General features: G+C 50.1%; 1 protein-coding gene and 1 long non-coding RNA gene across 2 annotated transcripts; one reads left to right on the top strand and one right to left on the bottom strand.

Moving 5' to 3' along the window:
• The first annotated feature begins 6,875 nt into the window (after window positions 1-6,875).
• EFNA4 (ephrin A4) lies at window positions 6,876-37,761 on the top strand. The gene is made up of 6 exons (XM_081892008.1): window positions 6,876-7,037; window positions 26,749-27,041; window positions 28,960-29,028; window positions 29,700-29,759; window positions 32,300-32,705; window positions 37,170-37,761. Exons 1-5 carry the CDS (start codon window positions 6,916-6,918, stop codon window positions 32,389-32,391), a joined length of 636 nt encoding a protein of 211 aa, XP_081748134.1. The 5' UTR covers window positions 6,876-6,915; the 3' UTR covers window positions 32,392-32,705; window positions 37,170-37,761.
• LOC309358807 lies at window positions 26,306-28,953 on the bottom strand. The gene is made up of 3 exons (XR_014163623.1): window positions 28,628-28,953; window positions 27,669-28,085; window positions 26,306-26,374 (listed from the first exon to the last, which is right to left on the bottom strand). It is a non-coding gene; the product is annotated as an uncharacterized lncRNA (long non-coding RNA).
• Window positions 37,762-68,628: the final 30,867 nt, after the last annotated feature.

Genomic DNA, 68,628 nt, shown 5'->3' on the forward strand with positions numbered 1-68,628 from the left:
ATATTTAGGCATGCTGTGGTCCCATGGCAAGGCGAGGCTGCTCATGTTTAGATAAAGTGTTCCTAGATTTGAGTTGATTGTGAGATACGCAGCGGTGGAGTTTGATAAGACTCAATTGTCTTGATAGGAAAGAGGGACTCTTTAGGTCTGATCTTGTTTATTATTATTCATTCATTTAACAAGATTTAGACATTTATTTTACAATTCTGTGATTCTAAGATTTACATATTGCCCGATCAATGAAATCATCTTGAGCAGTTTATGTAAAGCAAAAGTTAAAAGATTCAGATAAAAACCAAACAACAAAAGCCAGTTGATGTAAAATTTACCAAAATACCAGCCATCCATCTATAGAGCATAGGAACCGTTTGGCCGCTGGATCAGGCCACGGGTCCATTTAGTCCAGTGTCTGTTTTTGCCGTAGACAGCCAGAAAACAAGAGTTGGAGAGAGTGAATCCGTCTGTAGATATTTTGGACCCCCGACTCCTATCATCCCTGACCATTGTGCATGCTGGCAGGGGTTGGTAAGGAGTCTGAGCCCTGCAAATGCCTGAAGGAGGCACAATGTTGTATCCAGAAGCCCCCCATCTCTCTCTCCCCCCCATCTCAGAATGGCCACCTCTGTTTTACCTTGGATAATTCTCTATCCCTAATTCTGTGTCCTCCACTTTTTGGCAAGCAAGTTGTGGTTGCTTTGCTATGCCACTAGGTGGCAGCCCAGCCTAGGAGTCCATCGCCCCCCAGCTAAAGATCTAAATATCCATACAGTTGCCTGGTTTGTTCCTAGAGATTTTAAGACTGGGCAGTGCAGGTAGTAGCAGAGGCTTCTGTTTTAAGGACCTCTGTTGGGGCCTAATGTGTACGTAGGCTTTGATGGTAACGCTGAGTTCTTTGCTTGGGGAGAGAAAAGGGGTGAGGACATAGCCAACACGGTGCAGCCATATCGTCCTCCACAAAATTACCTAATCTATTTTTAATTTAAAAAGAAACACATTTGTATTAACAGACTTTCCATAAATAATCAAGGTACAACAAGTGTCTGTTTTCGAATTGCAGAATACAGGCCAATTACAGTCGTTCTTGTTTGTAGGCATTGAGGGGGGAGAAAATAGAGAAAAGAAGAAGAAGAAGAGGGGTGGTGAGGGAGACAGTAAACCTTCCTTCTTTACTTAGTATATGAGTGCATCGCGTAGATAGGTGCCCCATATCCTCTTTAAAAGCCATCTAAGTCGGTGGCCGTCACTGTGGCAGTGAGTTCCGCAGTTAAATAGGCCCTGTTTTTATAAACTTCTGCCATGCCACCTCTTCCCTGCTTTTTCTCTAAACTCGAGGGCTCCCAAGGGTTGCCACCCTACCTCGCAGGGGAGTCGCGTCCGTGAGCTAGCTCCCACCCCCCTCTATCCTCCAACCAGGCCCCAGGCAACCATGGTCACTAAAGGAGAGGGAGCAAGGCAGAGCCACAGAGGGGTGTGGCTTGAGGGGAAAGGGGCGTGGCCTGGGGAGAGTTCCGAGGGCCGGACAGAGAGCCCTGGAGGGCCTGAGGCTCCCTCACCCTTGTCTTAGGCTGCTGCTGTTGGAGGTGGCGTCTTCCTGGCTGCCATCGCCGCTGAGTTTCACCTCCCAGGACACACATCCTGTGGCGAAACGTGGAGGTTGAGTCACGGGACGTGCAAGAGTTTCGGAAAGGGATTTGGCAAGGGGGGTCGCTCCGCCACGCGACCCCTGCATGAGCTTCGGCTGAAATTGAAATCGCTGGGGATCGGGGCCTGTCGCCCGCACTGCAATTGCATGCTGACCTTGCACTTTGGCACAAGTTCTGTGTGTGTGTTGTGTGTGTCCCACGGTTCAAGCACCTTCTCTCCCCCCCCCCCCCCGTGAGAACAAAGGTACCCTTGTCCTGCCCAGCCACGCGGATCCATGTTTATGGGGCTTCCCAACCCTGTAATTTCACCAGGTACGTGACTCTGAACAGGAGCCCCCGGCTGCCAGGCCACATCATGTGCTGGCTAGCTTGGGAAGGAGGCACGGCTGGCACTGGAAAGGTGCTGCTGAAGCCTCTGGATTTGGGATGGGGTGGGTATATTGGGGGGATGGAGGGAGAGAAAGGTTGCCCATCAAAAAGGCTTGTGTGTGTGCGTTGGTAATGGAGCACGCCGCGTTTCGCACTCGGCTCCTTAGCCTCCTTACGTGATCTCCACCTGGGAAAACTATCAAAAGCGTTGTTTTTTTTAATGACAGGGCATCCTCCAAGCACCTGGAATTTCTATGGGCCGCCGGGCTGTGTTCCAGGTCCTGCGGGACGTGCCGATCATAATCGATCCCAACAGTGGCATAGCGTGGGGGTGCAGGGGGGGCCGGCCGCACCGGGTGCAACATCTGGGGGTTAGGGTAAGGGGGCGCAAATCCACGGGTTAGGGGGTGCAAATCCACGGGTTAGGGGGCGCAAATTACTTGCCTTGCCCCGGGTGCTGACAACCCACGCTCTGCCATTGGATCCCAACTTTGAACTGCCAAAAGAAATATGGAAGAGGCTGGCAGAGCACGAACCTCTTCATCGCAGGGTTGTGGGTTTGAGGCCGATGCTGGGCAAAAAGATTCCTGCCTTATAGGGGCTTCAACTCATAGGAAAATAATACAATCCTGCTGGACTAGATCCTGTTCTCACAGTGGCCAGCCAGATGATCCAAGGGGAAACACCCTTTTCTTTCTGCAAAAGGCGACATTGTGAAGTTGCAACTGTGCAACACACAAACTCCTGTCCTCCATCCAAAAAACCAAGCACTGTCTTCACACTTGAAAGACACCACCTACCCTGGCTTAAAGCACTTGAAGAAGTCCAGGTAAAGGTTGTGGCCTGGGTGCGCGGGAGTCTGAGAGTCTGGATAGCTTACAGGACCAAGGCTGGAGTCCTCCCCACCCCCACTCTGGCAACCCAATACAGTTGTCTTGGGAAAATCCTACAAGAAGGATATGGAGATTCTAAGTCAGGGGTAGGCAACCTAAGGCCGGGGGCCAGATCCGGCCCAATCACCTTCTAAATCTGGCCCATGGACTGTCCAGGAATCAGCATGTTTTTACATGAGTAGAATGTGTCCTTTTATTTAAAATGCATCTCTGGGTCATTTGTGGGGCCTGCCTGGTGTTTTTACATGAGTAGAATGTGTGCTTTTATTTCAAATGCATCTGGGTTATTTGTGGGGCATAGGAATCCGTTCATATTCCCCCCCAAAATATAGTCCGGCCCACCACATGGTCTGAGGAACCCCCTATTCTAAGCCCACACCTGCTGTTTTCTCCATTAAGCGACTGGGAAGTGGCAGGGAATCTGCTCTGAGTGCAGAAGGTCCCAGCTTCAATCTCTAGCAGCTCCAGGTCTGGCTGGGAACGTCTCCTGCCTCAACCCTCGAGAGCCGCTGCCAGCCAGTGTAGGCATAACAAAACGTCTTGCATATATATGGAGATAGACTTCGTGTCACCCTGGAGGTTCAGTTTGCTCCTAATGGACAGATCTAGGGAGGTAAGTCTTCTCCTGCTCCAGAAGAAATAAAGAACCTACATGGAGGATTATAACCGAACACTATAATTTATGTCCTGGTGCACAGCTGTGAACCTTCATTAGCTGCTGGGCTCTGACCAGCACGGCCAGTGCTCAGGGTCTGCGGCAGATGGGAGCTGGAGTCCAAAGCAATCTGGGGAGGTGGGCAATAGGTCCTCCATCTTTGCCATAACTCCTAATGAGAGTATATGTCTTTATTGCTTTGTGAATACAGATAACTCGCCTCTTATGCAGGGGTTCTGTTTGGGGGGCCCACACCTAAGTGCAAAAACTCATAAAGGTAGGAATCCCTTAGAACAGCTGATCCCCTCAAGCAAACCCCACATGGGAATAACCCAGGGAGAGTGGTGAATGGTGAATCACCTCCTTTTTAATTTACCGTATTTTTCGCTCTATAAGATGCACCAGACCACAAGACGCACCTAGTTTTTGGAGGAGGAAAACAAGAAAAAAAATATTCTGAATCTCAGAAGCCAGAACAGCAAGAGGGATCGCTGTGCAGTGAAAGCAGCAATCCCTCTTGCTGTTCTGGCTTCTGGGATAGCCGCGCAGCCTGCATTCGCTCCATAAGACGCACACACATTTCCCCCTACTTTTTAGGAGAGAGAAAAGTGAGTCTTATAAAGCAAAAAATACGGTATTTTTGCTCCCCATTTCCTTATTTATTTCCCACCACCCATGCAAACCTGCGATCGCGTGGGCAAAATCAGTGAGTTACCTATATATAAGACAGGGGAGGGGGGCACGAGTTATGCGCTGCAGGGAGAGGTTCAGAAAAAGGGGAGCAAAATGATAAACAACAATAATAATACAATTTTATTTATATCCCGCCCTCCCCAGCCGCAGCCAGGCTCAGAGTGGCTAACAACAGTAAAAGTAACACAGTTTACATAAAATCACAATCTGTTAATTGAAATACATCCTAAAATCAATTCATTCAAGGAGCAACTCCTTCCCTGTTAGAAAAAGTTGCAGCATTCAAGACTTTTTGATTGAGAGAAAAGGCAAATAAGTCACAACACGATCAACGTTTATAAAATGATGCCTGGTGATCGCAAGCGTAGACATTTGCTGTTGAGCTCAGGACCAGTTTGTGAGCTTCCTGTGAGAATGGGATGCTGGATTAGATGGGCCTTGGGCCTCATCCAGTAGGCTCTTCTTACTTTCTTATGGGAGGAAGGAGACCCCAACCTGGCTGCCCCAGTAACAGAATATGGGGTTACTGCATCCTATTATGGAGTCGAGGAAGAAGGGAAAATAACACACACACACACACACACACACACACACACACACACACACACACACACGACTCTTATTGCTGAGAGTTTGGGCCTGTGGAAGAGAAAAGAAACTTTAATCACACTAAACACTTCAATATGTTGTGCTCAGGACCAGTCTCAAAACCACTCCAAATTTTCTGCTTGGCCTGGAGGATTAATTACGCATGTGAGCCGGTGATGATAAAATGATGATTTGATGAGGAGGACAATTGGGTTGGTGGGGGGCGTGGAAAGGTGTCCCTGCGGCCTGGTTTATGGAAGTTTATGCACATGGTTTATGTGTCTGAAGGTCCTGGGCTGCCTATTCGACAAGACCCCCATCTCAGTGTCACTGATGTGGCCCCGAGGAAAGCAGAGCAAGACGTTTGGCACCAGCTTGGCTGCGAGAGTTGCAGGAAGGAGGCGTACCAGGCGCTATCCAACTGTCTTAGGGACTCCAGATTTGTGTAGGGTTTACTCCTGAGCCTTTTCTTCTCCTGAGATATCCTACAAGGGAGCAGGTATGGACCCCCCCCCAAGCCTTACTCATGAATCCGTATAGCCGCAAAGGCAGCAAAGGTTTAGATCCAGAATTTTCCTTCTCCTCCTAGATGGGGTCCCTTCCCTGGTCGATGAGCTGCATCTGCCCAGGTGAGATAGATGCATTATGCTTTAAATAAGGGATGGAGGAATAAGAAGGACCCCAATTGGATCAGGCCAATAGCCCATCCCGTTCAGTGTCTTCTTCTCACAGCCCTTCGTCTTCGGAGTGGTCCTGGCTTCTGAGGTTGCCAGAGGGTTTTGGAGCACACCACAGATCCTCATCATCCTCAAGGTCCGTACAGTTAAGGCTATGGTTTTCCCAGTAGTGATGTATGGAAGTGAGAGCTGGACCATAAAGAAGGCTGATTGCCGAAGAATTGATGCTTTTGAATTCTGGTGCTGGAGGAGACTCTGGAGAGTCCCATGGACTGCAAGAAGATCAAATCTATCCATTCTGAAGGAAATCAGCCCTGAGTGCTCACTGGAAGGACAGATTCTGAAGCCGAGGCTCCAATACTTTGGCCACGTCATGAGAAGAGAAGACTCCCTGGAAAAGACCCTGATGTTGGGAAAGATGGAGGGCACAAGGAGAAGGGGACGACAGAGGACGAGATGGTTGGACAGTGTTCTCGAAGCTACCAGCATGAGTTTGACCAAACTGCTGGAGGCAGTGGAAGACAGGAGTGCCTGGCGTGCTCTGGTCCAGGGGGTCACAAAGAGTCGGACACGACTAAACAACAAGTGTAGCAACAAATGCATAAATAATCCCCGTTTTCGGAGTGGTCCTGGCTTCTGAGGTTGCCAGAGGGAGCACACCACAGATCCTCATCCTGCGCCGCCTTCTGGGCATAGGAGCCAAACTCCTAGGGAAAGAGACCCCTTCGGGCCCCCTAAACATTTGAGGGGTCCGGGGGCCCCCAAGTTGATGGGCATTGCCATAGAAACGGTGCTCGTGTGCCACGTCTTTGTGATCGATTACCTGGCCCGCCATTAATTTTTTCCAAGTTGGCACCCCTGGATATGTGTGTGTGTGGGGGGGGTGATGTCCCGAAATCGCGTCGTCCCCCCCCCGCAACCATCCACCCCCCCCAAAAAAAGGAGTGCCACGCTCGTGAATATCTGCCCGTCGAGCACGAACGAAAGCACCGGAGCAGGGGCGAGCCGGCAACGTTGGCAACCCCTCCCACCCATCCATCCAGACTTCCGCCGGGTGAATGAAGCGAGAGATAGAGAGAGAGAAAAAAGGGGCTTTTTCTCGGAGCGCCGCGGGCCTCGAGGGGTTAACTCCGAACTTCCCTCTCCTCCCCCGCCCCCCCTCGCCTTTCTTTCTTCTTTTCATTCTTCCTTTGCTCCGAGTTGCTACTATCCTCGCCGAGCCGCGGCCTCTGATTGGTGGGAAGTTAGAGCTGGCCGCGATTGGGGGCGTGGCCGCGGCAGCAGCACTTTCTCCCCCGCTCGCTCCCCCTCCCCTCGCTCGGCTTCCCTCCGCCCGATCGAGCGCGCTCAGTCCGTCCAGTTGCCCCGACGGGGGGCTCGGCAGGGGCGGCGGAGCGATGCGCCCGGCGGGGGCGCTGCCCTGGGGGCTGCTGCTGCTGCTGGTGCTTTGGGGGGCCCTGCTGGGCCGGCAGGTGCGGGGCCTCCGCCACAGCGTCTACTGGAACGCCAGCAACCACAGGTAACGCAGCCCCACCGAAAGTATTTGAAAAAGAAAAAAAGATGGGGAGGGAGGGATCCAGTGGATCTGGGTCGATCCCCCTTCAGGCCTCACCTGCGCCCCGATCCCTCCCAGAAACGCCCCCGCCTGCCCCACCTCCAGGCCCCTGCGACCCTCGGGGGCCTTTGCCGCCGTGCGCCCCCTCCTCCCACAAATCCTCATTTTTTTCTGGATCTTCGCTTGCGGTTTGTTGGACGGGACGCTTTTTTTCTCTTGTTCGACTGGAGAGAAAGGTGCCGATTCCCTACTTTGTTCCTTCTTGCCTCTTACACCCCCCTCCCCAAAATAAGTGGCGTTCAGGTCCTGCAAGGCTTCGCCGGCCCTTCTTAAACTCGTTCTCCCCCGGGCAGGATTTGGTTAAAGAGGTCTGTGGGGTGGGACTTGGGGGGGGGGGAGAGAGAAAGGGGTGAGGGGCTTGCCTCTCCTCCCCCACCTCCCCTTTCCGAGCTGGCTTCGTGTTGCGCGCTCAGCATCTCTTTGTCTGGCGGCCTCCCAGGTGCCGCCCCCCTTTCCCCCATCTCCCTCCACGAAAAATTCGCCTCTGCCCCCCTTCTCCCCTTCCCCGCCCCCCCCCCAAGCTGGCCGTTGGAGGGGGTGTTGCTCATCCAGTTAATGTGGGGGGCGGAAGGGGGTGTCTCCCCTTTGAACTACCTGGCAGGAGAGTCTTGCCAGGCTTTTAAAAAAGCACATTTTCTTAGGTTGGCGTGGCATTGGTGGCCTGGCTGCTGCCTTGGCCTCTGTTTTCTCTCTCTCCCCAGAGAGTCTTGCCCGGTCTTGTGCCCCACAGGTGCCCGGAGGCTTGGCTGCCTGTCCTTGCTTGTTGGGCCTCTCTTGTGGGTGATGTTTGCCCTTGCTCCTGCCGACAGTTGCTGGGGTGGGGGAGAGCTTTCGGGGGTCCCAGTGGCAAAAGTGACCCCTAACAGCCATGGCTCTGCCATGCTATAGCCTCTTTTCCCCAGCCTGGGGTAGTTTAAGGCTCTTAGCTCAGTCAGGAGAGCATGAGTTGTGTGGGTTCAAGCCCCATGTTGGGCGAAAGATTCCTGCATTGCAGAGGGTTGGACTAGATGACCCCTGGGTCCCTTCCAGCTCTACAGTTCCATGATTCTGCGAACACCCTCTCTGCTGCCTGAAACCCTAGATTGCTGCTGCCAGTCATTGTAGATAGTATTGCCTTGGATGGAACAAGGATCCGACTAGGAGTAACCCAGCTTCCTATGCTCCTAGCGCTTTATTTGGAACAATGAGGGCTAGAATCTTGATTTATTTTTAGGGGACGGGCCAGAGCTCTGCCTTTGAGCCTGTGCTTTGCCTGCAAAGGTTCTCAGGTTCAATCCTCAGCATCTCCAGGTAGGGCTGGGAAAAGGTACCCTCCCCCTTTGCCCTAAATCCCTGGTGAGCCTCTGCCAGTCAGTGCAGGCAATACTGAGCTAAGTACAACAATGGCCTGACTTCATAGAAGGCCGTTTCCTATGTTCTTGTTTAAAACCTTGAGGACTGGGGTCTTTATTTTATGGCAAGGGCTGGTAGGACTGGAGTCTAGCGGCAAAGCAACTGGTTGGCATTCAGAAGATGCCAGATTCAGTCCCCGGCATCTTCAGGTCGGGCTGGGAATATCCCTTGCCCGAAACCCTGGAAAGCCACTGCCCGCCAGTGTGGACAATACTGACCTAGATGGACCAACTTCTTCCAATCCCACGAATGAGAAAGGGGAAGAGCCGACTCTGGGTGTCCCTAAGGAATGGTACCCATGTCACATTTTTCCTGGAGAAAGAGAGAAGCAACAAATTGAAAAAACAAATACAGTGGTACCTCGGGTCTTAACCTGAAACTGTTCTTAATCTGAGGTACCACTTTAGCTAATGGGGCCTCCCGCTGCCGCTGCGTCACCGGAGCACGATTTATGTTCTCATCCTGAAGCAAAGTTCTTAACCTGAGGTACTATTTCTGGGTTAGCGGAGTCTGTAACCTGAAGCGTATGTAACCTGAGGTACCACTGTAAATAAAAACTGAGATTGGAAAAGGCTAGCTCACTTTCAAATCTGGCTTTTCAACGCATTTGAGTTCCCTTTCCAAAGCAATGCTAACTCTTTCCGGAAGGCCTCCCCTTTGCTTTTCTGCTGTGCTCTCTGCACATGCACAGGAACCATTTCTGTCTGTCTACCTGCCTGCCATCGATCCCAGGGTTGAGCTTGGGCCTTGTGAATGGGGCGCCTCAGCTCACCACAATTTTAAGCACTCTGTGTTGTGTGGCAATGCCCAGGCCCTGGTACTAATCTCCCTTTTTTTTCTCTCTCTCCCTTTTACTGTTGTCAAGCTTATCCTCCTTTTTCCTTCCTCGGTGGGGCCCACCCGGGGAGGCGGAGGGGGCGAGTCGGGGCGAGTCTGGCTGGCGGGGGGGACGGGACACGGAGAAGGAGGGTGGAAGCTCAGAGTTACACGGGAACATTCCTGCCTGTTTTGTTTTCCCTGGCGTGGGAGAGTCAGGTTAGTTGGCGCTTGGGTCTTGGGCCTAGCCAGAGCGGCCTTGGGAGTGCCATGGAGGGGGGAGCTGGCTGCCGGCCCAATCGGAATTATAAATCCCGCGGAAGGATGGCAGGGTGAGAGGGAGCTCTGAACACAGTTTGGGAGGCTGGGAAAGGCACACACACACCCCGGACCGTGCCAGCTTGTGCAATCTGAATCTGCACTTTTATTCCTCCCCCCCACCATATCACTCATTTTCGCAAGAATGGGGGTCACAATTCAAAGTGTTGGTGCTGACCTTTAAAGCCCTAAACAGCCTCGGTCCAGTATATCTGAAGGAGCGTCTCCACCCCCATCGTTCAGCCCGGACACTCAGGTCCAGCGCCGAGGGCCTTCTGGCGGTTCCCTCGCTGCAAGAAGTGAGGTTATAGGGAAGCAGGCAGAGGGCCTTCTCGGTAGTGGCACCCGCCCTGTGGAATGCCCTGCCATCAGATGTCAAAGAGAACAACAACTACCAGACGTTTAGACATCTGAAGGCAGCCCTCTTTAGGGAAGTTTTTAATGTTTGATGTATTACGGTATTTTATTATTTTGTTGGAAGCCGCCCAGAGTGGCTGGGGAAGTCCAGCCAGATGGGCGAAGTATAAATAATAAAATTATTATTATTATTATTATTATTATTATTAATCAATCTGAGTCTGGCCTGTGTTACTAGAGGCCTGCAGTACGAATGCCAGAAGCACCCCCTCTTTGCCGAAGGCCTTATCTCACCCAGAATCCTGTTCCCACATTGGCCAGCCAGATGAGAAGACTGGAGGCGGCAGTCCTCCCTCCCTGGTGCTCCTAATGGGAGCCCTGCAGGATCAGGCCCATCCAGGCCCTCATCCTGTCCTCCTAGTGGCCGTTCAGAGGCCCACGGGCAGGGCGTGAACCAGTGTGAGAAACTCGGGTTCGTAAGCTAGACGCCACCTTCAACCCAGCTTGCGGTTGCCATAGCAGGACGTCTGTTCGCCAGGGGGTTGGGCTAGATGACCCGTGGGGTCCCTTCCAACGCTACGATTCTGTGACCTCAACTACATTGCTTGCCCTTGCGACGCTTCGCTGGTCCCAGTGTGCAAGGAGGAGAAAGGCAAATGGGAAACTGAATTAGCTGTAGACTAAGGCAGAGGCTTTTAAACTTGGTTGCCAACCTGACGCCCAGAAATCCTTGTCTGAAACCCTGGGAAACTGCCTCTGGCCAGTGTACACCAGGGTTTCCCAAACTTCAGTTTCCAGCTGTTTTTTTCAACTACAACTCCCATCATCCCCAGCTATCAGGAGCAGTGGTCAGGGATGGTGGGAACTGTAGTCCAAAAAAAAAAAAAAACCAGCCAGAGACCCAAGTTTGGGGAAACCCTGGTGTAGACAGTACTGAACTGGGTGGACCTAATGCTCTGACTCAGGATTAGGCCACTTTCTAACTCGTCTAGATGTTTGAGCCTTTAACACAGAACCATGAGGACTAGAATCTTGAGTAAAGTTTAGAAGAAATGAGGGCCCAAGCTTGATCCCTGGCATGTCCAGGTAGGGCTGGGAGAGAGAGCCTTGCCTGAACTGATAGCTCAAGTCAGTAGAGCATGGGTAGGCAAACTAAGGCCCGGGGGCCAGATCCGGCCCACGGACGGTCTGGGAATCGGCATGTTTTTACATGAGTAGAATGTGTGCTTTTATTTCAAATGCATCTCTGGGTTATTGGTGGGGCATAGGAATTCTTTCATTATTATTATTTTTTGAAAATATAGTCCGGCCCCCCACAAGTTCTGAGGGACAGTGGACCGGCCCCCTGCTGAAAAAGTTTGCTGACCCCTGCAGTAGAGCGTGAGGCTCTAAATCTCATGGCCATGGGTTCAAGTACCACGTTGTGTCAGAGATTCCTGGGGACTAGATGGCCCTTCTGGTCCCTTCTGATTCTATGAAATCCTGCAGAGCTACTGCCAGTCAGTGTAGACAGTATGGAGCTAGTCAGTGTTCTGACTCTGTGTGGCAGCTTCCTGGCTGGTTCAGCGTCCTGGGGTAGTTCTCAGCCATCCTGTCTCGTAGCCATCGATATAGACTTCTCCTCCGAGGATTTTGCCTAATCCCCCTTTAAAGCCATCTAAGTTGGTGGCTTTCACCACATCTTGGGTTAGCTAATGCCGTAGCTTAACTCTGAGCCACGCGAAGAAGCAGCATTTCCTTTTGTCTGTCCAGAATCTCTCTCTGCCCTCTCTCCCCCGCCCAGATATATATTTATATATATATATATATATTATCCATGGCTTGTATCAAAACTAAATTGTACTCTTTGAGAGTAGAGCCATTGGAAACGACTGGGCCTGAGTTAGGTCACCATCCATTTGAAGCCCTGTGGCGCCAGTCATGGCTTCCTGCAAAGGATTCTGGGAGCTGCAATTTGTTCAGGGTGCTGAGAGGAGCTACAGTGGTACCTCAGGTTACATACACTTCAGGTTACAGACTCTGCTAACCCAGAAATAGTGCTTCAGGTTAAGAACTTTGCTTCAGGATGAGAACAGAAATCGTGCGGCAGCAGCAGGAGGCCCCATTAGCTAAAGTGGTGCTTCAGGTTAAGAACAGTTTCAGGTTAAGTACGGACCTCCGAAATGAATTAAGTACTTAACCTGAGGTACCACTGTATTACCATCTCATCTCTCTGTGGTACTTTATCTTAAAGTTTTAAGGGTCTATACACTTATCGCATTTATAAATTTTAAATTTATTGTTGTACAATGTTTTGATTGTTTGTTTTCCTTCTGGGACTGTACCCCCAAGTGTGTTTTATAAGCTGGTCTCCGACCATAATAAATTATCTATCCATCTATCTATCTATCTATCTATCTATCTATCTATCTATCTATCTATCCATCTGCTATATTACCGGAGCTACAATTCCCAGAGTGCTTTCTTCGTCAAGGAATTCTGGGAGTAGTAGCTCAGGGAAACATGTTTCCTAACAGCTCTCATAATAAACCTTAACAAAATACAGTACCCATGATTTTTTAAAATTTTTATTTTTGGCAGGTAGGAGAACCATGACTTTTTTTTTACAAATGGTTTGGTAGCGCTTTAAGCGTGTGGAGTGAATGTGTCCTTAAGGATGTATAATGTTTATTTTTAACCCCTTGCACTTAGAAATGTAGTGTGTCAGGCAGAAACCTCCAAGACTGCCCTTTCCCCTGAGATGCTAGCTTTCTAAGTACCAGGGTAGTTTTGTACCAAAGAATGTTCAACCAGGCGCACGTCCCACCTTCTGAGCCTGAAATGACACTGCTCCTATCCCAGACCATCACCCACTTACCTGGAGATAAGCCCCACCAAACTCGCTGAACTTCCTTCTGAGTAACTGTTCTAACAGGTGCAGCTCGAAACTCTTGGATGTAAATTAGTAATGTGCAGGTTTGAAGTTTGGGCGAAGCTAATTTGGCTGGCTTTTTGCCTCAGTGGAGCCTACTTGTTTTGGAGTAGGGGTGGCTCTGTGGGTTAAACCACAGAGCCTAGGACTTGCCGATCAGAAGGTCGGCGGTTCGAATCCCCGCGACGGGGTGAGCTCCTGTTGCTCGGTCCCTGCTCCTGTCAACCTAGCAGTTCGAAAGCACAAAGTGCAAGTAGATAAATAGGTACCGCTCCGGCGGGAAGGTAAACTGTGTTTCCGTGCGCTGCTCTGGTTCGCCAGAAGCGGCTTAGTCATGCTGGACACAAGACCCGGAAGCTGCACGCCAGCTCACTCGGCCAATAAAGAGAGATGAGCGCCGCAACCCCAGAGTCAGCCACAATTGGACCTAATGGTCAGGGGTCCCTTTATTTTTACTACCTCTAGAAGCTTTCTGAAAGCCTCTGGTTGGCTGCTTTGGGGATTGAAATTGCTGGCGTTGGATGGATTCTCCTTGTGTTTCTTTCGCATTCGGAGTTTTGGATGTTAACATTTGCCTGCCTGCCTAAGAAAGCAGCGACTAAAATTTGCTGATCCATTTACATTCCAGGAGATTCCTTGCTTTGCTGAGATTCTGTGCACGTTTCCTTGGGAACCTGTGCTTACTTGGGAGTAAGTCCTGTTGAATTCAGTGGGACTTACTCCAGAATTACTCCTTCAAACCAAGAATTCTTGGGCGTCAACCCGCAGCCTATTTCAGTTTTAGACTCACTATATTCATTTGGACCCTAGGCAGAGGCTTTGAGAATTCATTGTTGGAGATTGTGTGGTTTTTTTAAAAACTATTTCTTTATTCTTAAGAAAGGAATATAAATCTGCAAACTGTGGATTGCCTCGAGATTTAATTATCCTTAGAGCAGATCCGTTGGGACTAACTGAAGTTCTATTGCAAGGGTAGCCAGAGTGGTGCCCTTCTGATATAGTCGGACTTCAACTCATGTGGCAGTGAGTTCCACAGTTTAACTATGTACCATGTAAAAAAGTCATTTCTTTTATCTGTCCCAAAGCTTTGGAGGTCCATGAGTTCTAGTGTTGGGGGAGAGGGAGAAAAGCTCTTCACTTTCCCTGTGCTGAGCATAATTATAGAAATTATCAAGTTGTGGGCCAGCAAATATCTGGAGGGCCCTATGCATGCTACCTCTGTATGGGCTTATTCTAGGCTTGAATTTAGGTCGCATCCAGCCCAATGATCCCAGCTGAGGTGGTGTGGTTGGGCTGCAGTCCTATTCACACTTACTTGGGAGTAAGACCCATTAAACTCAGTGAGATTTAGTTCTGAGCAGAGCTAAGAAGTGGAAGGGATCATCCAGAACATTTTTGTAGAAAACTTGAACATTTTGGGTTTTTTGGGGGGGGTGTGAAAGTCCAATATTGATATATATACATTTTTTATATTCTTTTTATGGCTGTAGGTTTCCCTTTTAAGCTTTGAATTAAAAGGTAGGAGAGACAGTATATAAATTTGTGGTGGTTTTTTGCAAGCAGATTTGCACAGGGGGAATTCCAACAGAGAATTCCCTCTGTTTCTCGTGCCGTTTTACTCCACTTCAGTCTCCATCGCCCCTGTTGATACATCTTCATCTTTCAAAACAGCCAGCTATTTGCTTGTGAGGCTTTAATGTTGAAGAACCCTTTGGTTGAGATTGTGTTTGTGTGTGCTAAAAATACAGCTCACTTCTGCGAGAGACGGTACATTTTGCTGCCTTCAAGAATGCCGCTCTGGCCAGCTATGCCAATGGTCTGGAGGACCAAAAGTAGTTGCGTTCTGGGTCTCTTCTGAAAAACTTATCTGCCCTTTCTCACTGCCTCTCCCCCTGCCACAAAGAAAATCCCTTTCAACTCTCAGTGCACCCTCTCTGAAACACAGTCTCAAACGCTGGTCCCCTTCAAACTACTACTACTACTAAATTTTTATTATTTATACCCGACCCATCTGGCTGGATTTCCCCAGCCACTCTGGGCGGTTCCAACAAAATATTTAAAATACAATAAAGCATCAAACATTAAAAACTTCCCTAAACAGGGCTGCCTTCAGATGTCTTCTAAAAGTCAGACAGTTGTTTATTTCCTTGACATCTGATGGGTGGGCGTTCCACAGCGTGGGCGCCACTGCCGAGAAGGCCCTACGCCTGGTTCCCTGTAACTTTGCTTCTCACAGTGAGGGAACCACCAGAAGGCCCTCAGCGCTGGATCTCAGTGTCCGGGCAGAAGGATGGGGGTGGAGATGCTCCTTCAGGTATACTGGGCCAAGGCCGTTTAGGGCTTTCAAGGTCAGCACCAACACTTTGAATTGTGCTCGGAAACGTACTGGGAGTCAGTGTAGGTCTTTCAAGACCAGTGTTATGTGGTCTCAGCGGCCACTCCCAGTCACCAGTCTAGCTGCCGCATTCTGGATTAGTTGTAGTTTCCGGGTCACCTTCAAAGGTAGTCCCATGTAGAGCGCATTGCCGTAGTCCAAGCGGAAGATAACCAGATCATGCACCACTCTGGCAAGACAGTCTGCGGGCAGGGAGGGTCTCAGCCTGTGTACCAGATGGAGCTGTTAGACAGCTGCCCTGGACACAGAATTGACCTGTGCCTCCCCATGGTAGACTGTCCAAACAGCATAGCCATTGATCAAGGGTGATAGGGTTTGGAGTAGACAAACAATGTCTGGCGGGCACCATGCCCACTTGCATACATGTGCAGACCCTGGTGATTTGAAGAATTCACAGCAGCCATGCGCTTGTATGCCCGCATCCATGCTCTTTGAAGCAAAGATGCACACTCTTACACACTTCTCTTAGTACGCACAAACAAACACACTTTCTTCTCTACCCACCCACCAATCATGTACATATCTATATTTTTGGTGGTTTCTATGGGGTGAGTGAATGTGGCAACCCTCACCCCACCAACATCTAGGTTGAGGACTCTGGATAAGAAACTAACAGCACATCCTGTTTTGCAAACTCGGTTCTCACGTCTATTTTAAAAGGGGCCTATTATTTGCCCGCTTCCGAACTTTGTACCCTCTCTTGCAAAACCCTCACAGCCTTGGCTCCGCTCTTAATCTGGGCTTTGAGCGCTCTTCTGTTTAGTCATTGTGAGGTGGCTGCTGCTGCTGTTTTACAAAACTTCTCATGCAGGTAAAACAACAACAACTCCAGAGGTGCCGTTAACCTGGCAAGGGCAAAGGCGTAACTCTGCCTTCCCCCCCCCCAACAAAAAACCCTGGCTCTAAAGCTGCAGAACTCTGGAATAAATACTAGACAAGGTTCTCTGGGAAGCGTGTTTCCTTAGCTCTTGAAACCAAGGCTGCCCCCAAGCCTCAGACGGCTGAGATTTGGGGGAAAGTTTCCCGTATCTGAGAATTTGACACCTCGGCTGTCTTGCATCTCGCCAAACATTAGTAGCTGTGAATCCTAGCCAGACTTTTTGGGCTGCAGGGCAGTGGGGCAAGCTTTTTGCTGTCGAACTACATTCCCTTGTGGGTTGTCTCTGTGGTGTGATGGACCCATGCCAGCAGCAGGCAGGCCTGAAGTCAGTGGGGGAGGCTCAGACCCCAAATTGGGGTTCCCTTTCCCTCTGTTTCTGTTGCTCCTTTCTCTCTCTTTGCCTCGGTCCAGTTAAAGCACATAGCTGCTCCCCAAAGAATCCTGGGAATGGTGGTTTTTAAAGGGTGCTGGGAACTATAGCTCTGCAACTACAGTTCCCATGATTCTTGGGTGGGAGAGGGTGTGACAACCTCCTCCCTCTCCTCCTCTTCGTCTGGCAGGGTTTGAAACAGACAGTTCTTAGGAATATGCTGTGGTGCCTCAGGTTACATACGCTTCAGGTTACAGACTCCACTAACCCAAAAATAGTACCTCAGGTTAAGAACTTTGCTTCAGGATGAGAACAGAAATTGTGTGGCGCCAGCAGGAGGCCCATTAGCTAAAGTAGCACCTCAGGTTACAAACAGTTTCAGGTTAAGAACGGACCTCCGGAACGAATTAAGTACTTAACCCGAGGTACCACTGTAAAAAGAAGCTGCCTTCTACTGAAAGTCAGACCGCTGATTTATCTAGCCGGATCTGGCCCCTGGGCCCTAGTTTGCCTACCCATGCTCTAGCTCTGTGCCGTCTACACTGACCGGCAGCAGCTGCCCTCCTGGGTTTCAAACAGCAGGCTTTCCACTGGGGTTTAACACAGGGAACCTTGGGTGCAAAGCAAACCTGGAGAACTCATTGCTTCCCAAAGGTCTTTTGGAATTAGCTACAGACCCACCAGTTGCTCATCCATGCTTTTTAGATAGAACATTTTATATGTGGGTGGTTTTTGCATTGCTCCTTGGCTTACGTGGGAGTAAGTCCCATTGCAGTTAGTGGGCCTTTCCTCCAAGTTAAAATACGCCGGCAGTTGTAGACCTGAGTTGCTCGGGGGTGATAAGAAACCCTAAGATATCAGTGCAGTTTGGGAAGAGTCCGCCTGCCATCTTGATTCAAAATGGTGCCCAGCTGTATCAGCACATATAGAAAAACTCAGTCCTGGATCTCAAAGACCGTTGTGCAAATTTTGGTTCCGCTCTCGTAAGAGGTTCCCGAGTGCAACGTGGACAGCGAACTCACACCACTGATAGGATCCACCCTGGATATTAGGATCCTCCTGGGATGTGGGGACAGTTGGGTGACTAAATTTCCAATAATGGAAACAAGTAACACAGACCTAGCTTGTTTTGAATGTCTGCGGGTGCTCTTGGCTAATTGGTGAAAATCAAGGTTGCGTAGACTTTAAAAATAAATAAATCTGGCTATATAAATATTTGACTCTGTGTGAAGTTTGTCCTCTCCACACCCTGCTTACTTAGCAGTTCACGGTTGAGTCAAACGAGATGCGGGTTGTGCCGTTGGTGGTGGGGGGGTGTTTTTCTCTAAGGCTGCTACCAGATCCAAATTTAATCAGAGTTGCGGTGATAGGACGGGGTCCTTTTTGTTGAAGCTCCGCCATTCCCCAGTTGCTTTTCTGTCTGTTGGGGAAAAGATACTGGTGTCCTCTATCTTTTCCCTATAGTGGGAGAAAAGCAATTGGGGGTGATTACACCCCCCTCCAAAAAAGCTGGGAAATTGTCAACCCCTCCTCCCACTGGATCTGTTCCTCCAATCATAAGAAGGACCCGGTGGATCTGGCCAAGAACACATCTAGGCCAGCATCCTGTTGCACAGTGGATCAGTGCATTTGGCTGTTAACCAGAAGGTTGGTGGTTCGAGTCCACCCAGGGATGGCTGTGAGCAGGATTCCTGCAGTGAAGAGGGCTGGATCCCTTCCAAGTCTACAGTTTTGTGATGTCTAAGCGTGACCCAAGCACAAGAAGAGCAACCGGTGTTCAGAAACATTCCTGCTTCCATCCATGGAGACTAGAGAATAGGCTGGTAGCCATTGATTGCTGTGATCTGTTGTTGTTGTTTAGTCGTTTCGTTGTGTCCGACTCTTCGTGACCCCATGGACCAGAGCACGCCAGGCACTCCTGTCTTCCACTGCCTGCCACAGTTTGGTCAAACTCATGCTGGTAGCTTGGAGGACACTGCCCCGCCACCTCGTCCTCTGTCGTCCCCTTCTCCTTGCGCCCTCCATCTTTCCCAACATCAGGGTCTTCTCCAGGGAGTCTTCTCTTCTCATGAGGTGGCCAAAGTACTGGAGCCTCAGCTTCACAATCTGTCCTTCCAGTGAGCACTCAGGGTTGATTTCCTTCAGTATGGAGAGGTTTGATCTTCTTGCAGTCCATGGGACTCTCAAGAGTCTCCTCCAGCTGTGATCTAGGGCTGCCCAATACAGTGGAACCTCGGTTTTCGAATGTAATCTGTTCCGGAACACTGTTCGCCTTCCGAAATGTTTGAATACCGAAAACTGAAAGTGGAAGTCTCAATTCAATAGGGAAACTCAAAACGGAAGCCGCACCAGACGTTTGGGTTCTGAAAAACGTTCGAAAACTGGAACATTTACTTCCTTGTTTTCATCGTTCGGGAGCCGTTCGAGAACCGAGGTTTGACAGTACCTGGTTTTCAACATCACAATATATCACCAGCTAAACATTGCGCTGTGTCGATATATCACAATGTCTGAAATAAGGATAGAGCTGGTTTTCAACTTTGTGATATATCACCAGCTAAACATTGCAATAAACTGATTTATCACCATGTCTGATATGAGAATAGAGAAGTCTTTTAATGTTTAATTATGTTTTTATAGATGTTGGAAGTCAACCAGAGTGGCTGGGGCAACCCAGTTAGATGGGTGAGGTATAAATGATTAAAAAAGTAATGAGTACAATAATAATTAGCTAGCTTCACGGTTCTTCCCATCTTGTGATTTTTGCATAGCACACACACAAGCAAACATCATGATTCGCGATACATTGCCAGGTGAAAAATTATGAAAGCAATATCATTTTATGGGCTTCAAACCGGTTTGGCTATTCAAGTTGTTGACCATCAGTTTTAACTCTTTGCTGCGTTAAGAATCCAGTTCAGAAACTTCAGCAATAAAGTGAAAACAAGCTGCCAAGAGACAACTCGCGTGTTTTCCCGCAACTCTCCCACTCAAGCCCTTAATTCCTCCAGGACAGCAAGCAGTATCTAATCTCATCGATCTTCACAACAGTAAAATAGGTCATTGGTGCTCCTAATTAATGAGCGGCGATCCTTGCCTTTTCCAGGATCTCCACCCTGGCCATTTCCGATCCGTCCGGTTTTTTGCGCAATCGGTGCACAACGGCAGCAGCGCACTCCCCACGCATCAAGGAGTTGTGGTTTTCTTGTGGGGATTCCTCGTTCGCCACACGGCCAGCCTGCAATATTTTGGACGCAGGGGTGGGGTTAAATGCCATTCCAGCCCATTCAGATGTCATATCCGCTGTCAGTAATGATTTGCTATGTACCCGGGCCTGTACTTAACAGTAAGGGAAAGTTGGAAGCTACAGTGGTACCTCGGGTTAAGTACTTAATTCGTTCCGGAGGTCCGTTCTTAACCTGAAACTGTTCTTAACCTGAAGCACCACTTTAGCTAATGGGGCCTCCCACTGCCGCCGTAGCACGATTTCTGTTCTCATCCTGAAGCAAAGTTCTTAACCCGAAGTACTATTTCTGGGTTAGCGGAGTCTGTAACCTGAAGCGTATGTAACGCGAGGCACCACTGTATTCCTGAATACTGTACTCAAATTCCACTTGTGTTTGTTGTTGTTGTTGTTGTTGTTGTTGTTGTTGTTGTTGTTGTTGTTAAAGGTTGTGAAGAGTGACATCTATGGCGCAACCATATTTTGGAATACTGTGTCATGTTCTGATCACCTTACCTCAAAAAGGATAATCTTAGGGTTGCCATATGTCTGGAATTTCCCGGACATTCCTGGAATACTGTAGTCAGAAGGGTTGTCTGGGCAGAAATCTTGCCGATTTCTGTAAAAAAAAAAAGCTCAAAAATGGCAAAAACAGTAGGCCTTGTGGAAATCCACCCAAGCTGAATGGAGGAAGTTTCAGGACAGAATCCTCTTCTATGGAACTCACTCCCACAAGAGGCAGTGGGTGATTGATTTTGATGTCTTTAAAAGGGGACTGGGCAAAATTCACAGAGGAAAATGCTATCAAAGGCTATTAGCCACGATGGCTACTGGGGCGATACCTGCTTTCCAACATCACGATGTATCTCCATGGCGACAGAGCGTTGCATCGTGATGTTAAAAAGGAAGGAGCATTTGCCCTGGTCCTGCGAGGCACCGGGGTGCAACTGCTGTCACCACCAGCTCCTGGCGCAGGGTGGAAGGCAAGGCCCACCTGCGATTTACCAGGTGAAGGCGCCATTGTGCTGGCTCTCAAACCGGTTCTGGATGATGTCCTGATGAATAAGGCCTGTCACGTTGAAGAGACATGTCTTCTTCCTGTTTTTGTTTGTTTCAGGCGTTTGCATATTAGTTTCAGATTAATCTGTTTGGCTGTGCGGTGCTGTAATAACGGGAGGCCCTTATGTGGCAGGATATTAAAACGGGGAGTCAAACCTGAGGAAACGAAATCAAGTCCTGTCAAAAGCATCCACCGCCCAAAGAAGCCAAAACTCAAATGTAATAAGAGCTTGACAAAACAGGTCAATCCAAATGATAAACTGGGAATGATGTTGTTGTTTAATGTGTTTTTTAAAACGCCGTTTATCTGTTTCAAAACAGGAGCAAAGTTTGCTACAGGGCCTGAGTCGCTGGCTTGCTGGAACTGTTGTCAGCAGCTCTGGGATGGATATAAATAAATTATTATTATTATTATTATTATTATTAAGAGGTGGTCTTTTGAGTGGCTGGACTACAGCTTCCATGGGACCCAGCCGCCATGGTGGAATAGCCCCAGGAGGTAATAGGAGTTGTAGTCTAGCCACTGGAAGGCCACAGCCCTGCCTCAAAAGACCACAGGACTTTGGTTAGGATATTCCAGGAAACCAGTAGCTCAGGAGCTGGGGGTGATGGGAGTTGTAGTCCAGCAACATCTGGAGGGGCATCACAGGCATGTGGTTTGAAACAGGGTGGGCGAGACGGCCTCCCCCCCTCCTGAGGATTTATTCTTTATTTTATCACGCCCTCCAATGGCTCTCCCCATTTTACCCTTGCAGCAACCCTGTGGGGTAGGCTAGGCTCAGAGGCAGCAACTGATCCTCACGCCCAGTGAGCTTCGCGACAGTGTGGGGGATTTGAACCCCGGCCTCCGCCGTGAAGCGTGCTGGGTGACCGCAGACCCATCATGGTGTCTCAGCCTATCCCGCCTTGTAGGGTTTTTTTTTAAAATTATATTTTATTAATTTTCCATCAAAAGAAAATACAAATCACATTGCAACTTCTACCAATTCTCCTCATTTTTAGACTTCCTTCAGCCTCTCTGCCAATCATCCGAATTAAATTTTCTTTAATTACACATTTCCAGATTTTGCTTTATCCCTACCCCCCGCTTCTATTTTCCTTTTTTGTAATATTTCTTATGTTATTACAGAGCTTCTTTAAATGCCACTAACGTTATTTCACTATCATTTATACATTCCCAATACTCAACTACAGTGGTACCTCGCAAGACGAATGCTTCGTAAGACGGAAAACTTGCAAGACGAAAGAGTGTTTCGTTTTTTGAGTTGCTTCGCAAGACGAATTTCCCTATGGGCTTGCTTCGCGAGATGTCTTGCAAGTTTGTTTCCTTTTTTAAAACCCGTTAATACCCAGGGTGCATTGCTTGAAGAGGTGCAGTTGCGACTTGACTTCGAGAAGCAACTCATAGCACGCGGTATGGTAGCCTTTTTTGAGGTTTTTGAAGACTTTGGTGATCCGTGCTTCGCAGGACGAAAAATTCGCAAGACGAAAAAACTCGCAGAACGAATTAATTTCGTCTTGCGAGGTACCACTGTAACTTTCCCCAGTCCTCGATGAACTTTTGATCTCGTAGATATCTGATCTTCCCAGTCAGTTTATCAAGTTCTGCAAAGTCCATCAGCTTCATTCTCCACTCCTCCAGTGTTGGTATTTGTTCTTGTTTCCATTTCTGGGCCAGTAATATTCTTGCCGCTGTTACTGCATATTGAAAAAGTTTGTCATCCCTTCTATTTATTTCATTTCCCACGATTTCTAAGAGAAAGGCCTCTGGTTTCTTAGCAAATGTATATTCCAACATTTTTTTCAGTTCATTATATATCAACTCCCAGGAGCTTTTCACTTTCTTACATTCCCACCACATATGATAAAATGTACCACCCTTTTCTTTACATTTCCGCCTTGTAGGGTTGGGCTGAGGAGAGCAGGCAAAGGAGCAGTTCAAGAACGGATGGGAGCCAGGATGAGCTCTGGTTGTGGGTCCTGGTATTGTTTTGGTTTCTTCACCAAGTGGCCATGGCAGTGTCGCCCTGAGGCATTGTGGGAAATTTAAAATAGTGTCACCCAAGGTGTGCTTGAAACCTTCCTTTTTTAAAAAAAAATATTAGTTTTTTAACATATCATTTTCAACAATTATTAAACATACTTTTATATCTTATACAATTTTTTGACTTCCATCAATCATATCTGAAAATTTCCCAGTCTTTTCACTTAATATACATTTCTTACTTTCACTATTACGTTTAAATCTCATAACTAATATCTCTCTTCTTTGCAATGTTTCATACATTTCTCCTTACAAAACTTCTTGTAGTCCTACTAGCGTAATTTGTTGATTACAGTTGCTCTTCAAACAGTTTGTATATTTCTTCCAATCTTCTGTAAATCTCTGGTCCCGCAGGTTTCGAGTCCTTCCTGTCATTTTATCCAATTCTGCGTAGTCCGTTAATTTTGTCTGCCATTCTTCTTTTGTCGGTGAAACCTTTCTTTTTGAGGGGCAACTAGGGCAGGCCTTAGCAGGCAGCTCTGGCAAATGACCAAAAGGGTTGTGTGCTGGTGCCAGGGCTGACGAGCTTTTCTAGGGGAGGCCAGGAGGTTCTGGCCTGCTGTGGTTTCCTTGTCACAAGCGGCCATGTGCTTTTTGGATGCAGATTGGGAGTTCTGAAGCGCTCTTGACTTGAGCATCCCTTCATACCCCTCAGTTTGGTCCATGCCTTGAGTTCGAGTTCTGACACTTTGAGTTCATGCCTTGAGTTCGAGTTCTGACACTTTGGGTTCCTTCAGGCAAACATGAAATGTAGCAACTTTTCCTTTAGGTTAAGATGCTTTGTGCTCACCGACAGAGCACCCAGGATTCAATCCCTGGCATCTCCAGAAAGGGCTGGGAACATCCTCAAGAGCTGCTGCCAGTCCGTGTAGACAATGTTGAGCTGGTATAAGGCAGCTTCACCTGTTGCTTTTAAAAATCAGCCCTTTGTTTAGCACCATGAGGACTAGAATCTTGCTTTGTTTCATGTGGATGGACCATAGCTCAGGTGCAGAGCATCTGCCCTGCATACTGTAAAGGTCCCAGGTTCAAATCCTGGTGTCTCCAGCTAGAGCCGTGGAAACTCCTGCCACAAACCCTGGAGGGCAGCTGCCAGCCAGAGCTAGACGGACCAAAGTTCTGATTCCTAGGTTCCTGAGGCTGCCTGTGAACATGTTTTTTTTTTGACATACCGAAGCCATCCCTGCCAAACATGCCCGTTACTTCCTGGTGGCGCATTGCAAGGGGGTCATGCGCCCATGCGTGGGTTTTGGCTGCCACATTCCCCGACGATGCATCACTCCTAGTCGGGGGTCCTTTGTCTTGGGGCTGGGCTGTCGGCCCGTTGCCCTGGGGGCTCCCCGCTGACCCTTTTTGCTTCCAGTCACGTGAATTAATCGGAGCTGACATCTGCTTGTTTAGCAGAGCTGGGCAGCTGGATCGAAACAGTAGGTGGGGAGCGCCTGCGAAGTCTGTTCCCCCTCACTTTTGGGGGAACGCTTTTGGAGAGGATCCTTTCAAACCTTGGCCTTTATACTAGGATGAAGAGAAGTCCGTGAGGGCTGGATTTGTGTGTTAAGAGAGAAACTTCTTCAGGACTGCTAGGTGCAGGTTTCTGTTGTGAAGAGTGTTCTACAGACAAATGGTTTTGGTCAAGAATGCGAAAGAAACAGGGTGACGCTGCTGCGATTGAAGAAAAGGGAGGTAACGCGGGACGCGGGTGGCGCTGTGGGTTAAACCACAGAGCCTAGGACTTGCCGATCAGAAGGTCGGCGGTTCGACGGGGTGAGCTCCTGTTGCTCGGTCCCGGCTCCTGCCAACCTAGCAATTTGAAAGCACGTCAAAGTGCAAGTAGATAAATAGGTACCACTCCGGCGGGAAGGTAAATGGCGTTTCCATGCACTGCTCTGGTTCGCCAGAAGCTGCTTAGTCATGCTGGCCACATGACCCGCAAGCTGTACGCCGGCTCCCTCGGCCAATAAAGTGAGATGAGCGCCGCAACCCCAGAGTCGGTCACGACTGGACCTAATGGTCAGGGGTCCCTTTACCTTTAAAATAAACCACAGGATTAAGAGCATCTAGCTACATAAAATCTGTGAGGCAAGCTTAGAAAGAACTCGCAGTAATATAATCCAGAAATCCCTCACAACTCCCCTGAGAGTGATAGCCCCATTTTGCAGAATGAGGGTGCCCGCTGCCCCCCTGTGTGACTCCCTGCTCTAGCCTAAGATCCTTCTGAGGCAGGCAATGCTTTCTCAGTGCTGAAATCAGATGTGTCTGGCTTGTTTAGTCATGCCCAATGCTGCTATAAAGTACTTGCCCTCGGAGGAGGGTGCTGGTTGCCCCTCTGCACGAGTGCCCGCTATGCTTTTTGGCTGCTTTCAGTCCGGCACTGCTAAAGCGATGGAGTAATTCTACCACATTTCAGTGTTGGATGAGAGGTAAACCTGTTGAAGGAGGTGTGGGGGGAAGATTACAGGCACCTTCTTTCCACGAGTGGGTGTTTTCTGCCTCATGGGAGCTGTGAATTATATTTAATTAACTTTGGGAAAATCCCAGCATTTTCCCTCAGGGACTTTTCGAACGTGTAAACCACAGCAAACCTGTGAAATGCTTTCTTTTTCGGAACGGGCAAAATGCTTTTTTTGCAATGCTCAGAGTGCGCCATCTGAAGACATTTATGTAAGGCAGGAGTGGAGGGAACAGTGTTGAACTACAACGCCCATCATCCTTGACCATTGGGCCTCCAATCCAAGAGGCTCCTCTGTGCCTAGAGCAGGGGTGGGGAGCCTGTGCCCCCCCCCCCCGGTTGTTGTTGCACTCCGACTCCTATCATCCCCAGCCAGCATGGCCAACAGTGGGGGATGATGGGAGTTGTAGTCCAGCAACGCCAGGAGAGAGACAGATTCCCATCCCTGCTGCAGACCTAAGGCAACACTCAAACCCAAGATTTCTGCACTGCTGTTGTCTTCCGACTCCCATCAGTCCCACAGCCAGAATGGCCCAGTGGTCAGGGGCAGCGGGAGTTGTAGTTCAGGTTGCCAGGCTGCCGGCCTTTGATGTGGAAACTTGAGGAGTCATCGGCCACACCTTAAATAAGGGCCTGGGAGCAAACTGGATGCCAACGCGGATTAGGCAAGGCTTGGCATTCGTGTTCTTAGCATCCGGTCTTAGCTCAAAGGAGAGTCGTGGTGTTCTCCAACCGATGGAATTTCTGACGTATCTCCAAAGAACTCTCCGTCTTCTGCAGCTCCCCTGGCTTCTGTTCACTGCATGCTTTTGGCCTATTTTGGCCATGAGAACTAGAAACCTACTTGCTGTTGGGTATTGTTTTGTTTTTAAAGAAAGCTGATTCTTAGGGATCTTCCTTTTGCGCCCAATACTACACTGGGTCACTTAATCAGAAGCACCCTTTTACTCCTTCTGTTGTCCTTGCTCTTTTTTAGACGCCAGGCTCATTTTAATCTGGGTCCTTCTCTTTCCAGAAAGTGCCCCATCTAGGAAGGGGCACAGGAAAAAAAATACGTATTCTCTCCATCTTGCCCTCGAGACTCTAACCAGGCCACATCTCTCACTGACTTTGGCCACTCTTTAGTGCTTTTGCCTGGCTGGAATGTATCCTCGAACCCTGATCATGCCTCTTCCTTGCCAGGATGTAAGAAACAGAGGGGCATGGGCAAGTCTGTTCGTAGCAACTCACCAGCCTACTGCCCAAAGGTTTACCGCCGTTACTCCTTCGGCTTTTGAGCCCAACCCTGCCACATTGCCCCCAGAAAGTTGCCCTGCAGGGAATGTGGCCCTTTGGCTCAAAACTCCTTCCTATCCCCTGATCGCTTTGGCGGCTGACTCATTTGTTTCTCCCCATTCGCAGATTCCTCGAAGAAGACTATGCCGTCCAGGTCTCCATCAACGATTACCTGGATATCTACTGCCCGCACTACGAGCAGCCTCTGGCAGCGGGGAGCCCAGAATCCTTTACTTTGCTCATGGTGGACATTGAGGGCTACCGGGGCTGCTACGAGACGCCGGGAGCCTTCAAACGCTGGGAGTGCAACCGGCCCTACGCTCCTTACGGGCCGGTCCGCTTCTCGGAGAAAATCCAGAGGTTCACGCCTTTCTCGCTGGGCTTCGAGTTTCAGCTGGGCCACGACTACTACTATATCTGTGAGTTGGGCCTTTGGCAGGCATGGATGGGATGGTTCCGAGTCGACTTGAGGGCCAAATTGTATAAGGTTTTCTCTGAGAGAGAGTTATGAATGGGATTTAGTGCTGCACCAAACTTTTTTAAAAAAAATATAATTTTTTATTTGATTTTCAATAATCTATATAAAAACCCATTCCAAATCCGAATGTCAAAATTACTCTGAATCTCCTGACTCCCCCTCCAAAAAAAAAAAAAATTCCCTTCCATGGCCCCTATTGATCCTATTTTCAACTGCATATCACATTTTTTTAATCTTTCTAAATTATCCATACATACTGTTACATTACAACTGTGTTTGAAAAAGATCTTGTCTTCTTGGTCCCTGAGCTTCCCAGTTAATTTTGCCATTTCGGCAAACTTTTAATTTACAAGTTTTGGGCTGGGTTTTGCAACAGAAGATAGGGTGAAGCAGCATTTCTGTGTGTGTAAGGTGTTTTTTTTTTGGGGGGGGAGGTTTTTTTTAAAAATGTATTTATTTGTATTCAAATGTATTTCTTGATTTAGTAAATTTATATCACGCTCTTGATCCAAAGGCCACACAGAGGGTTTAAGATATAGTGTACTTATCTGTTGCATTTATATCCCACCTTTTTCTCCAGGGAGCTCAAGGTGACACCAGTATTCAGAAATAATAGCCCTGTTTGGACAGTGGCTAAGCTTTGGGTGCTCTTCTGAGCTCTTTCTGATAATCTGTGAACTTAACCTCACCCATTCCTTGCTATGGCATCTGTGACTGAGCCCTAACCCTGCCCTTGACCGCCTATGTGGTGTAGTGGTTAGAGGGCCGGACCGGGGCCTAGGAGACCTGGGTTCAAACTTCCATTTGGTCACAAACTCATTGAGTGGCTCTGCGGCCATTTCTCTCTCTCTGCCTCACTGGGTTCTTGCAAGGATTAAATGGAGGGGGGGCAGCGACACCTTGTTCCCTTCCTTGAGCTCCTTGGAAGAACATGAGGAGAGCTGGATCAGGCCAATGGCCCATCTAGGCCAGCATCCTGCCTGTGCTGGTCCAGGGGGGGAGGTTACTGTTGGGCGAGGTCCAGGACCTGAGTTGAAGGTCGGCAGACAGTCCTCCTTGGGTGAAGCGGGGTCCACAGCAGGAAGCCGGGCAAGGACAGGAACTCTGGGGGAACAGGACTGGATGCAGTTCTTCAACGACGTTGCTCCCGCAACCTGGGACCGGGCTGACTGGCCTTTATCTTCTCTGAGGCCAGGGGCAGTCCCGGCCCCCAGGAGACCTGCCTCTCCTGGCCTTAAGCCGAGCACTCCTCCTGGGAGAAACCAGTTCCCTTAGCCTCTCTGCCCTGAGCCTCTGCAGTTCAGGAGAGGCTGAAGGGTTACTGGGCCCAGGGGGAGACTCACCTGTAGGCACTGAGTCCTGAACCACCTCCGGAGCCAGAGTGGATTCACCTGGTGCCTGCTCCTGAGGATCCGGCACAGGTGCAGGCGCTTCAGAATCAAGGCCCTGCCCCAGTTCAGCCAGCCCTGGAGGCGGGGACTCCTGTGCAGGCTGGGATTCCTCCGGTTCAGCCTCACACTGTCCAACCAGGTGCTTCTGGGGAACCTGCAAGCAGGATTTGAACACAGGAGCCCTCTCGCATCTTGTGGTTTCCAGCAAATGGTATTCAGAAGCCTCCAACTGCAGAGGGAGAGCTCAGCCATCGCGACCAGTAACCATTGACAGCTTTGTCCAGTCCTCTTGTAAAACTATCCAAATTGGTGGCCATTGTTGCCTTCTGTGGGGGCGAGTTCCGTCGTTTAACATGTGCTTCCCCCAAAGGGTTATGGGGGCTGTAGTTTGGTGCTGGGAGGTTTGACTTTCTTGCATTCTAACCCCACTCTATCTCTCTTATCTCTGGGTCCTTTCCCTCCCCATAGCTATCCCCACTCCAGAGAGTCCCGGACGCTGCTTGAAACTGCGGGTTTCAGTTTGCTGCAAGACAACCAGTGAGTCCATCTATTGTCTGTCTGTCTTGTTCAGGCAGGGATGTGGGGAATAATAGGCATCAGCAGGGATTCCCCTGCCGCTGCCCCGCCCCCCCCCCCCCCCCGGTACAGAGAACCAAGTAAATAATCCAGACAGAGAAATTAACTGACCTATGAACACCTGAATTGTTCAGCAGTCATTTCTCCAATAAGGACCAGGAGAAAATTCTGAAAAGCCAACCTGGAGATCAGGGATAGGAAAACCTCAAGCCAAATGTGGCCCTCGAGACCTCACTCTCTGGCCCCTAAGACTCTCCCTAAGCCACACCCATTCACTGGCCCAACCCTCCCTGAATGTTTTTGCCTGGCTGGACTATGCCCTTGATCTCTGTGTGTAGAAACTAGTCTAGTGTACCAAGGTAAAAATTTTCATTTATTGCCCCCCGCCTCCTTTTCCCTGTGGCCCTGCCCACTACTGGTGTGCGGCCCCCAGAAGCTTGTCCAGAATGGAATGTGGCCCTCCATCTCTGCAGGTTTCCCTGCCCCTGATTTAGATAATGGGTGTTCCACTTTAGCGAGATCTGCTTTACTTAAATGTATATCTATATCGAGGGGGAAACTGGTCAAGGACCGGGAGAGGAAGTTTGGTCCTGCCTGCGCCTTCTGAACTGACCCGTTCGTTTTTATTTTAGCCGTAGAGCCTGTGACGGAGGGTCCCAAATCTCAACCACGCGGGAGAGGCAGCTCCGAGGGTGAGTGGGGCTCGGGCAAGGGGGTGGCAGCAAGGCGGTTTGTTGCATTTAAAGCACAGGGGTGGGGGGGGGAGTGCATGATTTTAAAAAGGCATCCTCAGTGTGCTTGTGCTTTACTGAGGAATATGACAAACAGAGGACAGTTCTCTTCCTCAAGGAGCTTACAATCACACATTTCTGTGTCCTTGACAAAGAGAGAGGAGGTGATAGGAAGGCAGCCAAAATGTACACTGACTTGAGTAGATCTAGCTGGTGCATTCTTAGGCTTCAATCCAGTCAGCGATGACAGCAAAAAGGTTGCCAACTGACCCTTAAGAACCAGCCTGACCGCTATTTTGAGCAAAATAGTGGTACCTCCCAACTGGCCAGCGAAGCTTTTATGTATTATTATTTGTTTCATTTATATCTCACCTTTCCCCCCAAGGAGCTCAAGGTGGCATATTTATGAATCTTCCCCTTCCCCATTTTATCCTCACAACAGCCCTGTGAGGTAGGCTAGGCTGAGAGGCAAGCATGGTTGGTTGGGGATTTGAACCCTGGCCTCCGAGGTCCTAGACAAGCACTCTTGACTTTTACACCACACCGCGAACACCAGAGTGGGAACTTATCCCCTCAGGCTAAGAGTGTGTGCGGCGTGTCTCAAGCTGGTGTTAATAGGTGTTGCTAAAACTTACAAGAAAGTTGGCAACCCAGTCAGGTGTTCTGCCAAAGAGTTCACACATGCGGAAGACAGTCTTGAGGAAGGAGGGTGGTGGGGAAGACGGAGAGAGAGAGAGAAGATTAGCACCAATTATTGGTATTCCAAGATTTGGCAAATCACCTTTTAGGGAAATAAAATATTGCAAAGCTGGAGGTTTTCAGGGGCCAAAAAGGCTTGAGATGGCCTCCTTGGCATTTGATCCAATTTTATTTTATATACAATCACCAAGGCTCCAGGTACCCACAGGTCTATGTGATTGTCTCGATCTACCGCTGTCTGAAGTTATTCTTTATCTCCCTTTTTTAAATAAAAACATGTACCTGTTTTGATTCAGACCACGGAGCCTTTTGCAATTATAGGCCGCACACCCTTTTCCTCTTGGCATGTGTTATTATTGACGCAGTAAATCACACTGCTGTATGCTATGCTTTTTTATTGGCAATTGTGACAATGTACCTTTTTTTAAACAACTAATGTTTCTTCATTTCTTGAAACCTGTTTGTTATTAGAGTTCATTTTAAGAAAACTGGGGGAGAAAGGAAAAGGAAATTAGAACTAGGCGGGACTTTGAGGATGGAACTGCAGGGATAAGGGGTAACGAGGGACTCACATCATCCCTGACCATGAGGCAATTTCAGCTGGGGATGGTGGGAGTTGGCATCTGAAAACATCTGGGGATTCATGAGTTCCCGCTTTATACCTTTGTAAGTGCATTTAATATGGTCCCTGATTGGTTGGGCCGTTGGTTGGGCCGAAGGTTCTCCACATCTCTGCCTATTTGGTACCTACTGGTACCTTCCATCATCCAGCCAAGGGCCTTCTGGCAGTTCCCTCACTGTGAAAAGTGAAGCCACAGGGAACCAGGCAGAGGGCCTTCTCGGTGGTGGCGCCCACCCTGTGGAATGCTCTCCCTTCAGATGTCAAGGAAATAAACAACTACAGTCATACCTTGGGTTAAATTTGCTTCAAGTTCAGCGTGTTCAAGTTGCGCTCTGCAGCAACCCGGAAGTAACGGAGCGCGTTACTTCCGGGTTTCGCCACTTGCGCATGCGCAGAAGCTCAAAATGACGTCATGCGCAGAAGCAGCAAAAAGTGATGCGTGTGCAAACGTGCTATCGCTAGATACGTTTACCTCTAGATGCGAACAGGGCTCCGGGACAGATCCCGTTCGTATCTAGAGGTACCACTGTACAGTGGAACCTCGGTTGTCGAACGCTTTGGAAGCCGAACGATTCAGAACCCAAACGCCAACAACCCAGAAGTGAATGCTTCCATTTTCGTACGCACCTTGGCTTCCAAGGCATGTTTCTCCATTTTTTAAAAAGGAATTTGCCAACCGGCAATTGTGCCTTGGTTGTCGAACATTTCGGAAGTCGAACGGTCTTCCGGAATGGATTACGTTTGACAGCTGAGGTTCCACTGTACAGTGGATGCTTGGGTTGCAAACGTGATCCGTGCGGGTTGCACGTTCGCAACCTGCATCTGTGCACGCATGGGTTGCGATTCGTTGCTTCTGCGCAAAGCACGATTTAGCGCTTCTGCGCATTCGCAACCGCTGAAACCCGGAAGTAACCTGTTCCTGTACTTCTGGGTTTTGGTGGTCCGTAACCTGAAAAAACGCAACCTGAAGCGGCTGTAACCCAAGGTATGACTGTATCTGACTTTTAGAAGACGTTTAAAGGCAACTCTGTATAGGGAAGTTTTTAACGTTTGATGTTTTATTGTGTTCTTAATATTTTGCTGGGAGCTGCCAAGAGTGGTTGAGGCAACCCAGTCAAATGGTCATAACACACAACAACAACAACAGCTCCCCTTTTTTTTCTCTGCTCTCCCCACACAGATGCCGCTGTAGCCCCTGGACGTAGCTCTGCCCCTTCCTGGTCCAGCGGGGCCTGCTTGGGGCTGGCTCTCTTACCCTTCCTGTGGCTCTGACCCCACCCCCACCCCCAGGGCCGGGGGCTCTTAAGAGGCTCCAGGCCGGGGTGAGGAGCGAGGGCGGCAGTTGGTCCTCCTCGTCCCCCACTCGCAAGGATGCTGGATTCCTCACTTGGCACTTTAGAACTCACAGGCGATGTACTGGTGGGCCTCCTTCACAGCCGGACCCCTTGCTCCCCAGAGACGAGCTGAACTCCCAGATGCTGCGTCAACCCAGCCGAAAGGGGGCAGGACACCCCCATAAGTCTCAGTATGCCCACCCCCTTCTCCGTTTGGATCCGCTGAGGCAGAGGAAGACCTTTGGCCTGGAGGTAAGGCTTGGAGAGGCAAGGTGGTAGTGGGCCAAGAGGTTTGGCTAGACTACTACAATTCTCTCTATGTGGGGCTGCCCTTGATGTTGGTCCAGAAGCTGCAACTGGTGCGATATGCGGCGGCTCAAGTGCTCCCTGGGGAAGGATATCGGCCAACACATTACCCCACTGTTGAAAGAATCGTCCTGGCTGCAAATTGGTGATGAGGCTAAATTCAATGTGCTGGTTCTGGTGCAGAAAGCCATCTATACCATGGGACCAGGATGTCTGAAAGATCGTCTTGCCCCTTATATAATCGATGGGTCACTGTGCTTTCCAAGTGAAGGCCGCCTGTAGATATCATCTTATTAGGAGGTCTTTCCCCAACTCTTTGGAATTCCCTCCCAGTGAATATTATGCACTGTTGTCTTATCGGCACCTTCTGAAGACTTTCTTGTTACAGATACAGTGGTACCTCGGGTTAAGTACTTAATTTGTTCTGGAGGTCCGTTCTTAACCTGAAACTGTTCTTAACCTGAAGCACCACTTTAGCTAATGGGGCCTCCTGCTGCCGCCGTGCCGCCAGAGCACAATTTCTGTTCTCATCCTGAAGCAAAGTTATTAACCTGAAGCACTATTTCTGGGTTAGCGGAGTCTGTAACCTGAAGCGTATGTAACCTGAAGCGTATGTAACCTGAGGTACCACTTTATAAAGATCCTAGCCTGCATCTGTATTGGAATTGTTTGCAACAATTTTGTTTTGTTTTATCCCTTGCTCTTTCCTGCTTGGCAGGGGGTTGGACTCGATGGCCCTTGTGGTCTCTTCCAACTCTATGATTCTATGATTCTTTACCGCCCTGGGCTCCTTTGGGAGGAAGGGTAGGAGAGAAATCATATAAAGAAATAAGAGTTTAAATAAAGCCATAACATTAGGACCTTGAAGGATATTGACTCTGCCCCCCTCATTAATGCAGGATCTACAATGCAGGCTACAGCTACAGCATGGAGGGGAGATCCTGCAGCCTTCCCAGAGGATGCTGGACTCTGACTCCCAGCAGTTCCAGCATAGCCAGTCGGCAGGGATGTTGGGAGCCCAGCAACCTCGGGGTGTGCCAAAGGTTCCCCACACTTGAACTGGAACCATGAGGACTGGAATCTTAGTTTTTTTCTGGAGGAATTGAGGTAGCTCAGTGCATTTGCTTTTCAGGGTTTCTGGGTAGAGAGACCTGCCTGAAACCCTGGAGGGTTGCTGCCAGTCAGAGAAGACAGTATTGAGCTGGGCAGTCCACCATCCTTGACCAATGGCCACACTAGCTAGGGATAATGGGAGTTGGAGTCCAGCAGTCTCTGGGAGGGCCACAGGTTGCCTGTCCTTGATATACAGTGGACGCTCAGGTTGCAAACGTGATCTTTGTGGGAAGCACGTTCGCAATGCGCTGCGTCTGTGCACGCGTGGGTTGTGATTTGGCGCTTATGCGCAAAGCATGATTTAGCACTTCTGCGCATGCGCAAGTGCCAAAACCCGGAAGTAACCCGTTCCGGTACTTCCGGGTTTGGCGCAGTATGCAACCCAAAATCGCGCAACACGAAGCGTCTATAACCCGAGGTATGACTGTACAGAGTTCCTTAAGAGGTGAACAAAAAGAGTAGGATTTCAGAGTTTGGAGGTCTTGAGAGGCCATCTCTCCTGACCTCATGCTTGGCGCAGGGATCTCACAACGTTCAGCATCCTTGATGGCCGTCCACCCACCCTCTGCTTAAATAAATCCAAGGAAGGCGAGTGTGCTGGTCTTGGGGGCTAACCGAGAGGCAAGGTCCAAGTCCAGTCCGAGGTCAGGGGTCCGGTATGGAGGTTGTCTGTCAAAGGCGAGGCAGGGTCCAAGGCAGGGAGTCGGGTGAGGTCAGGAACTCTGGCAGAAGAGCAGGACAGGGTGCAGGCAGGAACTGGCTACCAACAATGTTGCTCCCGCAACCTGGGACTGGGGCTGGCCGGCTTTTATTTGCCCCAAGGCATAGGGCGGCCCCGGTCCACAGGTGACTCGCCTCTCCTGGCCTGGAGGCGAGCACTTCTCCTGCGAGAACTTAGTTCCCTCCGCCTCTCTGCCCTGAGCCTCTGCAGCTCAGGAGAGGCAGGAGGGTTACCGGACCCAGAGGCAACCTCCACTTCCTCTGACGGGACTGAGAATGGAGCACCTGCAGGCAATGGGTCCTCCATCACCTCAGGAGCCAGAGCAGACTCAGCTGGTGCCTGCACCTGAGGATCCAGCACAGGTGAGGACCCTTCAGGCTCAGGCCCCAGCCCCGGCTCAGCTGGTTCTGGAGGGGGGGGGACTCCTGTGCAGGCTGGGATTCCTCAGGTTCAGCCTCCGAATCCCAGCCTGTCACGGTGAGCTTGCCGCTTCTGGAGTTGCCCTGCTCAACTGTCCGACATCTCTTGCACATTAGGACATTTAACTCGTTTATTTCGACTGTTTAGATACAGCTTAACTGCAACTGCCTTAGGGTGGCGCACAGGTAACTCAACAACACGATAAACATTTATCCAAAAGGCAGCTTAAAACTGTAAGATCAGAATTCGGTTAAAATGCTTGCTGGGTTTTGTTTTGTTTTTTGAAATTAAAGAGGCTTCAGGAAGGTCAACTGGGGAAGGAGGCCTGTCTGATCCGACCCGGGAGGGAGTTCCATAGAACTAGGGTCCACAATATGGAACGCTCAGCTCCTGATGGATGCAAACTGTGCATATGAGCCATAGAGGCCTGCTAATAGAGGCTCCTCAAAGACCTTCATGATCGGACAGGGATATAAGGATTTTGGGGGAATGGCTTCACGGGTCGATTCTCCTCCCCTGCCCTGGGGGCTTTTCCCTCCCTAAATATTTTTTTGGTATACAGTGGTACCTCAGGTTACATACGCTTCAGCTTACATACGCTTCAGCTCACAGACTCTGCTAAGCCAGAAATAATGCTTCAGGTTAAGTACTTTGCTTCAGGATGAAAACAGAAATCGTGCTCTGGCGGGGCTGCAGCAGCAGGGAGGGCCCCATTAGCTAAAGTGGTGCTTCAGGTTAAGAACAGTTTCAGGTTAAGTATGGACCTCCGGAACAAATTAAGTACTTTGGAAATAGCCAGTGGGTAGGTGGTGGTGGTGGGAGATAAAGGGAGATTAAAACAAGTGGACAACAAACAGCCGCAGAACTGCTGAGCTACTGGCAACAGGACATTATGAGGGAAGGGGCAAGGCAGAAAATTACAGAACAAATCACATAATCTGCGGAGGCGGTTCAAAATCAAATAACAGAACCATGAAAATGTCAGAAGCCAATATGAAAGACCGGGAGGAGGCGTGACCATTCGTGTCAGCAAAGGGCACTAAAAACATGGGTAGTGTCTGTGTATCGGCCGCAGCTCAGGGACAGAGCAGCTGCTTTGAATGCTGAAGGTCCCCGGGTCAGTCCCCAGGTGAGGCTGAGAATTGGCCCCTGCCCGGAAACCTGGAGAGCCGCTGCCAGTGTAGACAGTATGGAGCTAGATAGACTCTTGGTGTAAGGAAGCAATCATATTTTTGTCAACCTGCTGGTGACAGTCAGATAAATTGAATTTGAGGGGGCAAATCTTTGGTCGTGTGCTAATGTGGGGAGCTAAACAGAGCACCCATGTTCAGACGCAGTCTATCTCCCAGGCAACAGAAGGAATGGTCTGGCCCAGCCTTCTTAATGTCTGTACATTCCTCAGTAATAATGATAATAATAATAATAATAATTTTTATTTATATCCCGCCCTCCCCAGCCGGAGCCAGGCTCAGGGCAGCTAACAACAATAAAACAGTGCAACATTCTAAAAACATTTCTTTATAAAAATTAATTAAAATCAGATTGATGGCAACCATAAGCTTAAGTTCTGTAAAGATTGCCAAAGGAGGGAGTCAGGCTGCACCCTGACCAAAGGCCTAGTGGAACAGCTCTGTCTTGCAGGCCCTGCGGAAAGATGTCAAATCCCGCAGGGCCCTAGTCTCTTGTGACAGAGCGTTCCACCAGATTGGAGCCACAGCCGAAAACGCCCTGGCTCTGCATGAGGCCAGCCTAACCTCTCTGTGGCCTGGGACCTTCAGGATGTTTTTATTTGAAGACCGTAAGGTCCTCCGTGGGACATACCAGGAGAGGCGGTCCCGTAGGTACAAGGGTCCTAGGCCATATAGGGCTTTAAAGGTCAAAACCAGCACCTTAAACCTGATCCTGTACTCCACCGGGAGCCAGTGCAGCTGGTATAGCACCGGGTGAATGTGATCCTGCAGTGAGGACCCCGTAAGGAGAGGAAGGGAGAGGAAGGAACTCTGCACATGCTTCAAGGCAGCGTTTGGGTTAATGGTCATGTCACTTGTTCTGTGGGGGGGGGTCGGTCTGAAGCCAGGTTGTGGGGAAAGGGCTTGGTAGTTGCGCCCCCCCTGGTCTGCCTCTTAACAGGATCTCTCTTGTTCCCTTCCCTACAGGAGTTGATTCTCCACGGTGACATTCCTGCCGGAGGTCAGGTTGACTGTTTCTGGTGACTGTGGTGCTGTCGGAACAGGGATTTTCCAGCTCGCCAAAAAGACTCAGATTTGGTTTTGGGGGGAAGTGGCATGGAATTGGGGGGGGGAGTGGGGGAGAATCTGAAATATCTCTTCTGCAGCGCAGCAAAGGACTCGCAATATTTGTGTCCAGGACTGTTGATATGCCAAAGATGGGGGGAGACACTTTGCAGTCCGTGACACTCGAAGCTCAGCTGCTTTAAAAAAGGGGGGGCATCGACTTCTCTTCCCCCCCCCTCGCCCCTGTTTTATGTCTCTGTCAAGCTCGGCTTCTCTCTCTCCCCTGCCCGGAAGCAAAAAACTGGACTGTGTCAGCCCCCCCCGCCTCCCCCCACCTTGTGTTCTCGGCGAGAACGGCCATGATGACGCCTGCGCTTTTGTCTTCTATGAAGACGCTTCTTCGGTGTCACCGATTCCTGGTTTACGACTTCTTCATTTTAAATATGTTGGGGTCGTCCCCCCACCCGCCATTAATTGTCAGTGACTGAGCCAAATGATAAAATTGTTTCGGAAACTCGGCCCCCTTTCTTTCTGTCCCCGGGACGTATCTCCCTATTCCTCCACCCCCACCGAAGAGTCGGAAGGGGCATTGGGGGAAACCTAGGATATCGGGATGGCGGGACTGGGAGAGCTGTGTGGCTGTTGGGATGTGGAAGTCTTCGGCTGCTGGGTTGCGGGTGCAGGAGCAGCAGCTGAGATTTCGTATGGGGGCGGCAGGGAACCTCAGGCTCGTGAGCTGGATGCGGCCCTTTGGGGGCGGTCTCCCTCTGGCCCTCAGAACTCTCCCCGGCCCACGCCCCTCAGTCCCCTGGCATCGCACCCTCTTTTGGGTGCTTTTGCCTGAACTGAATGTCCCTTGGACTCTGATCACGCCCTTCGGTTGCAGGCTAGAGAAGGTTTTGTGTTGGGGTGTGCTAAAAGCAGCCTACTGTAAAGGTGAAGGTAAAGGGACCCCTGACCATTAGGTCCATTCGTGGCCGACTCTGGGGTTGTGGCGCTCATCTTGCTTTATCGGCCGAGGGAGCCGGCGTACAGCTTCCAGGTCATGTGGCCAGCAGGACTAAGCCGCTTCTGGCGAAACAGAGCAGCGCACGGAAACGCCGTTTACCTTCCCGCCGGAGCGGTACCTATTTATCTACTTGCACTTTGACGTGCTTTCGAACTGCTAGGTTGGCAGGAGCAGGGACCGAGCAATGGGAGCTCACCTCGTCGTGGGGATTCGAACCGCCGACCTTCTGATCAGCAAGTCCTAGGCTCTGTGGTTTAACCCACAGCGCCACCCGCGTCCCTTGCAGCCTACTGTATAAAGGCACAATTAGCATTTGTTGCGCCACCCTCTTTGGCCACTGGCCCGCCCACCATGCGGCCCCCCAAAAGTTTCCTAGAGGGAATGAGGCCCCCAGGGCTGATAAATATTCCCCACCCCTGTTGTACAGGGGCTGCTTCCAGAAAGGGGGTGCGTTAGGCAAGAGATCTGAACATGCATCCCTAGGCTGGGGAAGGGTGAATTGGTGGGGGTGTTTCTCCCCCCTGGATGCTGGTGGGTGCGTAAAATGGTGGCAGTGGGGAGCTTAAGGGCTCTTTTCTCATGAAATCCACCATTTTTTCCTTCTAGTTGTAGCCAGATCTCTTCCCCGCTCCTGTCCAGTAGCCTTAAAAAAATGGAATTAGCAAACAGAGGTCATCTGAAGGGGACTGGACTGTCTGTAACCTGAGGAGGAAGGGTCACAGCTCAGTTGCAGAACATCTCCTTTGTTTGCAGAAGGTCCCAGGTTCAATCCCCAGCGTCTTCAGGTAAGGCTGGGATTGTCCCCTAATCCAGGGCCGGCCCTACGATGAGGCAGATTGAGGCAGCTGCCTCAGGTGGCAGGTGCTGGGAGGGGACATAGCTGCAAGTGCCATGTGGTCTGCTGCCCTCAATTGCAGTGGAAGACACTTTTTTCTCACCAGCGTCAGAGTAAGATTCAACTCCCGATCAAACTAGCTTCTGTATGTGCCTTGGAGGGAAGGCGCCATTTTGTTTTTCGCCTCAGGCAGCAAAATGTCTTGAGCCAGCCCTGGACCCTACTGTCTGAAACCCTGGAGGCCGCTGCTGGTCAATGCAAGCTTAATGAGCTAGACCCAATGGTTTAGCTCTGTATCAGTGGCAGTGGTGATTGCAGATGGTTCTCTGCTGGATTGGGGACCCTAAAACATTGCTGGACTCCGGATCCCATCAGCCAGTGGCCAAGAGTGGTGGGTGCTGGAGTCCAGCCATATCTGAAGGTACCAAACTACAACAAACTCTGTCCCAGCAGCGATTGCAGGGGGTCTTGCGAGAGGACGCCCCCTCCTTTAAGGCAGGCACCAACGATGCCAACTTCTGAAATCAGGCCCAGAACTCCGTGCGGGGCAGAAAAAAGAGGTCTCTGGCATCTCTTTGCTCCGTTTGGCTCCCTTTTGTTCTCTTCCGCCTCTTCTCCCCCAGCCTCTCGGTACCGCGACCTTACAGGCGGGTGGGATTAATTGCAGTGTTTGATATTGAGATGTCAGGAAATGTCACAATGGAAGTTTTAATTACGGACCGCCTGCCAGCAATTAGTGCAGACGCCGCGGCGAGCCGGGCCCGGTGGGGGAACGGCGCCGACACCGTGGCAACGGGTGACCCAGCCCTGCCAATCGGTTTCGTGTGCCGCCTCGCAGGGGCAGTGGGGAGGTCCCAGCTTTTTGGGGGGGGGCAATGGAAAGCCCACTTTTTGGGGGCGAAAGGCTCTGGACTGCCCGCTGGTCAGACGCAACGAGGCAGCCTACCTGTGGTGGCAGATTTCGAACGTGAACTAAGAGTGGAAGCCAGGCAGGTCTGACCCACGGGGCCCCATCCACCGGGAAGATCTCCTGCACAAATCCCAGTTGACGTGAACATGTGCCATTATGCATATGCTGGTATTCTGCATCTTTTTCTTTTATGAGCATGACCATATTGTTGCAAAGAATTGCTTTTGGACAGAACTTAGCTTAACCCTCCAAAGCTGAGCAAGAGTTCAATTTCATTATTATATTATTATTTATTAAAGTGGCATTCCGCCCTAGATCTCAGGGCAGTTCACAACATAAAAATGCCATTTGTCAGCAACACTGGGCCCTGTTGAGTTTCAGGGGCTTCTGTGACCTGTGTAGCCCCCTCTTCCATGCATGGTGAGCGAAATTAGTAGGAAATTAGGTTCCCATCTGCATGATGTGCCCTATGTCTGCTCTGGGGTGTGGTGTTTAGCCCATGGGGAAGGGCCGTAACTCTCTGGTGGAGCTTCTGCCGAAGGCCTCATTCGCAATGGTCTGATTATGAGGCAACTTTCTATTTAAATCAGCCCTTTTTGTTCAAAACCATGAGGACTAGACTCTTAACCATTGTATTTAAGAAAAGGGCCATAGGTCAGCTGTAGAGCACATGTCTTGCATGCTGAAGGCCCCAACTTTGATCCCCAGCATCTCCAGGTAGGTGTGGGGTCTCTCCCCTGCCTGAAACCCTGGAGCACCGCTGCCAGTCAGTGCTGACAGTACTAAGCCAGATGTGTCCTGGTGGCCTGACTTCTTCCTGAACAGGCAGCTTCCTGTTCCTGTACGCAGGTTGCATAATCCATTTTCCCTTTCTTTCCGCAGAATTCGAACCCCTCCCACCCCTCGGCCAAACGTTAATAATTTACTTAATCCTGTGAACACGCATCTCGGAGCCGATATCCATCCCGCCAACCTGTAACGCAGGTGATTTTACCGCTTCCCCAATAGCGCATTAATTCTATTGCCTGATCAGCTCTCCCCGCCAGGAAGCTTCCCCTGATTTTTTAAACGGGATCGATTTCCCGAGCGCTTCTTGCCTGCTGATCCTCAATTGGATTGGGGAGGGGGCTGGAGAGGCCGTTTGCGCCCACGCACGCCACAAAAGCGGCCAGCCGCCAGCCGCATTCGCCTCCCCCTTCCCGCCGCAGACAGCCGTGCCCCCACCCTCCGCAGCTCGCACGCTTGTAGGATTTATCCCTCCTCGCCCCCCCTCCCCCGGCGCCTTCGGCGCAGCGCGGTATAACTCTGGCTGACGTTAACGGCCCCTGCACCAACGCCACGCCTAAACGAGGCAATTAGAACCCCCGCCGCAAATCAAGGCTGCAGAATTAGTGTCGGCCGTAAAACGGCGGCAGGTGGCATCGCTAGGAGCCCGGGCAATTGCCGGCAGAAGCCTGCAAATCAACGAGGGGGGCCTGCGCCGCACAAATGTGGGCACGGGGGGGACAGATTTGTGTGTGTGGTTTTTCCTTCCTTTCTCTTTTTACTGCCCCCTGATTAGAAAACCGGATCCCCCATAAACCTGCTTTGTAGGGAAAAAGGTCAGTGGGAGAGGAATAAGGACTGCAACGTCCTTGTCCTCTAGGGGGCGCTGGGGGCAATAATAATAATAATAATTTGTACCCCACCCATCTGGCTGGGTTTCCCCAGCCACTCTGGGCGGCTTCCACAAATTCCAAAAATACACTAAGATGTCACACATTAAAAACTTCCCTGAACAGGGCTGCCTTCAGATGTCTTCTAAATGTCAGGTAGTCGTTTATCTCTTTGACATCTGACGGGAGGACGTTCCACAGGGCAGGTGCCACTACCAAGAAGGCCCTCTGCATGGTTCGCTGTAGCTTTGCTCCTTGCAGTGAGGGAACCGCCAGAATGCCCTCGGCACTGGACCTCAGTGTCCGGGCAGAACGATTGGGGTGGAGATGCTCCTTCAGGTATACTGGGCCCAGGCTGTTTAGGGCTTTAAAGGTCAGCACCAACACTTTGAATTGTGCTCGGAAACGTGCTGGGAGCCAATGTAGGTCTTTCAGGACCGGTGTTATATGGTCTCGGCGGCCGCTCCCAGTCACCAGTCTAGCTGCCGCATTCTGGATTAGTTGTAGTTTCCGGGCCACCTTCAAAGATAGCCCCACGTAGAGCGCGTTGCAGTAGTCCAAGCGGGAGATAACCAGAGCATGCACCACTCTGGTGAGACAGTCCGCGGGCAGGTAGGGTCTCAGCCTGCGTACCAGGTGGAGCTGTTAGACAGCTGCCCTGGACACAGAATTGACCTGCGCCTCCATGGACAGCTGTGAGTCCAAAATGACTCCCAGTAAATGATGGCAGCCCCATTCAGTCCAATGGAGCCCTGTGCAAGAGAATTTCAGTGTTTCCTGGCGGTTTTCTTGGTAAGATTGGATGCAGCTTATCTAGCCTGTGGGTTCAATGCCCAATGGCATCTCCTGGCTGCTCCCTGAAAGCTTTGGAGAGACGCTGCCAGCCAGTGCAGACAGTATTGACAATGGTCTGACTCAATCCTGTCTTCCTGTTGTGTTGGACCCTGCCACGCTTTCCCTCTCCCCCCCCTCCCCGTATCGGTTCTGCCTGCAGTGGAGCGTGGCAGCCTAAGCATCGGATGCGTGCTCCGGGGGCGCAGGAGAAGGGGGGGTGCGTTGTCGAGTGTTGTGCAGCTGCAGCAGCCAAGGCCTGCCACGGCATGTTGATTTCACGGACCTTTATGTACAAATGCGGCTCGGTTTCCTCTGATCCCGCTCCAAGCGGCTTTGGAGGAGCTTGGCTGCCGCCGCAAGTCGTCCCCGTTCCCAGCTGCCCACCCCGCCGAAGATGCAACAGGTGACGCCAGGCCAGGATCTGGCCCGTCAGGTCCCCGGCAAACACCTGCCAATCAAAGAAGCACTAGGAAAGTCCCATCTCCACAGCTGGGTCACGTGGAGGATAAGAGAGCAATTGCGAGAGGGCTCTTGTGCCGGGATCGGTGCCAGATTTACGTATAAGCTAGACGAGCTATAGCTCAGGGCCCCACTCTCTTGGGGGCCCCAAAAAAATTTAAAGGGAAAAAATCTGGATGTACGTTTCCAAAGATAAAAAACAATTACTTTGATAAAATACATATTTTGTTATGTGCAAATGGCTTTAGATACCTATTAGGTCCATAAATTATTATATAGCATATATTCAACACAAAAAACAGTGACAATTTGTTGTTGACAAAGGACAGCTGGACATATAAAGAGCCCCATTACCTTCAGTAGCTTAGGGCCTCATCAGACCTACATCTGGCCCTGGCCAGGATCCTGCTTGTGGATCTCTGAGGGGCTGTCTGCTTGGCCACTGTGGGAACAGGATGCTGGACGAGATGGGCCCTTGGCCAGGAAGATCTAAATCATAGGGGTGCTTATGTGGCCCCCTGGGTTTTCCTCCTGGCCGCAAAGTTCCTCCCCATTTCATTTCCCCACCACGCAATATAGCAGGGATGAAGACCGTATTCCCCCTGCACAACCCACCCTCCACAGTGTTGTTGGGCTACAGCTTTTGCCGTCTGTGACCATTGGGCATGCTGGCTGAGGGTGAAGGGAGCTAGAAGCCAGCAACATCCAGAGGTTCCCCCATGCCTGTAATAAACTAGACTTGTCAGGAGTCAGGGGTGGGGGAACTTTTCCTGCCAAGGGCTGCATTTCCTTGGGGGTAATTCTTGGGGAGCTGGGAGTGTGGCCTGGGGGTCTTCCTCTCTCTGCTCCCCGCTTCCATTCACTTTCTTTCTGACACCCTTTCCTTTCTCTCTCACACATTCACCTTTTCCTCTCTCACCCCCCTGGGCTTCCCCCAAAAGGTTAGAGCTGATCACTTGCAGAAGAGTCCCCGCTTCCTTCCACTACCCCATTGGTTTTGTGTCTCACTTCCCGTCGACGTGAAATTATTTGATACCCCCACCTTTACTCTGACGAGCACGATGCGACGTACAGTAGTACCTCCGTTCTCGAACGTAATCCGTTCCGAGAGACCGTTCAAGTTCCAAAACATTCGAAAACTGAGGCATGAAGGGCTGTCTGCAAATTCAGTTGAGAAAATTGAAAAAACACGCAGCGAAAGCCGTTCGACTTCTGAGGCGCATTTGAAAACGGAAGCATTTACTTCCGGGTTTTCAGTGTTCAGGTTCTGAAATGTTTGTCAACAGAGACATTTGAGAACCAAGGTACCACTGTTATAGTATATGATTCTCTTGCCATTTTCCCCTGTTCTCACAAGAACCTTGTGAAGTAGTTTAGGCCAAGCGACCAGGTGACTGGCCCAAGTTCACACAGCAAGCTTCATATCTGAAGAGGAGGGAGGAATTTGAACTCTGGTCTCTGTCAGATCCTTAGTACAGCATCTCACATTAGGCTGAGGCCCTTGGGCCCTAAGTTGCCCACCTCTGGGTGGTGCAAGGCTCTGACTGAGAGCATAAATTATTGGGTGTAACTCACCCAACACCAGCCTGCCCTGCACTCTTCCTATAGGGCCCAGCCAATGCTACGCTTCCAGATTTCTGTTCTCACTTGGTGTGCTATTCAAAAGAAAAAAGGGGAAAAGATGATCATAGTTGAACATCCCTGCCCTGAAAAGTAAGTTTGACACATATTCCAAGTACTTTGGCCAATCAAAAACCCATTGCCACCAGCCCAAATACCAAATGATACCCTGAGGCAGGCGGTATCTCTTTTATCAGACATGCATAGGCGCCGACTCCATGGGGCCTGAGGGGGCCCGAGCCCCCTCAAAAATTCGTTTGGGGGGGCTCTGCCCCCCCAATAATTTTAGAAAATTATTACCGTATTTTCCCCTCAAAAAGAGGAAGCGGCTGCTTTCCTGCATTCTGCTTCAGGGTCTTACTGCCCACCCTTCTCTGTTTCCTTGCTGTGTTTGCTCAAACGGAACAAAGAGCAGGGAAAGCCCCTCCCCTCCAGGCAAGGAGAGTGTCGTCTCTGTGCTCCAGGAGGGAGGGAGGGAGGGAGGGAGGGAGAGAGAGAGAGAGAGAGAGAGAGAGAGAGAGAGAGCCAGCTGCTTCTCTGCACACCCCTCTCGTGCTCCTTGTCCGCTCTGTTTTTTTCCTTCCCTCCCCACTTAAAATGTGGTGCAAAAGCATGGATCCACATGGATCCTCAGGATCTTTGCATTGGGTCACCCCAAATTCACCATCAGATCACATAGCATGTCCATGGCTACAGCCTGCCCCCCAAAAATCACGCACCCACTGTTGCCTGGGGCTGCAGTGGTGCAAAAATGTGGTTACAAAACATGGATCCACAGGGATCCTCAGGATCTTTGCATTGGGTCACCCCAAATTCACCATCAGAGCACATAGCATGTCCATGGCTACAGCCTGCCCCCCCAAAATCACCCACCCACTGTTACCTGGGGCTGCAATGGTGCAAAAACGTGGTCACAAAACATGGATCCACAGGGATCCTCAGGATCTTTGCATTGGGTCACCCCAAATTCACCATCAGAGCACATAGCATGTCCATGGCTACAGCCTGCCCCCCCAAAATCACACACCCACTGTTACCTGGGGCTGCAATGGTGCAAAAACGTGGTCACAAAACATGGATCCAGAGGGATCCTCAGGATCTTTGCATTGGGTCACCCCAAATTCACCATCAGAGCACATAGCATGTCCATGGCTACAGCCTGCCCCCCCAAAATCACACACCCACTGTTGCCTGGGGCTGCAGTGGTGCAAAAACGTGGTTACAAAACATGGATCCACAGGGATCCTCAGGATCTTTGCATTGGGTCACCCCAAATTCACCATCAGAGCACATAGCATGTCCATGGCTACAGCCTGCCCCCCCAAAATCACACACCCACTGTTGCCTGGGGCTGCAGTGGTGCAAAAACGTGGTTACAAAGCATGGATCCACAGGGATTCTCAGGATTTTTGCATTGGGTCACCCCAAATTCACCATCAGATCACATGTCTGTGGCCACAGCATGAAGCACAAAAATGATACATCATTAATATTCACCGCCCACGGCGGCAGCCAACCTCACAGGTTCACTTAAGGTCGGGGCAGCCCGGGGCTCGCCCCTTTCGTTCCCCCAGCAGCAGCGGTTTGGAGGTCTTGGGCCCCCCCAATATTTTTTATAAGTCGGTATGGGCCCCCCCAATATTTTTTATAAGTCGGCGCCCCTGCAGACATGCTTACATGCTGTGATTATTAGCAGGTGAAGCTGTTAACCAGGATAATGTTTCAGTTCCCGTGTATCAAATTGTTCTTAGGCCACATTCACACGATATGTGCACAGAATTAGGATACCACTTTAGACAATCATGGCCTCTGCCCAAAGAATCCTGGGAATGAGAGCTGTCAGGAGACCCCTACAGTGGTACCTCGGGTTAAGTACTTAATTCGTTCCGGAGCTCCGTACTTAACCTGAAACTGTTCTTAACCTGAAGCACCACTTTAGCTAATGGGGCCTCCTGCTGTTGTGCCACTGGAGCACAATTTCTGTTCTCATCCTGAAGCAAAGTTCTTAACCTGAAGCAATATTTCTGGGTTAACGCAGTCTGTAACCTGAAGCGTATGTAACCTGAAGTGTATGTAACCCGAGGTACCACTGTATTCTCTTCCCGGAGCAGTTTAACAGTCAGTTCCTCTTCACAGGGGACTCTGAATTGTAGCTCTCTCTGAGAGGGATAGGGATCTCTAAGCATCCTTCACAAACTACATCTCCCAGAATTCTTTGGGGGAGGTAGCCATAGCGTTTTAAATGTATGGTGTGCATGTAACCTTTAAAGATGCAGTAGTGGGGGGCTGGGTGGTTTTAATTTTTTTAAAGAAATCTCTTCCAACTGTGCCAAACCCAGAGTAGCTTGACTTACAACACTCGGATTTGTTCTAGAGCATGGGTAGGCAAACTAAGGCCCAGGGGCCGGATCTGGTTCAATTGCCTTCTAAATCCGGCCCTCGGATGTTCCGGGAATCAGCGTCTTTTTACATGAGTGGAATGTGTCCTTTTATTTAAAATGCATTTCTGGGTTATTTGTGGGGCATAGGAATTTGTTCTTTTTTTTTTCTTTCCCCAAAATGCAATGGTACCTCAGGTTAAGTACTTAATTCGTTCCGGAGGTCCGTTCTTAACCTGAAACTGTTCTTAACCTGAAGCACTACTTTAGCTAATGGGGCCTCCCGCTGCTGCCGTGCCGCCGGAGCACGATTTCTGTTCTCATCCTGAAGCAAAGTTCTTAACCTGAAGCACTATTTCTGGGTTAGCAGAGTCTGTAACCTGAAGTGTATCTAACATGAAGCGTATGTAACCTGAGGTACCACTGTATAGTCTGGCCCCCCACAAGGTCTGAGGGACAGTGGACCGGCCCCCTGCTGAAAAACTTTGCTGACCCCTGTTCTAGAGGGATTCCAGCATCTTGGATGTGGTACAAACTTTCCATCAAAGTGCTCTGGGAAGCTTTGAACAGGCAGCACTCCCAATCCAGCCACAGGTTTCTGCTCCTTAGTGCTGCCGCTGGTCAGCAAAGGGAACTGCAGGTGGCTTGAGAAGGAAGTGCCGGCCTCACAGCCCAGAATCCTCTGGTTCTTAGGGGTCAGGTGACCAAGGGTGGCCAATCCCGTGCCACAGACTGCTATAAATTTCCAGGGCTTGTTGCTCTGACCTCAGTTCAGGGTGCTTTGGGGTTTGGAGGAGGTTGTTGTGAGGGTCTCTCAGAGCGGTCCTCTGTTAAGCTTCCTCTCGGCCTACCCTGGCCTGCAATATCCTTTTAGCCTTACTGGAATTGCCTTACTCTCTGCTCTTTGCTTTTCCTCCAATGGTTGGAACCTGATTTTGCTCAAGTCTGGGACACTCGCCAGTGCAACTGGCAAAACCTGAGACTGTCCAGGAGGGCGGAGCCTGTGGCAGGGGAGGAGCTTGGTTGTGGAAGGGGTGGAGCCTGAAAGACTTGAGGGCGGAGCTCCTAGCAAACTGTTTCAATGCAAGCAACAGGTAGCTTGGGTTGCTATATTTTGAAGAGCAGAAAAAGAGGACATGTTTGCCGACTTCTGCTTTTAACTATGGATCGCTACGACGAGACTCATTTTACATACCCATGGAAAAGTGGTCATGTCCTGGAAAAAGGGGGCATGTCCTGGAAAAAGAGGACATATGGCAATCCTAGCAGGGATGCATAAATTTGTCCGTTTGGGTGGCTCTCACTTTCTCAGTCTTCAGTTCGCCACATTTCTAGGTAAGTGCTTTTTTGTTGTTTTTTTAACGATGTTGCAAAATTCATTATGAGTGGCATCATGTCTCACTCAGAGTAAACCCGTTGGAACCAGAAGGGTTTAACAATCCCTCTTCCTAGGAACTCTGGGAATTGTGGCTCCACGGGGAGAATTGGGTGTGTGTATTTGCATCTCGTAACAAGTTTCAGCACTCTTAACTAACTACATTTCCCTTATTTGGGGGGGAGCCATAACCGTTTAAAAATTTAGTTTGCTTATTTCATAAAATTTACGTACCGTTTGATGGTTAAAATGTGGTGCCAGGCCTTTTTTTCAGCTGGAACTCAGTTCCGGCACCTCTCAGGTGGGCACTATTGCCAGTCTAAGAGTTCATGGTGGGTTCCGGCACCTCTTTTTCTAGAAAAATAGCAGTGGTGCTACATTTAGTGCTTTAAATATATGGTGTGAGTGCAGCTTTAAAGACCCCCTTCACCCACCACCCCTCATAAAACCATCAGTCCCGGAGCTGGTGGGTAGAGGAAGGCAGCAGTAGCCTTAGTACGTACATTTAGGGAATTTCTGGACTGGATGGTCTGACTGTATAAGGCAGCTTCCTCTGTTGCTGTGGACATTGGTTTAACTAAATCAGCTTTCTAGGTTCATATTTAAATTAATAATAATAATTTTTATTTATACCCCGCCCTCCCCAGCCAAGGCTGGGCTCAGGGCGGCTAACAAGCAATAATAAAAACAAATTGAATGAATGCAACTTCAAAACAAAATTAAAATACAACATTGAATTATTGAAACCTCATCGCAGGAGGAGAAAGGAAAAGAAAAAAGAAAGAGAGGGAGGGAATCAAATTGGCTCCAAGCCAAAGGCCAGGTGGAACAACTCTGTCTTACAGGCCCTGCGGAAAGAAATCAGATCCTGAGACAGAGCGTTCCACCAGGCTGGAGCCAGTGTTGAGAAGGCCCTGGCTCTGGTTGAGGCTAATCTAACTTCCTTAGGGCCCGGGACCTCTAGGGTTTTGCTATTGATGGACCTTGAGGCTCTCTGTGGGGCATACCGGGAGAGGCGCTCCGTAGGTACGAGGGTCCTAGGCCGTGAAAAAAGTAAAGGACCTTTGGACGGTTAAGTCCAGTCAAAGGCAACTATGGGGTTGCAGTGCTCATCTCACTTCAGGCCAAGGGAGCCGGCGTTTGTCCACAGACCGCTTTCTGGGTCATGTGGCCAACATGATTAAACCGCTTCAGGCACAACGGGACACCGTGACGGAAACCAGAGCGCACGGAAACGCCGTTCGTCTTCCCGCCACAGCGGTACTCATTTATCTACTTGCACTGGTGTGCTTTCGAACTGCTAGGTTGGCAGGAGCTGGAACAGAGTAACGGGAGCTCACCACTGTCGTGGGGATTTGAACCACCAGCCTCAAGCCCAAGAGGCTCAGGGTTTAGACCACAGCGCCACCTGCATCCCCATGTCTATTTCTAGGGAAAGGGCTGTAGGCCTGTCGCCCACTGGCAGAACACCTGCTTTGCATGCAGAAAGTCCCAGGTTCAGTCCTTTGTGTCCTTCAGACTCCTCGTCTGAAACCTGGCAGAGCTGCTGCCCATCAGCATAGACAATACAGTGGTACCTCTGGTTAAGTACTTAATTCGTTCTGGAGGTCCGTTCTTAACCTGAAACAGTTCTTAACCTGAAGCACCACTTTAGCTAATGGGGCCTCCCGCTGCCACCACGCCGCCGCCATGCAATTTCTGTTCTCATCCTGAAGCAAAGTTCTTAACCTGAGGTAATATTTCTGGGTTAGCGGAGTCTGTAACCTGAAGCGTCTGTAACCTGAGGTACCACTGTACAGAACAAGATGGACCAAGACAGCTTCCTATTTAAATCAGAACCTTGAGGACTAGCCACTTACTTGGTTTTAAGGGGAAGACCATAGCTCAGTGCTAGAGCATTTGCTTCGCGTGCTGACGGCGCCAGGTTCAATCCTTGGGCTCTAGGTAGGGCTGGGGGAATGACCCCCCCATTTGAAACCCTGGAGAGACGCTGCCAGTCAATGCAGACAACACTGAGCTGGGCGGACTGACTCACCAGAAGGCAGCTTCCCAGGTTGTTGCCATCTTGGCATGTTTGTGCCTGGATGCCTGGTTTCCTCTTCCCAGAGCTCTGAGCCACCGCTGCTGGCACTGCTGCCTTCCGCCACTGCTGCCTTCCGCTGCAGCGAGCGAGAGTCACGTCCGAGGAGAGTTTTTATGGTTTTGCCTGCAAGCTGCACAGCCGGGCTGACGTAGGCCCCAGCAGCAGCAGCAGCACCTCCTCCTTCCTCTTCCCCCGAGCCTCCTATGCAAGGTTGCTGCCTGGCCTCGATTTTTCCCTTTTTTGCCAGGTGAAACTCGCCAGCCACCGTATAGTGTAAGGCAAAAGAGACTCAATTTCAGAAACTGGCACAGGGTTTTAAGATAGGGAAATAGTAAATCCAGATTTATTTATTTTTTCAGGAGCAGGAGAGCAGGTGTGGATAATCTTTTCCGGCATGAGGGTTGCATTTTCTTCTGGGGGGCCGCAGAGGGGAAAGTGGGCATGGCAATGGGGGTAAATCTTAGCTTCGTTCAGTGAGCTAGTTTCTATAAATGCACGTCCCTCTCTGATCTCCATCCAGGCAAATAAGAAGCATGATCATAGTTCAAGGGCACAGTCCATCCAGGCAGAAACACTCAGAGAAGCTGTGAAGCAGGGCTGGTGAAGGGGAAGGCCTGGGGGAGAGTCCTGAGGGCCAGGTTGAAAGGCTCGGAGAGCCGCTTTTGGGGTTTCCCACCTGTGCCAGAGAGCATCATGTCTAAAATATGGCAACCAAGGGCTCGGGCTGAGCTAATAATTTCTTCTGGTTGGTTGCAAACCCTGGATAGACAGTGGTACCTCTGGTACCTCTGGTTACGAACTTAATTCGTTCCGGAGGTCTGTTCTTAACCTGAAACCATTCTTAACTTTAGCTATTGGGGCCTCACGCTGCCGCCACACGATTTCTGTTCTCATCCTGAGGTAAAGTTCTTAACCCGAGGTACTACTTCCAGGTTAGTGGAGTCTGTAACCTGAAGTGTTTGTAACCCAAGGTGCCACTGTACCGTGGTACCTCAGGTTACATACGCTTCAGGTTACAGACTCCACTAACCTAGAAATAGTGCTTCAGGTTAAGAACTTTGCTTTAGGATAAGAACAGAAATTGTTCTCTGGCGGCAGCTGGAGGCCCCATTAGCTAAAGTGGTACCTCAGGTTAGGAACAGTTTCAGGTTAAGAACGGACCTCCGGAACGAATTAAGTACTTAACCTGAGGTACCACTGTATAGTAATTGTACGTGCTTGTCCCAAAGCTGAATAATAATAATAATTTTATTTATATGCCACCCATCTGACTGGGTTGCCTGAGCCACTCCCAACAAAGAGCACTCTGCTCATGTTCAGAAGATCCTCAGCAAGATCCCAAGGTGCATAAATTAAAAGCTGGTTTGGGAGGCAAACTCAAGAACGTAAGAGCCTGCCGGATTATACCAACGGCCAACTTAGTCCAGCCCTCCTGTTTCTCACAGGGGACAACCAGATGCCTGAGGGAAATCGACAAACAGGACCTGAGGACAAGAGCGCTCTCCCCTCCTGTGGTTTCCATAAACTGATATTCAGAAGAATTATTGCTTCTGACCAGGGAGGCAGAGCACAGCCTTCAATAGCTATCTCTTCCATGAACTTGAGAGCCGCCATTTTAACTATGTGCTGTGTGAAGGGAGTTTATCTGTCCTGAACCTTCCTGCGTTCAACTTAGTTGGCTGCCCAACATGTTATGAGAGAGGGAAGAATAAAGCCTTTCTCTTCATTCCTTGCATGATTTTAGAAACCTCCACCATGTCACCTCTTACTCGCCTTCTATCTAAACTAAAATATCCCACTTGATGCTGAAATCTTGACGTTGAAGAAGAGGTTCGGGGCCTCGGCTCTGGTCAAGATCCAGCTTTGTTGTAATGTTTTTTTATCTCCTGTATTTGGGGGCAATCCTCCCTGTCGCATCTTTCTACTGGGTGGTGAGAGTCACTGGTGGCATTCCTGCCTTAATGTGCAGATTTGAAAGCAGGGTTGCACACAGCTCTTGGCCTTGTGGAGACGGACAGGCAGTGTGCCAGCCATGGATTGTGCCCTTTTCAGGCGCTGGGCATGCCTCCCCGATCTTGCCACCCTGGAGAAGCAGGATTCTCCTAGTACAAATGTGGCTCCCAAGCTCCCTTTTGGCTTGCAAGGTCCAAAGCCAGAAGCCACAGGCCAACCGGTGCCGGAGGAAGCCAGCAAATTTAGAGACTTCAGGAAAGACCTGGAGGTCTGGCAACCCAGCCAATAATGGAAGGAGTGTGCATATGTAAAAACTTCCGATTTTTGCATGGCTGCCTATAGCAAAGATCATGGGTAGGCAAACTAAGGCCCAGGGGCCGGATCCAGCCCAATCGCCTTCTAAATCCGACTCGTGGACGATTCGGAAATCAGCATGTTTTTGCATGAATAGAATATGTCCTTTTATTTAAAATGCATCTCTGGGTTATTTGTGGGGCCTGCCTGGTGTTTTTACATGAGTAGAATGTGTGCTTTTATTTAAAACGTATCTCTGGGTTATTTGTGGGGCATAGGAATTCGTTCAATTCTCCCCCCCCCCCTCAAAATATAGTCCAGCTCCCCTCAAGGTCTGAGAGACAGTGGACTAGCCCCCTGCTGAAAAAGATTGCTGACTCCTGGCAAAGATTAAGAGGTGGTGCTGTTGCTCTGCCCACTTTTTGTTTTGCCCTGCCCACCCCGGCATGTGGCCCCTGGGAGGTTGTCTGTGAACGAATGCGGCCCTTGGACCTCAAAAAAAGGCTTCCTTGCCCCAAGTCAGTTAACTGCTCTCCCTGTTAGGTGAGCTTCACCAGTTGAGTTCCTGTCTGGCACCCAACTGTTAAAAAGGGCCAGGAATATTCCTAGGGAGATTTTTTTTTAAAAAAAGGTAGGGAATCTTTCTCTTTCTTCCCCCCCCCCTCCTCTCCCCTTCCCTCATCGGCTGCGGATGAGAAATGGCCTCAATAAAAGCTAATTGACGGCGGCTCCCGGCAAATCGAATTCTTCGGCCCCCGAATCAGGAAGATGGCTGCTTGCCCCCACCAGCCCGCGGCCGCCCAAATTGAATCTATTAAAGGTAAATTACGCCATGATGCTCCCTCCCTGCTCCCCACTCGTTCCTCCCCTCCGTCTCGCCTTTTTCTCTCTGCCTCGGGGCTTCCTCTTAATGCCACCCTGGGGAGACGTCTGGCCCAGAATCTGTAAATGAGACAGAAAGGGAAGGCAGGTTGGGGAGGAAAAGAAGGGGAAGGCGGTTGTGGCATATGTGTGTGTGTGTGTGTGGTGGGAGTACTCTCACAGACAAAGGGCTCCCTGTGCAGTGAAGCCTCTGGGCATGAAGGCAGACCCTTGTCTCCTTCTGCTAGTACTTCTGGTGTAGACTGCTTCTTCCTCTGGAGGCTCTATTCAGGGACAGCAACTAAAAAGCGTGTGTGTGTGCGTCTGTATAAGTATGAGAGAGAGAGAGAGAGAGAGAGAGAGAGAGAGAGAGAGAGAGAGAGAGAAAGAAAGAAAGAAAGAAAGAAAGAAAGAAAGAAAGAAAGAAAGAAAGAAAGAAAGAAAGAAAGACAGTTACAGTGGTACCTCGGGTTGCATAGGCTTCAGGTTACATACGCTTCAGGTTACAGACTCCGCTAACCCAGAAATATTACCTCAGGTTAAGAACTTTGCTTCAGGATGAGAACAGAAATCGTGCTCCGGTGGCGCGGTGGCAGCAGGAGGCCCCATTAGCTAAAGTGGTGCTTCAGGTTAAGAACAGTTTCAGGTTAAGTACGGACCTCCGGAATGAATTAAGTACTTAACCTGAGGTACCACTGTACAAGCAGGAAGCAAAAGCAACAGCTCTTCCCCACTTATTCATCCCGTCACCTGCTGTTCGGAGATAAACTGCCCCTATACATGGAGGTTTAGCTGTTGGGCCTTTTACAGCTGTCAGTGCATTTATTTATACTTTGACGTCAGCTTATTTATTTAATTTCACCTTTAAGACCCGCTCCTTGTAAAATGTCTCTCGGTCATTTTGCGGTACCCTTCCCTCCAAAAAAACACCAACGATAAAAACAGTTACACACAATTTCCATATATAAGAGCAAATTCTCCCATGTAAAACTAAACTTCACATCCGATACATACATATAGCATTTATATGGCCCTTCTCTTGCAACAGACGCGGGAAGGTGAAATAAAAGAACGGCAAAATTTAGTGTGGTCTTTAAAAGCGTCTTCCTAAGTAATATGCACACAGCGTATAGTTAGGAATTTGCTGCAACTTGCATGGGCTTTTCAAGAGCACTGGACAAGATCATGGGTGGAAATAAGGGAGGATGTGCCTCTGAGTACCAGTTTCGGGGAGTAAGAATTGTGGAGAGTTGTTGCTGCGCTCGGGTGCTGCTTGTGGGTTTCCCATCAGGGCAACTGGTCAGCCACTGGGAGAACAGGAAGCTGGACTGGATGGGCCTGATCCTGGAAGCTCTTCTTAATGTTATGAATAACAACGAGAGGAGCGCATTTCTTTATGCCCTTCCTGTCCTTTACTTTGGCATGATCCATCTTCAGGGCTTTTCTCATGTTCCAATGAGTTTACAGTGACGGAGGGTTCTCGTAGAATCGGAGAGTTGGAAAGGATTCTGCAGATCATCTAGTCCAGCCCCCTGCAGCTGTCCCTTGAACCCGCAACCTTGGCGCTGCTAGCACCGTATTCTAATATGGTCTATTAGAGCAGTGGTGGGCATGAGGGTGCCAGCGTATTAGGGGAATTGCTTTGGGGGCAGGAAGCCTGCATCAGGCAAAACTCTATTAAAAAAAGACTGGGAAAATGGGGGGCAAGAGAAACCGAAATGGACATACAGTGGTACCTTGGAAGTCAAATAGAATCCATTCCGGAAGTCCGTTCAACTTCCAAAACGTTCAGGAACCAAGGCGCGGCTTCCGATTGGCTTCAGGAACCTCCTGCAGCCAATTGGAAGTTGGGTCGGACGTTTGGGTTCTAAAGAACATTCGCAAACTGGAACAATCCTTTCCAGTTTTTGATCGTTCGGGAGCCAAAACATTTGACTCCCAAGGTGTTTGAAAACCAAGGTATTTGCTCATTCCCTTCTGGGAACACACCAGCTGTTTGGAACACTCCTTCCATCACCATGGGTCAACTTTGGCAGGTAGGTGAGGTCCACCCACCTGCTAATCACTCAGTGTTGTCATTTGGCCCACAGTGTGATGGGGAAATGGCCCAAAGCGCCCATCAGAATGCTGCTAAAGTCTTGTGGGCTTTGCACAAGGTGGGGAATAAAATTAAGCTGTCCTTGCTTCTCACAGTGGGCCGTCTAGATTCCTCCGCAAAGCCCACAAGCAGGAAATGAGCCCAGTAAACCCTCCCCTCCTTTGCCCCCCAAGAGCTGATATGCAGAGATAGACTTCGTTTGAACAGGGAGGCTCTGTGGCTAAGATTAATATTATTATTGATAATAAATTTATTGCCTGCCCTTCACCAGCAGGTTAAAACAGATTACGGTCACACTTCCTGAAAATGTACACCTCTGGTTTCAAAGGCCAGGGAAGAGAGGTGTGCTGAAAGCTGTATGGTGATGGTGCCAGGGGGACCTCTCTGGGGAGGGAATTCCACAACTGAGGGGCTGCCACAGAGAAGGCCCTGTCCTGAGCTGCCACCACCCACCAAGCTTCTGAGGGAGGTGAAACTACCAAGAAACTACCCTCTACTGATCTCCTATACGGCAGGCAGCGGCCTCTCGGATAGCCCTGAGTCCTCTAGGGCTTTGAATACTAGCAGGAGCACCTTAAATTGGCTCTGGAAACAAACTGACAACCATGGCTCACCCCAAGGAATCCTGGGAGCTGTCGTTTCAGAGGCCCGAGTTGCGAGGACACCCCTAATTCCCTGGAAATGGCAATCCCAGCCAATAATTTAGCCTCTGCCTTTTGGACCCATTGACGTTTCCAAGTTGTCTCAAGGGCAGACCTCTCATCATCGCCGCATTTTTTAAAAAGCCATTTGAAGCTGGGCCCTTCGCCTCCTTGTCTGCGTCGACCCCAGCAGACGGATACCCTGCGTGCATATTTATGTCAAGCGTATCGCCGGGCCCCTTTTTCATATCTGTGTCAGCAAGCGCGCCCGCCTCGTCTCCCCCTCGTCTTCCCTTCCTCTCGATTCCACCCCGCTCCTGACAGCTCCGTTAATCTCCCTCATTTTCTCTGGCCGCTGGGAGGCTCTGACATTTGTAAGGCATTAGGCCTGGCCGTGAGTTTTCCCCCGGACCGGCTGCGCTGTGGTAACCTGCCCCGTCTTCGCTCCCTCATTAGAGAGGCGCGCTGGGGCTAATCGCTACATCATGCTCAAATCAGTGGCGCGGGGAGCTCCTGTTTGGGCACGAACAGGGAGCGGATTCGAAACACACCAACGGGCAGAGGGCAGGTTTTGGGATTCTGACAAGCCTCCTGACCCTGGCCTCGTCGTACCACTGGGTTGAGTTCAAGTCCGGCTTTGGGCTTTTAGAAGGGCATCCATCCTGTCGTGACAAGCTTTCACAGTGCTCAGATTTAATTTTTTCGCATTTATTACACCCCACCATTCTCCAAGGAGCTCAAGGGGGGTGAAAACAGCTCTCTCCTATCCTTACAAACGACCCTGTGGGGTAGATTAACAGGAGAAGCCTTCATTGGCCTGAGATCACTCAACGGGTTTTGCAACTGAGCAGGTATTTGATCCCTGGTCTCCTTGGTCCTGGGGACGCGGGTGGCGCTGTGGGTTAAACCACAGAGCCTAGGACTTGCTGATCAGAAGGTTGGCGGTTCAAATCCCCGCGACAGAGTGAGCTCCCGTTGCTCAGTCCCTGCTCCTGCCCACCTAGCAGTTCGAAAGCACGTCAAAGTGCATGTAGATAAATAGGTACCACTCCGGCAGGAAGGTAAACGGTGGTTCGGCGTGCTGCTCTGGTTCGCCAGAAGCAGCTTAGTCCTGCTGGCCACATGACCCGGAAGCTGTACGCCGGCTCCCTCGGCCAGTAAAGCGAGATGAGCACCACAACCCCAGAGTTGGCCACAACGGGACCTAATGGTCCCTTTACCCTTTGCCTCCTTGATCCTAGTCCCAATGTTCTCATCCATTCAGATAGACTGCTCCTGCCCAAAGTTGTTTGATAACAAAAAAGAGGCTTTTCTTGTACCTCCTTGGTTTTCTTTTTTCTACTTACTTCTTCTCACTATTCAGATTTGCTGTGCTAGGGAGCAAGGGCCAGTGAGCATCTGTGCCAGCCTTTCCTTCCGCCTCCTCACTTAACCTCCTGCCCTGACTAAGCCTCTGACTTTACATCTGTCATGAAATCATGCCTCATTATTTCAGGCCCTAGTGGGAGAGGAGGGTGCCTCTGTGCTGAGGCGAGGTGGAATACAGGGCGCGGCTCAGGCTTGGGTACCAGGCAGACAAAGGCAAGCATTGGAGAGTTGAGGCCAGTGTGGTGCAGTGGTTAGAGCATCGGACCAGGACCTGCAGGAGACCAGGGTTTAAATCCTTACTCGGCCATGGAGCTCCAACCTCACAGAGTTGTTGTGAAGGTGAAATGGGAATCATAGAATCATAGAGTTGGAAGAGACCACAAGGGCCATCAAGTCCAACCCCCTGCCAAGCAGGAAACACCATCAGAGCACTCCTGACATATGGTTGTCAAGCCTCTGCTTAAAGACCTCCAAAGAAGGAGACTCCACCACACTCCTTAGCAGCAAATTCCACTGTCGAACAGCTCTTACTGTCAGGAAGTTCTTCCTAATGTTTAGGTGGAATCTTCTTTCTTGTAGTTTGGAACCATTGCTCCGTGTCCGCTTCTCTGGAGCAGCAGAAAACAACCTTTCTCCCTCCTCTATGTGACATCCTTTTATATATTTGAACATGGCTATCATATCACCCCTTAACCTCCTCTTCTCCAGGCTAAACATGCCCAGCTCCCTTAGCCGTTCCTCATAAGGCATCGTTTCCAGGCCTTTGACCATTTTGGTTGCCCTCCTCTGGACACGGCCTTAGCCTTAGAAACTGGTTTTCAATGCTGGTGTTTTGCTCTGAAATGTTAGGGGAACCAACCTCTATTCTCTGAGCATGTACAGAGTGGTCCCCCCCCCACTGATCAGCACTGCCAAACCTCACACACCTGAGATCAGGGTTAGGACTTTGAAGCCGGATGAGAAGTATTTTGACTTCTCCCCCCAAAAGATCTATGCTGCGCAAGCCTCTTTAATTTCTCGTTTGGCAAACCCAGAATCCCAGACCCACATTTTGAGGCTGTTCTAAAGTAGCTGTTTGCCCTCCCTCCAGCCCCAGGGCAAATTTTGACACTCATCTTTACAATATTTCTCTTTCTCCACCCCCCCCCCCGCTTCACCCCTGCCCCCCCCCAATTTAAATAGGGTCCTTTTCAGCTCTGATTGGGATGGGTTTCAGGTCTCCTGATTTCTAGCCATCAATATTTGATTTTATTTTTACTTAGGCTCCAGCCTTGCAGCCAAGATCGGTTCCCAAAGCAACTTATAACAATTAAAATCCAATATTAGAGATTTCTGTTAGGGACCAGAAGGAGCTGCAGGTGGATCTTGGTAGGGTGTGTGTGTGTGTGTGTGTGTGTGTGTGTGTGTGCGCGGGCGTGAGGGCTGGCGGATAGTAAGGACGCCAATTCACAGTTGCATCTCTTCTGCTGATTTGTGGGGTCTTCTGGCAGCTAATAATACCATAGTCCAAGTTCTTAGTCCCTTTCCTCACAGGAAAGGAAACAGAAGGCGCCACAGGGGGGCCTGAGAGCCAGCATACTAGGGACAGTTTTAAATTTAGGGAGAGCCTGCCTGAGTTATGCACATTGCACTATGGAGTAGGTATATAAGAAGCCGCTTTTCCCCCTTCCTCTCTGTACTCATTGCATCCAGCACTGCCCCCCATTCTGCTGCAGTTCACCTTCTGCCAAAAACCCAGTTACTCGCCTCTTTCTTTACATTACTCCGCAGAGGAAACCCAGTGCAAATGGGGCGGGGAGTAATCTATCTGCATATCATTTGTGGGCCGAAAGCAAAGACAACAGCAAATACAGGTTTTATCTGCTCACTGGTGTCTGTTCCAGACATGGCATAGTGGTTAGAATGTTGGAATAGGATTTGGGAGGTAAAGATAAAGGGACCCCTGACCATTTAGGTCCAGTCGTGGCTGACTCTGGGTTTGCGGCGCTCATCTCGCTTTACTGGCCGAGGAAGCCGGCGTACAGCTTCTGGGTCATGTAGCCAGCAGGACTAAGCCGCTTCTGGCGAACCAGAGCAGCGCACGGAAACGCCGTTTACCTTCCTGCCGGAGTGGTACCTATTTATCTACTTGCACTTTGACGTGCTTTCGAACTGCTAGGTTGGCAGGAGCAGGGACCGAGCAATGGGAGCTCACCCCGTTGCCGGGATTCAAACCGCCAACCTTCTGATCGGCAAGTCCTAGGCTCTGCGGTTTAACACACAGCGACACCCGCGTCCCTGGATCTGGGAGACCAGGGTTCAAATCCCCGTTCAGCCATGAAGCTCACTGAGTGTGACTTTGGCCCAACCGCAATCTCTCAGCCTAACGCACCTCGCAGGGCTGTTGTGGATCAAACAGAGAGAAAGAGAAACATGTGTGCCAACTTGAGCTCCTTGGAAGAGAATTGGAGTGTAAATGGAATAAATGAATAAGCAGCTTCCTATCCTACCCTTCACTCAGTGAGGATGACAGCATCTTGTTTTTATAACTGTTTTTCTCTGTGTGTGGTTGGAGCATGGCCAGTGATCAGCGAACGATGGGAATTTCCCCCCCAAAAAATCTTCCCCTAATTGAATTTTAACGTAACACAAGAGGAGCCGTACAGGATCAGGCCAGTGACCGCATCTGTTCCGCCATCCTGTTTTTACTGTGGCCCCCCAGACGCTTGTGGGAAACCCTGAGGTAGGATTCGAACACAAGACCACTCTCCTCTCCTGAGGTTTCCATCAACTGGAAGCATGATTGCCTCTAACCATGGAGACATAGCATAGCCATCCTGGCTGGTAGCCCTTGGTAACTCATTCCTCTATTGATTCGTCCAATCCTCTTTTAATCTATGGCTAAATATCAGGAAGAACTTTCAGACGGTCAGAGCTGGTCTCTCCCTCGGGAGATTGTGGACTCTCCTTCCTTGGAGGTTTTTAAGCAGAGGTTGGATGGCCATCTGTCGTGGATGCTTTAGCTGAGATTCCCGCAGGGCCACTGTGAGAACAGGATGCTGGATGAAGCTGCACGATGGGCCTGATCCAGCAAGCACTCATTACGTTCCTACATATTTCCGTGCCAGCAAAAGGCTAGAGCATGAGTAGGCAAACTTAAGGCCCGGGGGCCGGATCCAGCCCAATCGCCTTCTAAACCCGGCTCACAGACAGTCTGGGAATCAGCATGTTTTTACATGAGTAGAATGTGTCCTTTTATTTAAAATGCATCTCGGGGTTATTTGTGGGGCATAGGAATTCGTTCATTTCCCACTCCCACCCCAAAATATATCATCCGGCCCCCCACAAGGTCTGAGGGACAGTGGACCGGCCCCCTGCTGAAAAATCTTGTTGACCCCTGGGCTAGAGCATAGGTATTTTTTTTTAATCTCAGCTCTGCGTGGAGTTAATGTACCACGCCGGGTTGCATGCAAGCGCAGCCGAGATGGTGCTTTATATTCTGCGGCCCTGTCCAGGCAAGGGCCCGGGCCTCTGCTGCTTGACCCTTCACCCCCTGCCCCACCTTGCGGTGGCAAATGGTGCCCGGGCCCACCTCCCTGCTGCAGCTCCTTGACCTAGAAAGAACAGGCCGCTTTGGTACATCATGAGGGGGCTGCCAGGATTAGGTGCTGAGTCAGCCAGATCTCTTCTTCCGTTTGGCTCGCTGCTCCCTGTGGTGTGTGTGAGGGAGGGAGGCACACGGAGGGAGGGAGAGGGATGAATTAAAGTCAGTGTCATTGAAGTTTGGCGCATGCATAAGAACCAAAGTACATGGATATAATAAAGAGAGGTTTTGTCTTGTTCCGCTGCTGAGATGACTGCCCCAGGCTTTAAAAGGGGATGGTAGGCACTTGCGGAAGAGGAAGGGAGCCCTGTGCAGAATGTGTGTGTGCATAGGAAAGGGAGCCTCCCTGTTCAGGTGCAGCCTACCTTCTGAATAGGGACGCGGGTGGCGCTGTGGGTTAAACCACAGAGCCTAGGGCTTGGTGATCAGAAGGTCGGCAGTTCGAATCCCCGCAAAGGAGTGAGCTCCCGTTGCTCGGTCCCTGCTCCTGCCAACCTAGCAGTTCAAAAGCACGTCAAAGTGCAAGTAGATAAATAGGTACCACTCCAGTGGGAAGGTAAATGGCGTTTCCGTGTGCTGCTCTGGTTCACCAGAAGTGGCTTAGTCCTGCTGGCCACATGACCCGGAAGCTGTACGCCGGCTCCCTCGGCCAATAAAGCAAGATGAGCGCTGCAACCCCAGAGTCGGCCACGACTGGACCTAACAGTCAGGGGCCCCTTTACCTTACCTTCTGAATAAGCAGGGGGTGGGGACCCAGAGGCTGCCTCCTTAGTGCTTGAAGACAGAAAAGATCATGGGCAAGTTCATGGAGCGTTAAGTCCGGCGACTGCTGCCAGCCATTGCAGGTAACTGAAAACAGCTGATAACAGGTGCAGTCTACCTCTGAACACTGCTATAAGATGGGACGGCCGTCAGAGGCTTTAAAAGAGGATAAGGGACAATTTGCGGAGGAGGAGAGCTGTATGGGAAGCTAGGAGGGAGGACCCCTCCCATTTTTAGGGGCCGTCTACCTTGGTAGGAGGCTTACTTCTTAGTGCTTTAAAAAAAAAGGAGAATAAGATTGCAGATAAATTCATGCTAGCAACAGTTATGAGTTGCAATAGCTGTTTGGAACCCCCCACAGGCAGTGATAGCTGCTGGTCACCAACAGCAAAGGGGAGAGGCTTGTGGCTTCCATGCTTAATTGTGGGTTTCCCAGAGGCACTCGGCCGAACCCTGGCAAAATCAGAATGCCAGAAGAGATGGATATTTTTGCTTCAATCCCAAGCAAAGCCGCCACATAGGCATGGGAGCAGTGATGTCGTGGTCACAGGAGTGAGCCAAAGACCCCTTACTATTTCTGCAGCAGGGTCCCTGCCTCCAGTATCCTACAGACACCGAATCAGCACGAAAGGGGAGCTTTTAGGGCACTTTTCACCCTTTGTGTTGATTGGAGGCAATCGGAGTGAAAGGAGGCGAGTTGTCCACTGAGGGTGACTCGGGAGAAGGGAAGAACACTCAGGAAGAGTTTTTGTTCTTTTTGCTCCAAAAGTTAAGCATTTAGGAACTCTGAAAGCGCAAGGTGCATCAGTTTCAAGAGACTGAGGTGCAAGTTTTGTTAACGTCCAATGGAACATCACTGAAAAGGCAACTTAAGATAACGGACCTCTCAAAATCCTTTGTACATGCACTAAAAGTAGTAGATCTAGCTGAGAGGCAACATGTGGAGATCTGCATTGATCATTGCAATGCCCTAATTATTATGATTGTATAATTGCACGAATATTGTATAATCGCAGAAAGTTGTATAATCTTAGGGAATGAGGTGGCTGTGAGGAGGCGGGGTGGCTGTGACCATCACGAAGGGACCGTGCCCTTCTGAATTCTCCACCAAGGGAGAGGGTGCCTTTGAGCCGTACGAGGGACTTTCCCCCCTGTCACTCATCTGTCCCAGAGCCTGCTTTCCTTTCTTCCCTCTCGCAACGATACACCGGACAATGGGCCGATCGGTTTGGGTCCTTTCTCTTAAGCCGTGTGCATACCCAAGCGCGCAAAACAGTGCGTTTCTTTTCCGAGCGGCCTTTTGTCCCACGGATTATTGTCGTTTCACAATCGCGTTTCCCCCTGCCCGCCTCCCCAAACCTACAAAAGTCCCCCTGTATTTCTACAGCTTTTCAACTCTCTTTCTCAGGCTGCCGGGAAGTGGGGGGGGGAGGAGAGAGATTCCCTACACTTTAGTGTTTTGCACAAGGCCGGGCATGGTTGTCGGGGCGCATTTTCCGCCAGCCCCCTGAGGCGCTTTGCCCGCGGGCCCGGAACAGGCCTCATAGTCGAGTGCTTAATGCCGCGTGTCGGGGGGGCCTTTCTCCGGCCGACACGCCGCGAGATGGGAGCTGGCAGGCGAACAAGAGGCTGCCGGCCGCTGCGGAGTGGCAGAGCGACCTTGACGGACACGGGGCTTAAGCCCTGCAGCGGGTCTTGCCGGGAGCAGGCCCTCGGCCCCTTTGTGGGGAAGCCTTCCTCAAAGGCTGGGCCTTCAATAGGTGAAGGTCAGGGGGTGGGGGGAGAGAACAGAGGAGCCCAGCTGGATCCGGCCAAGCGCTCTGTTCTCACAGTGGCTCACCAGAGGCCTCAGCGGGAAGGCCGCAAACCGTGGCACTCCCCTCTTGCGGTTCCCAGCAACTGGGGTTCAGAGGGGTGCCGCCTTCGTAGAATCAGAGAACTGTAGAGTTGGAAGGGACCACGAGGGTCCTCTAGTCCAGCCCCCTGCAATGCAGGAATCTTTTGCTCAAACTCACGACTCTGAGATTAACAGTCTTGTACCCTACCGACTGAGCTACCCCAGCTCTATCATTTGCTGTTTTATATGAAACTCAAAAGGGACTATTCTAAGCTGCACCTGTCTGTTCCAGCAGAGACCTCTCCTGGTTTCCGTTTTTTTGGTGAAGCTAGCACTAAGCTTGGGCAGAATTCACAAAACTGCTGGCTAGGTATTTCAAAGCTCAAAATAACATTTCAAAGTTCTTTTCCCTGGAGGATGTGGGAAGAGAAGGGATGAGGAAGGTAGGCTTTTTGATGTGGTCACTTTCTCCAAAATAAATATTTGGGAATTGCCAAGTGTCTCAAGTGTTAAAAAGGTAAAGCACCCCCTGACCCCTGTCCAGTTGCAGACAACTTTGGGGTTGCAGCGCTCATCTCGCTTTATTGGCCGAGGGAGCCAGCGTACAGCTTCCGGGTCATGTGGCCAGCATGACTAAGCCGCTTCTGGCGAACCAGAGCAGCACACAGAAATGCCATTTACCTTCCTGCCGGAGCGGTACCTATTTATCTACTTGCAGTTTGACGTGCTTTTGAACTGCTAGGTTGGCAGGAGCTGGGACTGAGCAACGAGAGCTCACCCCATCGCGGGGATTCAAACCGCTGACCTTCTAGTCCTAGGCCCTGTGGTTTAACCCACAGCGCCACCCACATCCCTGTCTCAAGTGTTACCCTTTGCAAATTAATCTGAATATCTGGATGGGTTTGTACCCAAGTCTCCAGTTTTCTTACAAACGCCTTTGATGTAGCCATTGTGGCCGTAGAGAGCCTTCTCCTCCGTGGATTAGCCTGATCCCCCTTTCAAAGCCATCCAAGCTGGGAAGTGCAAACCAGGTCAGTTTGCTTAATAAAATAAAGGGAAAAGAACAGACGGAACCAAATCCCCAAGCATGCCTTGATGCAGCAGGTTCCTAGGCCTCCACAGAGAATGCAGACATGCCTGTGGATGCACTTTGCCGTAGCGTGCCGGCTCCCCTGCAAGGAAGTCTGTGTGGTGCCGAATCCTCTAAACGTGGCTTAATTGGATGGAGGACTTGAGCTTAGGGATTATTAAGGAACGAGGAATTCCTTTCCTCCATTCCCTCCCCCTCCGCCAGCATCCCCTGGCAGTTGTGAGATCGGAGTTCGTGTGTGAGAAAAAACGCAGGCTATGTACACATTGGTGGCTTAAAACGCAGCGAGGTTGCATTTCGAGACGGGGTCCCCCCCCCCGTATATACCATGATGACTGTCTTCCATCTCCACCATCAAAGGCAGTAACAATGTGCCTCTGATTTCTGGGAATTAGAAGTGGGGAGAGTTGCTGGCGCACTCAGGCCCTGGGCTGCCCACTGGGGTGTCTGGCTGTCCGCTGTGAGAACAGGCTGCTGGACTTAGAAAAGCCCCTCTGGCCTGATCCAGCAGGACTCTTCTCATGGTCTTATGAGGGCCTTGGACTTTAGCCCCATCAGTTCCAATAGGGAAGAGCATGTGGCAAAGGTGGCAGCCTCCTTGGGGAATTGGGTGCTTCTGTGTTGCCATGCCAACGGGCCCTAGTAGGGCATAAGTAAAGGTAAAGGGACCCCTGACCATTAGGTCCAGTCGTGGCCAACTCTGGGGTTGCGGTGCTCATCTCGCTTTACTGGCTGAGGGAGCCAGCATACAGCTTCCGGGTCTTGTGGCCAGCATGACTAAGCCGCTTCTGGCGAACCAGAGCAGCGCACGGAAACGCCGTTTACCTTCCCGCCAGAGCGGTACCTATTTATCTACTTGCACTTTGATGTGATTTCGAACTGCTAGGGTGGCAGGAGCAGGGACCGAGCAACGGGAGCTTACCCCGTCGCGGGGATTCAAACCACCGACCTTCTGATTGGCAAGTCCTAGGTTCTGTGGTTTAACCCACAGCGCCACCCACGTCCCTGTAGGGCATATCACCCACAAAAGAGAGGTTGATCGTTGTACAGAGACCCTGATATGTGTGTGTGTGTTGGTGGAGAACAGTTGTGGATTGTTGTTGTTTTAGTTTTTTGGTGGAAAGGAGGCAGGCTAAGCTTAAAAGAAATTGTTTTCTGTTGCCCCTTCCTCACCCGTTATTCACCAGGAAGTGAATAGGATCTGCCAGGGAGATGTGGGACACGGAAGCTTATGTTTGTAGGTTGGGCATCCTCAAAACCACTGAGGATTAAACTGGAACGTGATTTTTAAAGCACACAAGGCTGGGGGTGGAAAGGCTGAATGAAGCTGTCGATTTCATTTTCTCTGTTTTTCATATTTCCAGGCTTAAATCCAGTTCTTCACATTTCAACCTCAGCTTGAAACAGTGGTACCTCAGGTTACATACACTTGAGGTTACAGACGCTTCAGGTTACAGACTCCGCTAACCCAGAAATAGTACCTCAGGTTAAGAACTTTGCTTCAGGATGAGAACAGAAATCGTGCTCCGGCGGCACAGCAACAGCCGGAGGCCCCATTAGCCAAAGTGGTGCTTCAGGTTAAGAACAGTTTCAGGTTAAGAATGGACCTCTGGAACGAATTAAGTACTTAACCCGAGATACCACTGTATTTAGTTTTAAAGCCCTTGTGAACATTCACCATATTTCTAACTGCAAATTTCGCCCAGTCGGAACATTTTCATATATCCTTACGGATTTTTGCAACGGATTTCCCCCCAACACGATGCATTTTTATATGCTTTTCGATGCATGCTTTACCCCAGTCTTAGGCATCCCCACCCACCCAATTACTCAGCATGAGAACTGTGTTACAAAATTCAAAGATATATTGGTAAGCCCATAAGAAGGGCCCTGCTGCATCAGGCAGAGCATAGCCCATTGTGGCTGGTAGCCATTGACAGCCCTCTCTCCTCCACGAATCTGTCTAATCCTCTTTTAAAGCCATCCACACTGGAGGCCATTGCTGCCTCCAGTGGGAGAGAGTTCCATAGTTTAACTATGAGCCGCGTGAAGCAGTTTCTTTTCTCTGTCCTGAATTTTCTAACATTCAGCCTCCTGGAATGTCCACTCGTTCTGGTGTCCTGAGAGAGAAAGAAGAACTTTGCTCTATAACAATAATAATTTTATGATTTATACCCCACCCATCTGGCTGGGTTCCCCCAGCCACTCTGGGCAGCTTCCAACCCTATAAAACCACAATAAAACGTCAAGAACTCCCCGACACAGGGCTGCCTTCGGATGTATTCTGAAAGTTGTGTAGTTATTTTTCTACGTGGAAAAAGTTCTACGAACTTCAATCATGTCGCCTCTTACTGAATTTCTTCCACCAGAGGGGGAATGTGGGGGAATAAACGTGAAAAGAGGGCAGGAAAAATGTATTATGCGGAACGGGTGACCTGTTGGTGCCTACGAGGCATTTGAAGCCATGTCTAGCAGGCTCCCCTGATTCCTCAGCACGTTTCTGTCTGGCCTCCCCCCACCGAAGCCCCCCTGTCTCCTGTCTCCGTTTTCTAAGCCTGATGGACGGTAATCCTGCTGCTGTGCCAGGCTGGACGTGCCGGGCTGTCCAGTGTGGCTGCAGGGCCGCATCCAGCCGCATCTTCTTCTGCCACTCGCATGCTAAACCCCTTTCATTGCCCCCGAGGGGGAGACAAAAATCTCTGCGGCGCTTTGGAGGCTGCCTGGTTTATTGCCGTGCGCCTGCTTTTGTAGGCAAAAGTTTTTTCTCTCTCCCAGTTTTTGTTAGAGGCGTGAAATGGTCTGTGCGAGGGAGGCGATTCAGCAGAAATTGGCCTCTTATTTCTCTCTCTCTCCCCCCCCCCCCGCCAGGAAAAAAAAGCCCCTGCATTAGCTTTTCAACTTTACACCAACCTGGTTTTTATTGCGGGCTGAACCCCTCCTCTCCGCTGCCAGCTCTTCCTGAAATAAATTTTTTGGATGCCCCCTTTCTTGAATCACTGCAGCAGGGCCAATGAGAGCGTTGGATGCCTGGGAAGAGAGATGCTTGTGAAACTAATTCACGTATTGTAGGCAAGGAACATTAAGGAGCTGGTGTTGTGCCGCCGAGCTATGATCTTTCTCCCAAAATTAAAGTAAGATTCCAGTCTTCATGGTACTCAATACAGTGGTACTTTGGGTTACATATGCTTCAGGTTACAGACTCTGCTAACCCAGAAATAGTACCTTGGGTTCAGAACTTTGCTTCAGGATGAGAACAGAAATCGTGCTCCGGCGACGTGGCAGTAGCTGGAGGCCCCATTAGCTAAAGTGGTGCTTCAGATTAAGAATGGACCTCAAGAATGAATTAACTACTTAACCCGAGGTACCACTGTATATAGGAATACAGGAAGCAGCTGCCTTATGCCTAGACATTGGTCTGCCTAGCTCAATATTGTCTACACTGACTGGCAGCAGCGGCTGGCCAGGGTTTCTGGCTGGATTCTCTCCTAGCTCTTCCCTGGAGTTGCCAGGGATTGACCCTGGGACTTTCTGCTTGCAAAGGCTGCATCCCCTCCCTTAATTTGTACTTTGGGTTAACTTGGGGACCTCACTGTCACAAGAAGTAAGGTTGCTGATAAAGAATGTTATGTACTGAAGTTCTCACCCTGGGCCAGCAGGGGGATACTGTAGATAGTTATGCAAATAAGGGATTGAAAGTGACGTTCAGTGATTGGATAGTTTTAGAAAGTTGTTACAG

This window comes from Podarcis melisellensis (genome assembly GCF_964234715.1).
Source record: "Podarcis melisellensis genome assembly, chromosome: 16".
In the NCBI taxonomy this organism is placed as follows: domain Eukaryota; kingdom Metazoa; phylum Chordata; class Lepidosauria; order Squamata; family Lacertidae; genus Podarcis; species Podarcis melisellensis.

What these genes read in the sequence shown, in the direction of transcription:
- EFNA4 (XM_081892008.1), top strand. Translation starts at nt 6,916, where the DNA reads ATGCGCCCGGCGGGGGCGCTGCCCTGGGGGCTGCTGCTGCTGCTGGTG. An exon ending in CCACGACTACTACTATATCT is followed by an intron (nt 27,042 to 28,959) that starts GTGAGTTGGGCC and finishes CCCTCCCCATAG; the next exon opens with CTATCCCCACTCCAGAGAGT. An exon ending in AGTTTGCTGCAAGACAACCA is followed by an intron (nt 29,029 to 29,699) that starts GTGAGTCCATCT and finishes TTTTTATTTTAG; the next exon opens with CCGTAGAGCCTGTGACGGAG.